General features: G+C 46.7%; 3 protein-coding genes across 5 annotated transcripts; 2 read left to right on the top strand and 1 right to left on the bottom strand.

Annotated features, from left to right (window-relative positions):
- Positions 1-51523: 51523 nt before the first annotated feature.
- Positions 51524-53779, top strand: LOC100283778 (uncharacterized). The gene is made up of 5 exons (NM_001156677.2): positions 51524-51682; positions 52519-52659; positions 52736-52804; positions 52934-53040; positions 53187-53779. The coding sequence occupies exons 2-5, from the start codon at positions 52533-52535 to the stop codon at positions 53352-53354; spliced, it is 471 nt and encodes a 156-aa protein (NP_001150149.1). The 5' UTR covers positions 51524-51682; positions 52519-52532; the 3' UTR covers positions 53355-53779.
- Positions 53780-61478: 7699 nt separating this feature from the next.
- Positions 61479-63452, top strand: LOC100278154 (uncharacterized). Of its 2 annotated transcripts, none has more exons than XM_008656529.4 (2): positions 61479-62835; positions 62947-63262. In XM_008656529.4, exons 1-2 carry the CDS (start codon positions 62406-62408, stop codon positions 62976-62978), a joined length of 462 nt encoding a protein of 153 aa, XP_008654751.1. In that variant the 5' UTR covers positions 61479-62405; the 3' UTR covers positions 62979-63262. The 2 variants fall into 2 exon arrangements, with proteins under 2 accessions (XP_008654751.1, NP_001277368.1); NM_001290439.2 differs by having other exon boundaries at positions 62398-62814; positions 62947-63452.
- Positions 63453-64776: 1324 nt separating this feature from the next.
- Positions 64777-69976, bottom strand: LOC100283646 (zinc finger CCCH type domain-containing protein ZFN-like 2). 2 transcript variants are annotated; one of them, XR_004851793.1, is made up of 8 exons: positions 69613-69976; positions 68950-69110; positions 68006-68068; positions 67453-67572; positions 67072-67368; positions 66443-66739; positions 65088-65618; positions 64777-64970 (listed from the first exon to the last, which is right to left on the bottom strand). XR_004851793.1 is itself a non-coding variant. In NM_001156547.2 (7 exons), the coding sequence occupies exons 1-7, from the start codon at positions 69749-69751 to the stop codon at positions 65412-65414; spliced, it is 1284 nt and encodes a 427-aa protein (NP_001150019.2). In that variant the 5' UTR covers positions 69752-69871; the 3' UTR covers positions 65291-65411. The 2 variants fall into 2 exon arrangements, 1 of the variants encoding a protein (NP_001150019.2); NM_001156547.2 differs by lacking the exon at positions 64777-64970 and having other exon boundaries at positions 65291-65618; positions 69613-69871.
- Positions 69977-70828: the final 852 nt, after the last annotated feature.

The following is a 70828-nucleotide window of genomic DNA, read 5'->3' as shown; positions in this document are numbered from 1 at the left end:
TCACCCCCCCTCTAGGCGACTTTCAATTGGTATCGGAGCCCGGTGCTTCATTAGAGCCTAACCGCTCGAAGTGATGTCGGGAGAACTCGCCAAGAAGGAGATGGAGACCGGCGACAAGCCCACTACAAGCCACGGGAAGGCTTCATCGGAAGAGTCCCGCAACAAGGAGAAGAGGAAGGAGAAGAAGAAGGAAAAGAAGACTTCTTCTCACAAGTCACATCGGAGTGGCGACAAAATAAAGAAGATGAGGAAGGTGGTCTACTACGAGACCGACACTTCATCACCTTCTACCTCCGGCTCCGATGCGCCCTCCATAACTTCTAAGCGCCATGAGCGCAAGAAGTTTAGTAATATCCCCTTACATTATCCTCGTACTTCTAGACATACTCCATTACTTTCCGTTCCATTAGGCAAACCGCCAACCTTTGACGGTGAAGATTATGCTAGGTGGAGTGATTTAATGAAATTTCATCTAACCTCACTCCACAAAAGTATATGGAATGTTGTTGAGTTTGGAGCACAGGTACCATCCGTAGGGGATGAGGATTATGATGAGGACGAGGTGGCCCAAATCGAGCACTTCAACTCCCAAGCCACAACAATACTCCTCGCCTCTCTAAGTAGGGAGGAGTACAACAAGGTGCAAGGACTAAAAAGCGCCAAGGAAGTTTTGGACGTGCTCAAGACGGCGCACGAGGGTGATGAACTCACCAAGATCACCAAACGGGAAACGATCGAGGGGGAGCTCGGTCGCTTCCATCTACGCCAAGGGGAGGAGCCACAAGACATGTACAACCGGCTCAAAACCTTGGTAAACCAAGTGCGCAACCTCGGGAGCAAGAAATGGGATGACCACGAGGTGGTTAAGGTTATTCTAAGATCCCTTATTTTCCTTAACCCTACTCAAGTACAATTAATTCGTGGCAACCCAAGATATACACTAATAACCCCCGAGGAAGTAATCGGGAATTTTGTGAGCTTTGAATTTATGATCAAGGGCTCACGGAAGATCAACGAGCTTGACGGCCCCTCCACGTCCGAAGCTCAACCGGTCGCATTCAAGGCGACGGAGGAGAAGAAGGAGTCTACACCAAGTAGACAACCAATCGACGCCTCCAAACTCGATAATGAGGAAATGGCGCTCGTCATCAAGAGCTTCCGCCAAATCCTCAAACAAAGGAGGGGAAGGACTACAAACCTCGCTCCAAGAAAGTGTGTTACAAATGTGGTAAGCCCGGTCATTTTATTGCAAAATGTCCTATATCTAGTGACAGTGACAGGGGCGACGACAAGAAGGGGACAAGAAAGGAGAAGAAGAGATACTACAAGAAGAAGGGCGACGATGCCCACATTTGTCGGGAATGGGACTCCGACGAAAGCTCTAGCGACTCCTCCTCCGACGAGGACGCCGCCAACATCGCCGTCACCAAGGGAGTAAGGGACTTCTCTTCCCCAACGTCGGCCACAAGTGCCTCATGGCAAAGGACGGCAAAAAGAAGAAGGTTAAATCTAAATCCTCCACTAGATATGAATCCTCTAGTGATGAAAATGCTAGTGATGAGGAAGATAACTTGCGCACTCTTTTTGCCAACTTAAACATGCAACAAAAAAGAGAAATTAAATGAATTGATTAGTGCCATCCATGAGAAGGATGATCTCTTGGACTCCCAAGAGGACTTCCCAATCAAGGAAAACAAAAAGCATGTTAAAATTAAAAATGCTTATGCTCTAGAAGTTGAGAAATGTGAAAAATTATCTAGTGAGCTAAGCACTTGCCATGAGACAATAGACAACCTTAGAAATGAAAATGCTAATTTGTCAGCTAAGGTTGATTCAAATACTTGTATTGTTTCAATTCCCAATCCTAGAAATGATAATGATGATTTGCTTGCTAGGATTGAAGAACGAAACATTTCTCTTGTTAGCCTTAGGAATGAAAATGAAAAATTAATTGCTAAGGCTAAAGATTTTGATGTTTGCAATGCTACTATTTCCGACCTTAGAACTAAGAATGATATATTGCATGCTAAGGTTGTAGAATTAAAATCTTGCAAACCCTCTACATCTACTATTGAGCACACTTCTATTTGTACTAGATGTAGAGATGTTGATGTTAATGCTATTCATGATCACATGGCGTTAATTAAACAACAAAATGATTATATAGCAAAATTAGATACTAAAATTGCCGAGCATAACTTAGAAAATGAAAAGTTTAAATTTGCTAGAAGTATGCTCTATAGTGGGAGACGCCCTGGCATTAAAGATGGCATTGGTGTCCAACAGGGAGGCAATGTCAAACTTAATGCCCCTCCTAAGAAATTGTCCAACTTTGTTAAGGGCAAGGCTCCCATGCCTCAGGATAACGAGGGTTACATTTTATACCCTGCCGGTTACCTCGAGGACAAAATTAGGAGAATTCATTCTAGGAAGTCTCACTCTGGCCCTAACCATGCTTTCATGTATAAGGGTGAGACATCTAGCTCTAGGCAACCAACCCGTGCTAAGTTGCCTAAGAAGAAAACTCCTAGTGCATCAAATGACCATGACATCTCATTTAAAACTTTTGATGCATCTTATGTTTTGACTAACAAATCTGGCAAGGTAGTTGCCAAATATGTTGGGGCAAGCACAAGGGGTCAAAGACTTGTGTTTGGGTACCCAAAGTTCTTGTATCTAATGCCAAAGGACCCAAAGCCATTTGGGTACCTAAAGTCAAGAACTAAATATGTTTTGTAGGTTTATGCATCCGGGGGCTCAAGCTGGGTAATCGACAGCGGGTGCACAAACCACATGACAGGGGAGAAGAAGATGTTCTCCTCCTACGAGAAAAACCAGGATCCCCAACGAGCTATCACATTCGGGGATGGAAATCAAGGTTTAGTCGAGGGTTTGGGTAAAATTGCTATATCTCCTGACCATTCTATTTCCAATGTTTTTCTTGTAGATTCATTAGATTACAATTTGCTTTCTGTATCTCAATTATGCAAAATGGGCTACAATTGTTTATTCACTGATGTAGGTGTCACTGTCTTTAGAAGAAGTGATGATTCAATAGCATTTAAGGGAGTGTTAGAGGGTCAGCTATACTTAGTGAATTTTGAAAGAGCTGAACTCGACACTTGCTTGATTGCTAAGACTAACATGGGCTGGCTCTGGCATCACCGACTAGCACATGTTGGGATGAAGAATCTTCATAAGCTTCTAAAGGGAGAACACATTTTAGGAATAACCAATGTTCATTTTGAGAAAGACAGGGTTTGTAGCGCATGCCAAGCAGGAAAGCAAGTTGGTGTCCACCATCCACACAAGAACATCATGACGACCGACAGGCCACTGGAGCTCCTACACATGGACCTATTCGACCCGATCGCTTACATAAGCATCAGCGGGAGTAAGTACTGTCTAGTAATTGTGGATGATTATTCTCGCTTCACTTGGGTGTTCTTTTTGCAGGAGAAATCTCACACCCAAGAGACCTTAAAGGGATTCTTGAGACGAGCTCAAAATGAGTTCGGCTTGAGGATCAAGAAAATTAGAAGCGACAATGGGACGAAGTTCAAGAACTCACAAATTGAAGGCTTCCTTGAGGAGGAGGGCATCAAGCATGAGTTCTCTTCTCCCTACACCCCACAACAAAATGGTGTAGTGGAGAGGAAGAATAGAACTCTATTGGACATGGCAAGAACCATGCTTGATGAGTACAAGACTTCGGATCGGTTTTGGGCCGATGCAGTCAACACCGCCTGCTACGCCATCAACCGGTTATATCTACACCGAATCCTCAAGAAGACATCTTATGAATTCCTAACCGGTAAAAAGCCCAATATTTCATATTTTAGAGTCTTTGGTAGCAAATGCTTTATTCTTGTTAAAAGAGGTAGAAAATCTAAATTTGCTCCTAAGACTTTAGAAGGCTTTTTACTAGGATATGATTTAAACACAAGGGCATATAGAGTCTTCAACAAGTCCTCTGGACAAGTTGAAGTTTCTTGTGACGTTGTGTTTGATGAGACTAATGGCTCTCAAGTAGAGCAAGTTGATCTTGATGAGATAGGTATTGAAGAGGCTCCATGCATCGCGCTAAGGAACATGTCCATTGGGGATGTGTGTCCTAAGGAATCCGAAGAGCCTCCAAATGCACAAGATCAACCATCCTCCTCCACGCAAGCATCTCCACCGACTCAAAATGAGGATGAAGCTCAAGTTGATGAAGTAGAAGATCAAGCAAATGAGCCACCTCAAGATGACGACAATGATCAAGGGGGAGATGCAAATGATCAAGACAAGGAGGATGAAGAACAAAGACGGCCACACCCAAGAGTCCACCAAGCAATCCAACGAGATCACCCCGTCGACACCATCCTCGGCGACATTCATAAGGGGGTAACCACTAGATCTCGTGTTGCACATTTTTGTGAGCATTACTCTTTTGTTTCCTCTATTGAGCCACACAGGGTAGAGGAAGCACTTCAAGATTCGGATTGGGTGGTGGCAATGCAAGAGGAGCTCAACAACTTCACTAGAAATGAGGTATGGCATTTAGTTCCACGTCCTAACCAAAATGTTGTAGGAACCAAGTGGGTTTTCCGCAACAAGCAAGATGAGCATGGTGTGGTGACAAGGAACAAAGCTCGACTTGTGGCCAAGGGATACTCCCAAGTCGAAGGTTTGGATTTCGGTGAAACCTATGCACCCGTAGCTAGGCTTGAGTCAATTTGTATATTATTGGCCTATGCTACTTGCCATGGCTTCAAGCTTTACCAAATGGACGTGAAGAGTGCCTTCCTCAATGGACCAATCAAGGAAGAGGTCTATGTTGAGCAACCTCCCGACTTTGAAGATAGTGAGTATCCTAACCATGTTTATAAACTCTCTAAGGCGCTTTGTGGGCTCAAGCAAGCCCCAAGAGCATGGTATGAATGCCTTAGAGATTTCCTTATCACTAATGGCTTCAAAGTTGGAAAGATCGATCCTACACTCTTTACCAAAACACTTGAGAATGACTTGTTCGTATGCCAAATTTATGTTGATGATATTATATTTGGGTCTACTAACGAGTCTACATGTGAAGAATTTAGTAGGATCATGACACAAAAATTCGAGATGTCTATGATGGGGGAGTTGAAGTATTTCTTAGGATTTCAAGTAAGGCAACTCCAAGAAGGCACCTTCCTAAGCCAAACAAAATATACTCAAGATATTCTAAGCAAGTTTGGAATGAAGGATGCCAAATCCATCAAGACACCTATGGGAACCAATGGGCATCTCGACCTCGACGAGGGAGGTAAATCCGACGATCAAAAGGTATACCGGTCGATGATAGGCTCTTTGCTATATTTATGTGCATCTCGACCGGATATTATGCTTTCCGTATGCATGTGTGCAGGATTCCAAGCCGACCCTAAGGAAGCTCACCTTACGGCCGTAAAACGAATCTTGAGATATTTGGTTTATACTCCTAAGTTTGGGCTTTGGTATCCTAGGGGATCCACTTTTGATTTAATTGGTTATTCGGATGCCGATTGGGCAGGGTGTAAAATCAATAGAAAGAGCACATCGGGGACTTGCCAGTTCTTGGGAAGATCCTTGGTGTCTTGGGCTTCAAAGAAGCAAAATTCCGTTGCTCTTTCTACCGCCGAAGCCGAGTACATTGCCGTAGGACATTGTTGCGCGCAACTACTTTGGATGAGGCAAACCCTTAGGGACTATGGTTACAAACTGACCAAAGTTCCTCTTCTATGTGATAATGAGAGTGCAATCCGCATGGCGGATAATCCCGTTGAGCATAGCCGCACTAAACACATAGCCATTCGGTATCACTTTTTAAGGGATCACCAACAAAAGGGAGATATCGAGATTTCTTACATTAATACTAAAGATCAATTAGCCAATATCTTTACCAAGCCTCTTGATGAACAAACTTTTAACAAACTTAGGCATGAGCTAAATATTCTTGATTCTAGGAACTTCTTTTGTTGATTTGCACACATAGCTCTACTATATACCTTTGATCATGTCTCTTTCATATGCTATGACTAATGTATTTTCAAGTCTATTTCAAACCAAGTCATAGGTGTATTGGAAGGGAATTGGAATCTTTGGCGAAGACAAAGGCTTCCACTCCGTAACTCACCCTTCGCCGTTGCTCCGCGCATCTCTCCATCTTTTGGGGGAGAGTTCAAAGCAAAAGGACTTCGTCTTTGGTACAATCCTCACTCATTTATTTATGACCAAAGGGGAAGAACGTAATTCAAGGGCTCTAATGATTCCGTTTTTGGCGATTCATGCCAAAGGGGAGAGAGTATGAGCCCAAAGCAAAAGGACCGCACCACCACCAATTTCTAAAATTTTAGTTTTTCAAAGAGTATTTTCAAATTGGTATCTTACTTGTGATATAATTTCAAATTGGTATAACCTCTTCAAAATTAATATCAAAACCCTCTTGAACACTAAGAGGAGGATTTCATTAAGGGGGAGTTTTGTTTAGTCAAAGGAAAAGCATTTGAATCAGGGGGAGAAAATTTCAAATCTTGAAGATGCTTTGCAAAATCTTATTCATTTACCTTTGACTATTTGCAAAAGAACTTTGAAAAGGATTTACAAAAGAATTTGCAAAAACAAAACATGTGGTGCAAACGTGGTCCAAAATGTTAAAAATGAAGAAACAATCCATGCATATCTTATAAGTATTAATATTGGCTCAAATCCAAGCAACCTTTGCACTTACATTATGCAAACTAGTTCAATTATGCACTTCTATATTTGCTTTGGTTTGTGTTGGCATCAATCACCAAAAAGGGGGAGATTGAAAGGGAATTAGGCTTACACCTATTTCCTAAATGATTTTGGTGGTTGAATTGCCCAACACAAATAATTGGACTAACTAGTTTGCTCTAGTGTATAAGTTATACAGGTGCCAAAGGTTCACACTTAGCCAATAAAAGACCAAGTATTGGGTTCAACAAAAGAGCAAAGGGACAACCGAAGCCACCTCTGGTCTGGCGCACCGGACTGTCCGGTGCACCATCGGACAGTGTCCGGTGCACCAGAGGACTCCAAGTCGAATTCGTCACCTTCGGGAAAATGCAGAGGCGCTCCGCTATAATTCACCGGACTGTCCGGTGTACACCGGACAGTGTTTGGTGCTCCAAGGAAGAGCGGCTCTAGAACTCGCCAGCTTCGGGAATCCGCAACGGTCAGTCCGCTATAATTCACCGGACATGTCCGTTTACACCGGACTGTCCGGTGTGACATCGAAGCAACGGATACTTCGGCGCCAACGGCTACCTGCAGCGCATTGAATGTGCGCCAGCGCGCGCAGAAGTCAGGCATGCCCATGCTGGCGCACCGGACACTCTACAATACATGTCCGGTGCGCCACCGGACATCCAGGCGGGCCCAGAAGACAGAACTCCAACGGTCAGAACCCAACGGCTTTGGTGACGTGGCTGGCGCACCGGACATGTCCGGTGTGCACCGGACTGTCCGGTGCACCATGCGACAGACAGCCCCACCAAACGGCTAGTTTGGTGGTTGGGGCTATAAATACCCCCAACCACCCCACATTCAAGACATCCAAGTTTTCACACTTCCAACCACTTACAAGAGCTAGGCATTCAATACAAGACACACCCAAGAGATCAAATCCTCTCCCACATCCACAAAAGCATTAGTGACTAGTGAGAGTGATTTGTCGTGTTCTTTTGAGCTCTTGCGCTTGGATCGCTTGCTTTCTTTCTTGATTCTTCATTGCGATCAAACTCACTTGTAATTGAGGCAAGAGACACCAATCTTGTGGTGGTCCTTGTAGGAACTTTGTGTTCCAAGGCAATTGAGAAGAGAAAGCTCACTCGGTCCGAGGGACCGTTTGAGAGAGGGAAAGGGTTGAAAGAGACCAGGTCTTTGTGACCACCTCAACGGGGAGTAGGTTTGCGAGAACCGAACCTCGGTAAAACAAATCCGCGTGTCACACTCTTTATTCGCTTGCGATTTGTTTTGCACCCTCTCTCGCGGACTCGATTATATTTCTAACGCTAACCCGACTTGTAGTTGTGATTATTTTTGAGAATTTCAGTTTCGCCCTATTCACCCCCCCTCTAGGCGACTTTCAGATACCATGGAGTCTGACTATCTCTTTAAGATATATCCGGGCAAGGGTGACTCCTCCAAAGGTGGTTTTCACTGGGATGAAGTGGGCTACCTTGGTAAGATGGTCTATTATTACCCAGATAGAGTCATTCCCTTTTTGCATCCGGGGTAGTCCGGTTACAAAATCCATGCCTATTTCCTCCCACTTCCATTCAGGCACTGGGAGGGGTTGCAGTAGGCCTGCAGGTTTCTGGTGCTCGGCTTTTGTTCGTTGGCAAGTGTCACACCGGGCCACATACTATGCTATCTCTTTCTTCATCCCTCTCCACCAGTATCTGGTTTTGAGATCTAGGTACATCTTGGTGGTTTCTGGGTGAATGGAGTAGGCTGAGTTGTGAACTTCATTGAGCAGGACTTCTCGTGTCTCTCCTTTTGGTACACACAGATGGTTCTTGAACCAAAGGACTCCTTGTTCATCTGTCCTGAGGTCCGGAAGTTGTTCTTTGCGAGCTTTTTCCATAAGTCTCGCTTTCTCCGTGTCCAGGCGTTGAGCTTTGCATATGAGGTCTTCTAGCATTGGCTTGACTTCTAGGCTGTCGTTGTCTCCCAGACATGCATTCAGCTGAGCTGATTCCTTCTTCCAATCTTCTAAAAAGTTGGTTCCCTTTATCCCGAAAGGTTTTCGGCTGAGGGTGTCTGCTACCACGTTGGCCTTTCCGGGGTGGTAATGGATCTTAAGGTCATAGTCTTTGATTAGTTCCAGCCATCTTCTCTGACGGAGGTTGAGATATGGCTGAGTGAAGATATACTTCAGACTCTTGTGATCAGTGAAGATGTGGCATTTGTTCCCAATTAGGTAGTGCCTCCATATTTTTAGGGCATGCACTATGGCTGCCAATTCCAAATCGTGGGTGGGATAATTCTGTTCATGCGGCTTGAGTAAGCGTGATGCATAAGCAATAACTTTCTCATTTTGCACCAGGACACACCCTAAGCCTTGCCTTGAAGCATCACAGAAGACGACGAAATCCTGGTGTATATCTGGTAGTGTAAAAATGGGCGCGGTTGTGAGCTTTTCCTTTATGATCTGGAAACTTTCCTCACACTTCGAGGTCCACACAAACTTATTGTATTTCTTGAGGAGTTCGGTCATATGTCTTGCTATGCTGGAGAATCCCTTGATAAAGCGGCGGTAATATCCTGCCATTCCCAGAAAGCTTCGAACTTCATTGACATTGGATGGTTGCTTCCATTTTGAAACTGCTTCTACCTTGAACGGGTCTACTTCTATTCCTTTTGCAGTCAAGATATGCCCAAGGAAGGCTATCTTTTCTAACCAGAATTCACATTTGCTGAGCTTATCATAGAGTTGATGTGCCCTGAGTCTTCCGAGGACGATTCGGAAGTGACACTCATGGTCTTTGCGATTCTTGGAGTAGATAAGGATGTCGTCAATGAAGACTACGACAAACTTATCCAGTTCTTCCATGAATACCTTATTCATGAGGTTCATGAAAAAGGCGGGTGCGTTCGTTGGTCCAAAAGGCATTACTGTGAACTCATATTGTCCGTACCGGGTGACAAATGCAGTCTTCTGAATAACTGCTTCCTTGATTCTTAGTTGGTGATATCCAGACCTTAGGTCTATCTTGGAGAAATATTTGGCTCCCTATAGCTGGTCGAAGAGATCGTCGATCCGAGGGAGTGGGTACTTGTTTTTTATTGTAACTTCATTCAAGGATCGGTAATCAATACACATCCTCATACTTCCATATTTTTTGGTGACGAAAAGGACGGGTGCTCCCCAAGGAGACGAGTTGGGACGGATGTACCCTTTTTGTTGTAGCTCCGCAATCTGGAGTTTTAATTCTGCTAACTATGTGGGAGCCATGCGGTATGGTCTCTTTGCGATGGGTGCAGTGCCAGGAATTAGATCTATGTAGAACTCCACTCCTCTTTCAGGCGACATTCCTGGCAACTCTTCTAGGAATACATCCATGGATTCTTCTATTACGGATATACCTTCTGCTGCTAGATTAAACACCATTGGATCATTGGCAGGTGGTTGAGCCTGACAAGAAACTGATTTTCCTTGGCGGTCAGTGAGAAGGACGGTCTTGCTTGCGCAACTTATGATGCCCTTGTGCTTAGTTAGCCAATCCATTCCTAGAATCACATCAATCCCTTGGGATGGCAAGACAGTTAAGTCTGCTAAGAACACTACCCCACTTAAAAGAATTCTGACTTGGGAGCATTTGAGCTGGCATAGAAGGTCTGACCCTAGGGTTCGGGTGACCAATGGTATTTCTAGGTGTGTAGAGGGGATGCCATGCTTTTCCACAAAACTAGTGGCTATAAATGAATGGGATGCTCCTGAATCAAAAAGTACAGTAGCGGGAGTAAATTCGACAAGGAACTCACTGAGCACTACTCCCGGAGCTTGCTGGGCCTCTTGAGCATCGACGTGGTTAACTCGTGCTCTGCCCTGATACTGGGTCTTGCTCTGCTGACTGTTGGAGGAGAGTGCCTTGGAGGCAGGTGCCGAGGTATTCTTGGGGCCATTCACCGAGTTGGAGTAGGTAGGTCCTGGTGCCTTCAACTCGGGGCAGTTATTCTTGAAGTGACTGGGGTCTCCGCAGTGCCAACAGGCATTTGCTGGTGGTTGGTTGCTTGCGACCGAGGGGGCCTGAAAGGAGTTCTGACTCTGCTGGCTGAAACGTGATGGAGTGGGTCCTGCTGGTCTATTGAAGCTTGGTCCTTTGGGTGGAAGCCCGAAGGATCGAGCTCTCTGGTGCCGGTCTTGCTGCTGAGCTCGGAGGACTTAGAATTTCCTCTTGAGGTGACCTTTTTCTTCTTCCTTTGCCCTTTCCACTTGTATGGCTTTGTTGGAGAGGTGCGAGAAGCTGAGGAAATCTTGGCTGGCAATGATGGTCTTGAGTTCTGGTCTTAGCCCTTTCAGAAAACGGGCCATCTTCTTGGTTTTTGTGCTGACATCGTCAGGCGCGTAATGAGCCAATTCTGTGAATTTGTCCACGTATTCACTGACAGATCTTCCTCCTTGAGTTAGTTCCCGGAATTCATCTTCGTTGAGCTGGACGATCCCCTGGGGTAAATGGTGCTCACGGAAAGCAGTTTCAAACTCTGTCCAGGTAGCATCTCTAACGGTAGTGCTGAAGGTATCCCACCATGCTAGGGCCATCCCGGAAAGTTGATGAGCAGCCAATTGAACACATTGATTTTCGGGGCATCCGATGGCTTCTGATTTCCTTTTTATCGTGTGCAGCCAGTCGTCGACATCAAGGGGATTGCTGGATCCAGCGAACGTGGGAGGCTTGAGCCTCAGAAAATTTCCCATCCTGTCATGTGGTCTTCCACCATTTGGACGTTGATTCTCCAGACTTCTAGTGAGGACTTCAATGAGTCGGGTTTGATTGGCTAGAACTTGGGCTAAATCTAATGGCAGCTCCGGAGGTGCGGGGAGGTGGGTCTCACTCCCTTCTCCGCCAGCTTCTCCTTCCGCTCCTAGGGGAAACCCTACTCCAATCCTGGAGGCGGTAGACGTGGTTTTATCCGAAGCCATCTGCCAGAGGAAAAGAGTTACTACCATGCACATGCCAAAAAAAATTCAACCAAGTTATTTTATTCATTACACAAGTTCATTACAGCATACAGCTACCACAAGTTCATTACACGTGAGTGCTATCTAAGGTACTCCCAAATTCCTTCTCTAAAGTGTCCCCAAATTCCTTGAGGAGGTCATCAAGGCTAGCTAGGGACATTTCCTCGGTGTCGGACGAGTTCTCTATCCTGGTAGGAGGTAGGGCTGGAGGGGCTTCCTCCTTCTGCTCAGTCTGGCATCCTTGGCTTCTGGTCTTCTTTCGGATTTTCTTCGCGGGGGCGAGCTTCTTTAGCTTATTGTCGTAATCCATCTTCAGGGTTCTGTAGGCTTCACGGGTGTTGGTTTCCTCGCCTTACGCTATCTCGAGACTCTCTTGGAGGGACGCCTTTTCCCTTGTAAGTTCCTTGACTTGTTGCTCCAGGCTTTCCACCGGGGAGTTTAGGTGAGTGCAGTGGGAGGCAAGGTCATCGTATTGGTCATCGAGAGTGTGGAGGTATCTAGCCATGTAGACGATGGTGGGGTCATCCTCGGTAGGATTTCTTCCTGACAGGGCCTGAAGTCTTTTCCTTCAGGCGAGGGTATTTTTGTTGCTGGGTGGAAAGTAGCGAAGGGGGGTTTCAAAGACCACTCTACTGTAGTTCTGGCATAGCTGTCGGAGGGCTTTCCGGGCAACATTTTGGTAAGTGTCTGGGAAGCGGTGTCCGGTGAAAATGACTTGGAAAGAAGGGTGGTTTGGGTATTTTCGGCTTTCTCCCAGGTAGACTGCCATAGAGCACTTCTCCATACCATTCTCGAGATATTCCTTCCAGACATATTCTGGCTTCTTACGGATCCCCATGCGAAGCGCACAACTTCGCAACAGATGTGGGAACCCCTCCACCTCTGAGCAGAAGGATGTCCTAATGACTAGAGAGTCTTCCATCTGGAATAGGAAAAGAAGGGTCTGTTAATATCGGGGGAAAGGAGAGAAGATTTTTCTTGGGGTAAGAGGTATTTTTAAGGCAAACTTTTAAGGTCAGGGCTGCAACCTATGGTCAATCATATGGCTCTGATACCACCTGAAGCGTCCCGATCCTTTGGAACTCAAATGTGATACAATTACTAGTCCCAGGAGGCTAGTAACCACATTCCTTACTTCAAATAGTACAGAGTTCGAATAAATGTTATTACAATACCGGGGTACAAGCTCGAGAGAGCCAGAATACAAAGCACAGTAGAAGATACACTAGCCCAATCCACAGACAGAACTGGGCGCAGACATAGCCCTCTCAATCAAGCATAGCAGACAAGAAGTCTTCGGCTGCTGAAAAACATAAATAAATCTAGGTGAATACACTAGGTATTCCGCAAGCCCATCCCGCTCCCGTAAAGAGAAAGGGACCTATATCATACATGCTTTATATGGTGGAGTTGAAGTCACTCTTCTTTTTATCAGAGAAGGGCAGTACTTTTAGGATTTTTCCAAGGGAATAGAAATAACACAATACTCAACCACCACTGAGCTTCCCGCTCCTGTGGCATCATTTTCTTTTCCAAGAACGTATTCACACACACACACATTTCCTTGTTCACGGAGGTTGTAAAACACTAATTTTCATACCACACCAGACTCGTCCATACCAGTGGACACAGACTATTCGAATAGGTTTTCAAACTTTGCGCAGAGGTGTACACTTTACCCACTAGTTCGGCTCTGTGATCCCATGTCCAATGAGATCCGAATCCGAATCTCTTTCCTTTCTCGCACGTCCTAACCTTAACAGTTATACCGGAAGGAGTCAGGCCACCGCCATGTCCAAACCGGACAAAACATTCCCCCTCCTTATCCTCCCGGTGCTCCCCAGCCTTCATAACCCTAGGGTTGGACCGTACGAGTTCAAATTGAGTGAATGCCCACACAGTCTCGAGAGGTTGTACTATTCAAGAGTATAGGTAGTGAAAGATGACAAACCGGTCCTTATATGAGGGGACAATCCTTCTGCTCACGTCTAAACCAGTTGAGCCATCACCTTAGGCCCTCCCCTAAACTAGGGAGTCCCTGATCATCCCACTCACAAGGTGATGAGGGTGAATACCCTTCATCGCACACTTTTTTTTGAAAACCTCGCTTAGAGAACCACACTGCCCTTTTTCCCATCCCATATTTTGTATTCAAAAGATGTATGTTAATGCAGGCTATCTCTCTACTCACAATGCAAATATTCCATCTCGTAATCCCGGCCTAGGTAGTGGTAGAAAGAATAGGTAAATTATGCATCAAGGGAAGGATGGACTTGCCTTCGTTGAAGCTTTCCTGGCACAAAAGATTTATCTCTGGGAGGTCGGGCTCCTGCCCTTCTTCCGGGGCTACGGGTTCCGGATCGACGGTCCTCGCTTCTTCTAGTAAAACAGGCAATAAACAATACATCAAACAGTGGTTTACTTAGTGGAGTGTGTCAAATTCCTAACATTATCATTTTATGTGATTTAGAAAGTGTTTGGATAATTTTTGGTACATAAAATATCAAGATATAAATAACTAAAGGGGAAAAAAGATGGAAAAGAAAAAGAAAAAGGATTTTCAGCTCTTGTGGGCCGGGAGGGCGAATTTCGGCCCAGCCGGGTGCAGGGGCACACGCGGGCGCGAGCGCGCCGGCCCAGCACGGCCCACGACGAGAAACGGCGCGGGTGCGCGAGGAAACGACGTCGTGGTCACGAGGCCCACGCGCCAGGGAGAGCGGGAGGGGAGACGGCATCAGCGGCTGACGGGGCAGGGGCGAACCGGCCGACCCGCGGGGAAAACCCGGCCGCCGGCGGGTTCAACGGCGATTCGCCGCCGGTGACCCGGTTCCTGGGCATCGGGCAGACGCCCTAGCATGAGGAGGGGCTGGCGAGCTTAAGGGTGGGTCCAATTTTGCTAGAGGAGGCTGAGAGGGAGCTGACCGCGGTGAGGTGGTGGAGCTCCGCGGCAGGAGTCGTCGCCGGTGAGGTCTGGGTGGTGATCGGGGGCAGGGGAGCGGTGTTCCGAGCCTGTGGTGGTGTGGCGAAGCTATTGAGCCTAGCAAATTGTTCGCCGAACAACCAGAGAGGGGGTGGAGGAGGAGCTTACCAGAGCGAAGGAAGTGCGGCGGAGCTGGCGCGATTGAGCTCGGGCGAGGGGGAGAAGAGTGGCCGAGGCCGGTGCGGGGAAAGGAGGAGATTGGGACGGCCCTTTTATAGGCGCCCGAGGGGACGGGAGCAGCGGTGCTAGGTGGACGCAGTGAGGTGCACAGCAACAGAGTTAATGGTGTACAACGGCGGCGACGAGACCGCTCGGTGGGGCGGTGCCGTGCAAGGACGCGACCACAACAACGATGACGAGGCGGTGCCGAACTTCCCTGTGCGGCGAGTGCAGGCGGGGAGGAGGAGAAGACAGTGGTTGGAGGTGACCACGGTGAAGCCGTACGCGGCGAGGGAGATAGAGTGGCTGACTGGCGGGGCCGACTTATCAGCGATGCGCGGGCGCGAGAGGGCGAGGGTGAGTGCGGCTGGCCGGTGGGGTCGGCTTGTCAGCGAGAGTGAGCATGCACGCGGAGCGGGCTTGCGCGCCCGAGGTAGCAGGCCGGAGTTGGGCCGAGAGGGGGGGGAGGTCGCGAGCGCGGGGAGAGAGAGGCCGTGGGTGTGGGCCGAGAATCGGCCCAGCCAGGGGGGAAGGTTTCTCTTTTTTTCTAATTTCTATTTTCTATTTCTATTTTTATCTCCTTTCCTTTTGAACAATTAATTAACTATATAATCTTAGGTGCTAAAAATATAATCTAAGTGAGGTGCTTCTAATCAAACAAAATGTATGCATATGATGAGAAGACCTATGGGGAGATTAGGGAGAGATAAATAGGGGGCATTAGATTAGGGTTCCAAACGTCGGGTTGAAATTCTGGGATGTTACAGGTCCACATGTCCGTCGGTGCCCATTGGTGTCTTCGCGGGCTTGGCGTCCTTCATCCCGAACCGCTTGAGCAAGTCTTGTGTGTACTTCATTTGGAGATGAAGGTGTCGTCCTTGAGATGCTTCACTTGGAACCCAAGGAAGTAGTTCAACTCGACCATCATCGACATCTCAAATTTCTGTGTCATCACCCTTCTGAACTCCTCACAAGACTTTTGGTTAGTAGAGCCAAATATTATGTCATCGACATAAATTTGGCACACGAATAGGTCACCATCACAAGTCTTAGTGAAAATAGTTGGATCGGCTTTCCCAACCTTGAAAGCATTAGCAATTAGGAAATCTCTAAGGCATTCATACCATGCTCTTGGGGCTTGCTTAAGTTCATAGAGCGCCTTAGAGATCTTACACACATGGTCGGGGTACCGTTCATCCTCAAAGCTAGGGGGTTGCTCCACGTACACCTCCTCCTTGATTGGCCCGTTGAGGAAGGCGCTCTTTACATCCATTTGGAACAACCTGAAAGAGTGGTGAGCGGCATAGGCTAATAGAATGCGAATAGACTCTAGCATAGCCACAGGAGCAAAAGTCTCCTCGAAATCCAAACATGCGACTTGGGCATAACCTTTTGCCACAAGTCGAGCCTTGTTCCTTGTCACCACTCCGTGCTCGTCTTGCTTGTTGCGGAACACCCACTTGGTTCCCACAACGTTTTGCTTGGGACGTGGCACTAGGCTCCAAACTTCATTCCTCTTGAAGTTGTTGAGCTCTTCCTGCATGGCCAATACCCAGTCCGGATCTTGCAAGGCCTCTTCTACCCTGAAAGGCTCAATAGAAGAGACAAACGAGTAATGCTCACAAAAGTTAGCTAGTCTTGAGCGAGTAGTTACTCCCTTGCTTATATCACCTAGAATCTGGTCGACGGGATGATTCCTTTGAATCGTCACTCGGATTTGAGTTGGAGGGGCCCGTGGTGCCTCTTCCTCCATAACTTGATCATCTTGTGCTCCCCCTTGTTCACACGCCTCTTCTTGATGAACCTATTCATCTTCTTGAGTTGGGGGGTGCACCATCGTTGAGGAAGAAGGTTGACCTCGCTCTTGTTGTTCCTGTGGTCGCACATCTCCAATCACCATGGTGCGAATTGCGTTCGTTGGAACATCATCTTCATCTACATCATCAAGATCAACTTGCTCTCATGGAGAGCCATTAGTTTCATCAAATACAACATCGCTAGAGACTTCAACCAAACCCGATGATTTGTTGAAGACTCTATACGCCTTTGTATTTGAGTCATAACCTAGCAAAAACCCTTCTACAGCTTTGGGAGCAAATTTAGAATTTCTACCTTTCTTTACTATAATATAACATATACTCCCAAATACACGAAAGTATGAAACGTTGGGTTTGTTACCGGTTAGAAGTTCATACGAGGTCTTCTTGAGGAGGCGATGAAGGTAGACCCGGTTTATGGCATGGCACGCTGTGTTCACAGCTTCCGACCAAAACCGCTCGGGCGTCTTGAATTCTCCAAGCATCGTCCTCGCCATGTCTATAAGCGTCCTGTTCTTCCTTTCTACCACACCGTTTTGCTGTGGTGTGTACGGAGCGAAGAACTCGTGCTTGATTCCTTCCTCCTCAAGGTACTCCTCGACTTGTAAGTTCTTGAACTCGGACCCGTTGTCGCTTCTTATCTTTTTCACCTTGAGCTCGAATTCATTTTGAGCACTCCTTAGAAAGCGCTTTAGGGTCCCTTGGGTTTCTGATTTATCCTGCAAAAAGAATACCCAAGTGAAGCGGGGAAAATCATCAACAATAACAAGACCATACTTACTTCCCCCGATGCTGAGATAGGCGACGAGTTCGAAGAGGTCCATATGAAGTAGCTCCAGAGGTCTTGATGTGGTCATCACATTCTTGCTGTGATGAGTACTTCCCACATGTTTACCTGCTTGACAAGCTGCACAAGGTCTATCTTTTTCGAAAGATATATTGGTTAGACCTAACACATGTTCTCCCTTTAGAAGTTTATGAAGGTTCTTCATCCCAACATGTGCTAGACGGCGATGCCACAGCCAGCCCATGCTAGTCTTAGCAATTAAGCATGCATCTAGATTGGCCTCCTCCTTCAAAAAATCAACTAAATAGAGTTTGACGTCTAGTACACCCTGTCGGTGTTTTGGGTCCGACCGCACACCCGGGGTTGCCCCTCAAGGTGTTTTCTAGGAGTAGGACGGTGTCGACGACTGTAGCAAAATGGTTCGTGCCGATCGCACGAGGGACAGTGGACAAGATTTACAGGTTCGGGCCGCTTAGAAACGCGTAACACCCTACGTCCTGGTGAGTATGAGTGCGTGGTTACAAGAGGGCTCTCTGGTTTGAAGACACAGAGAGTTTATGTGGGTGGCTAAGTAATGTAGGGTCGATCGTTCTGAAGGGGTGTCCCCTAGGCCTTATATACTCGACCGTGGGGCAGTACATGTGATATGATAACAACAAGTAGCTAAAAGATAGTGAACCTCTTGAGTTTATCCCTATGTAACCCTCGTCGACTTATCCTCGCATGGCTCCGTTGCATGGGGGCTTCAGCGCGGGAAAGTCGGGTCTCTGTTGCGATTCATTTGTTCGACGTTGTGGGCCGTCCGGGCTTGCACCAATCCAGTCTCACGTCTTCTCTTCTTTGTTGGTTGTCTTTCCCTAGGCCCACGAAAGAATGACCTTACGAATTATTGGGCCCTTGGGCCTTTCGTGAGGCCTTTTACTTCTTTAGTGGATCCAGGGGATATCTATCCCCCACAAGCCCCCGATCTTTGGGTTGATTTAGAGGTAATCAACTCAAAGATCCAAGGTCCAAAAAATGACTCCCTGTTGTCTTCTCTTGCTCTGATCACTCGTTCGACCAAAGTTTAGTTTTGTGCTTGTGCCTTAGAGGTCGGCATTTTGGATTGTAGGATTCTAGACTTCATTGGGTGCACCGGAGGTGCACCCAATGGGTGTAGCCCCCGACCTTTGAGTAGATTTTAGAAGATAATCTACTCGAAGGTCTTCTCCAAAGATTATCTCCATTCGTGCTCCTGCATCTCGGTTGAGGATTGGTCTTTTCAATCTTGTCCCACGCCTTAGAGGTCAGCGCTATATCGGTTTAGAATGATACTCCATGGGGTGCACCGGAGGTGCACCCAATGGGTGTAGCCCCCGACCTTCAAATGGATTTTTTAAGAATAATCCATTCGAAGGTCTTCCTTTTGAAAAAATTGGCATGAAGCTATTCGCATTATGCTTTGGAGGTCAGCATTATGTCATCAAAATTTTGCTGCAGAGGTCAGCATATATTTTGTCTTTAGCAGCCGAGTTTGCAATCCGTCCATATCTTGCTAGGTAATGCAATTTATTTGCTTCTGCAACTTGATTGGACGTTTGATGGACGTTCTCTGTCTAGTCCTCACATCGCTTCTGTCGGTCATATCTTGTACTTTGCTGGCTATATTTGGCTTTCCTCTGATCCTTACTGATATCTCATTTTTGTCTTGAGGTATTTACTGCGTGCCCTGCACGGATGTGACCGTTTTGAAAAATATACTGATAATTTCTGGGCGTCCCCCCCCCCCCAATGGGTGTGGGCAAGGGACGGCTTGGTACGCTGAGTGTTTTAGCCGGCTACTTCTGAGTAGTAATGTGATGGGACGGCTAGTGTAATCATATCCTTTGCGCTGTTGACTGGAGTCCCAATGGGTGTAGTGTTGCATGAAACGGCGTCCGCCGTCTGACGTGTCTTCAGATGGGTGGGAGTGCTTATTGAATGCTTTGCGACTGTTCAGTGACTGCGGTTGGAAGTGAGCGGTTGCCTTTCCTTTCTATAAATAACGCCTTTGCTCCTCTGGTTTTTTCACATCCTTTGCTGTTCTCTGTTTCTTCCCTTTCTTCTCTCCCAAAGCTTCCACCATGGGCAAGAACAACAAGCGCAAGCGTGAGCCGACTCCTCCATCGGAGGAGTTTGGTGACTCGGAATACTCAGAGGAGGAGTTCTCCTCTGAGTCCGAGGGGTCTCCGGCTCCCATCCCCCTGCGTGAGTCGTCTGATGACTCAGACGACTCCCAGGGGCTTGCGGCGGAGGTCTGGACGTACATCCGGGCCGTCGAGCGCTCCGGGCTCGAGGGCTCGGATGAGTCTGAGTTCTCCTCGGACGAGGAGGACTCGAACGGCGGCGAGGACGAAGATGACGACGACGACGGCGACGACGACGACGACGGTGGCGACGACGATGGTGACGGCAGCAACGGCGGCGGAGGCAGCGGCGACAAGGGCAGCACCAGAGGCGGCAGCAGCACGGGCAGCACCAAGGGCGGCGGCGGCAAGGCCAGTGGCTAAACGCCACTGGTCTTTAGATATTAGTATAGTGTAGTTAAAATAATGTAGTAGTAATGTAGAGTAGTTTAGTGTAGTTTAGTAGTAGTAGTAATGTAGAGTAGAAGTAGGGAAGCACCAACTCGCGAAGAGTTGGTTTGTAAACTTATTAACTTCCCTTTAATGAAGAATTGCCGTTGACCCCCTTTTCGATGACTCGCTTTCTCTGATTGTTGAACTGATTCTTTTGATATAGTAGATGAATAACTTGCGCATCACATTGACGCCTCCAGAAGTAGCTGCCGAGTAATATCTTAGTCGGTATCGGCGTTTTAGAAACAACGCCGAGCGATGTGAAGGTTGACATCAGCGTTTTAGAAGTAACACCGAGCGATTGAGCACGTGGTCGGCGTGTTAGAGGCCACGCCGAGTGATTGGAGGTCGGTGTCGGCATTTTAGAAGTAATGCCAAGCGATTTGAACATGAGGTCGGCGTTTTAGAAATAACGCCGAGTGATTGGAGGTCAGCGTCGGCATTTTAGAAGTAACGCCGAGCGATTGAACACGTGGTCGGCGTGTTAGAGGCCACGCCGAGTGATTGGAGGTCGGCGTCGGCATTTTAGAAGTAATGCCAAGCGATTTGAACACGAGGTCGGCGTTTTAGAGATAACGCCGAGTGATTGGAGGTCGGCGTCGGCATTTTGGAAGTAACGCCGAGCGATAGAATATGAGTTCGGCGTTTTGGAGGCAACGCCGAGTGATTTGAAGGTCGTCGTCGGCATTTTAGAAGTAACGCCGAGCGATTGAACACGAGGTCAGCGTTTTAGATACAACGCCGAGTGTTTAAAGGTCGATGTCGGCATTTTAGAAGTAATGCCGAGCGATTTGAACACGAGGTCGGCGTTTTAGAGGCAATGCCGAGTGTTTAAAGGTCGACGTCGGCACTTTAGAAGTAATGCCGAGCGATTTGAACACGAGGTCGGCGTTTTAGAGGCAACGCCGAGTGTTTAAAGGTTGACGCCGGCATTTTAGAAGTAATGCCGAGCGATTGAACACGAGGTCGGCGTTTTAGAGGCAACGCCGAGTGATAGCCAGCCGCACGAGTTATTTTGAGGATAATAACCGAGTGATGAAGTGGCACGTCGGCTTTTTTGGAAATAACTGTCGGATGTCCACGTGGCATGCTGGGATTTCGGAAATAACCGCTGGGTGATGACTGGGCACTTTTTTTGAAAGGGTATCTGGCTCAAGAATATCTCATAAGAGTTGCGCTTTTAGCCGCCTTTGCTTTCCGCGCCCTAGTTCTTGCATTCCCGCATCTGAATCTTCTCTGCCACTCGCCTCCTACTCTGTTCGTCAGTGAGAAGCAAGATGGCGCCCAAGAGGAAAACTGCGAACTCGTCTGCTGCAGTGATCCCCGCAATCGACCCCAACAGTCAGTTACCCTTCGCAGGTAACCACATGTCTGTTATTTCCGAAGCTGAGCTTCTCCGCCTTGTCTCCATCGGGATTCTTCCTCCGCTGGAACTCTGTTCTTGGCGGATCTGCCATGGGACTACTGTCCCAACCGAAGATACCCACGAGTCAGTAGTTTATGCTCCTTTTCTTCTTCGCGGCCTCGGCCTTCCAATCTCTCCTTTTTTCCGTGGCCTTCTTGACTTTTATCATATCAACTTGACCCATTTGAACCCTAATTCCATTCTCCAAATCTCCATCTTCGTTCACCTATGCGAAGCCTACCTCGGTGTGCTGCCGCATTTCGGTTTGTGGAAGTATCTGTATCATTGTCGCCCTGGGATGGCCGGGGGGCAACACCAGCTGGTCGGAGGTGCCAGTTTGGAGATGCGCCGTGGGCGGAAGACCGAGTATCTTGAGATTCCCCTCAAAGATAGCATTAAAGGGTGGCGTCTGGAGTGGTTTATAGTTGATAATTATGGAAATTCTCTCCCTTCCCGGTCAGGAAGACAGCCGGACGTTCGCACTCCGAGTTGGACTGAGTCTCCCACGGATCAGGAGGTGGCCGAGGCAGGCGTGCTGCTTACTGAAATCGGATTACTGAAAGAAAGAGGTCTGACTGCCGAAGCTGTGGTCACTGATTTTGTTTTCAAGAACATTCAGCCACTGAAAGACAGGGCTTATCCAGCATATCTGTATCGAGGGCTGGCCGACTCAACTCGGGTTACCAATAAGAGAATTCCTTCTGTTGACTTGGTAAGCCGACTTGAAATGATCCTCAGGGGTAAAGTTTCGAATGTTGGTGCTCCAGTGGCATACTCGGCTTGGAACCTACCTCCTCCCAAAGCTTTCACCCTTTTTGTGTCAAATCCGCCTGTGACTGACAGCAATTTGGGCCTTAGAGTGCGACCCTCTGCTGAGGAAGTCAGTACTTTGGTTGCTTCGCTCGGGGCGATTCCTGATGATGAACAGCAGGTTTATTTTGAAGTGCCTCTGAACCCCAGTGATGCTGACATAAATGACATGCTTGATCTATTAGCTGAGGATTCGTCCGATGCTGCTCCTGATGGTACCTTGGCAGTGGTGCCCCTTCCAGAGGTTGATACAACTTTGGATGTCCCGAAACCTATCAGCACTCGTCCGAGGCGCCCTAGCCGAACCAGTCAGCCCGAGCCTTCTGCTGATGAGCAAAAGAAAAAGAGAAGACGCCTCCGGCGAGTATCCAGTTTTGATGAGGACGCCGGCACTTTAGCTCCTGCTGCTGAAGAAGTGCCTGTAATCGGTCTTACTGACACTGATCCCAATGGGTGTGCCCAAACTGTTGCTGATCCCAATGGGTGTGCCCAAACTGTTGCTGATCCCAATGGGAGTGCTGCTTGTGTTGCCGCTGTGGAGGATGAAGAGGAAGAAGATGAAGCTCCTTTAACTCGGAAAAACAGTCGGCAGTTCATTGCCAGCGGTGGAAGTAGTGGAGTTCCTTCTCCTGCTTTGTCTGCCCTTATTGGTCTGCAAGAGCTGTCCATGGCCAACTTTGATCAAACTCTAGAGGATATGGTCCCAGAGGATTTGCTATCAGAGCCTGTGGATGTTGATGCAACAGAGACTTGTGCTGCCGTGCCCGATGCTGGGTTGAGGTCATCCCGTGCCTCGTCGACCTTAGAGCATGATCTCGAGGGTCGGGATGCTGATTTGGATTGTCCTGGTCCCATGGAAGTAGCTGAAGGCCCGTCAACCTTAGAGGTGGTTACGGCAGAGAGCTTGGACCCCTTAAATAGTGCTGACACGCGCCCAGCCCCCGAGGATGTCGTCGGGGAAGACTTAGCTCGGGTGAAGAGTGTAAGCCACTGCCCAACCCCCGAGGGTGTTGCCGGGGATGATCCGGCTCAAGTGGGCAGTGCCAACTTTGACCCAGCCCCCGAGGGTGTCCGAGCGAGGTCTCCTTCCTGCACTTCCATGGATGTTCATGCGGGTTCACCTCCACACTCTGGCGGTATGGTGGTGGCCCAAACTCTGGATCAGGGGGTCGCTTTAGAGGGCAGCATCCCCACTGGTCTGGCGTTAGGCTCTGTTGAATGTACTGAGCTCATTCCTGCTGGTCTGCTGCGAGCTGCTTCGGGTGGTGGTCTGGCACCTGGTTACCAGCTGATTTCTCCTGACTTGGGGATCCCTTCGCTCTTTTCCAACCTCCAGGTGCTGTGCTGTGCTTTAGTTTGATCTTTATGTTGCATGAATTGTTGTCATTATGTTCATCCGCTCTTCTTATCAGGCTTTGGTGGATGGAATGGCCAGCCAGCTGAAGTCGCAGGGTGCTTCCATCCCAGAAGTGGCTTCATCTCTTGAGCGTTGGAATCCGGTGTTGCTTCATCGTCGTGTATCCGAGTTGGAGGCAACTAATGCTGGTTAGTGCCCTTTCTTCTTCTTCCTTGCCTTTGTTCGTGGATTGTTTTACCTTCTGACTTCATTTCGTTTGATTACCTCTTGATAGGAATGACTCGGCAGATTGCAGTTCTTGAGGAAAAACATTCCCAAGATCAAGCTGAAATGGCTCGACGGTGCACTGACTTCGAGGAGAGGTATTCTCAGAGCCAGACTGAACTGAGTCAGGTCTCCGCGGCTTTGGATGACGCCAACGCTCTGAGTTCTTCTCTTCATGCTCAGCTTGACTCTGAAAAGGTAACTTACAAAACCGTGCTTCGCCTTATCATGCTCTTATTACTTGCTTGGATTCTGAAGGAGTTGATTCTTGTTTGCAGGAAGAAAAACGTATCCTCGCTGCTTCTCGCGACAATCTGGATAGATTGTATCGAGATTCTAGCAATTCGCTGACCATCTTGGAGAGGAGCCACCGTTTTACAATAGAGGAACTGGACAATCAGCATTGCAAGCTGCAAGAATCTTCGGACGAAGTGACCCGCCTTACGCAGTTGCTATCGGCAAAGGATGCCACCATCAAGGGACTCCGAGCTTCTAAGAAGTCCATTGCTCAGGAGTTAGAAGCTGCTCAGCTGGCTACTAGAGTTGCCGAAGAAACTGCTGTCACTTTCAAAGCTCAGCGTGATAAAGCCCTGGACAAGGCTATTCGGGCGGGACGAATCTTGATGAGAAGACCCGGCGTGGTTGTCCCTGAAGACATAAGAGCCGATGTGAATGCTGCCCCCGATTCTTCGAATCGCCCTTCTTCGTCAGTCGTTCCTGAGAAAGACATTGGAAAATAAAGAAACATTTCGCGTGCTATGAGCGCGCGGTTAGCATGATCAAGTACTCGTTAGGGGTTATCGGCTTATCATTCGAATGACATTATCACTCTCTTATTGTATTCGAATTTGTTAATTTGCAAATTTGTGGTAACGCTGCATGATGATTATGAAGTTTGTTTTTGGGATATGGAAGTCATCCCTTGAGTTGCGCAAGCGCGAGTAAGCTGCACCGGCTTGAGCCACCACTGACTTTAGCCGATAGCTCCGCTAGTAGGGTATAGTGGTCACCCTGGGTTAAGTAAGCGTGAGCATGTTGCACCGCCTTAAGTCGTTGACGACTTAAGTCGATTGCTCCGTTTGTAGGGCATAGTGGTCACCCCGAGTTAAGTAAGCGTGAGCATGTTGCACCGCTTTAAGTCGTTGCCGACTTAAGTCGATTGCTCCGTTTGTAGGGCATAGTGGTCACCCCGAGTTAAGTAAGCGTGAGCATGTTGCACCGCCTTAAGTCGTTGCCGACTTAGGTCGATTGCTCCGTTCGTAGGGCATAGTGGTCACCCCGAGTTAAGTAAGCGTGAGCATGTTGCACCGCCTTAAGTCGTTGCCGACTTAAGTCGATTGCTCCGTTTGTAGGGCATAGTGGTCACCCCGAGTTAAGTAAGCGTGAGCATGTTGCACCGCCTTAAGTCGTTGCCGACTTAAGTCGATTGCTCCGTTTGTAGGGCATAGTGGTCGCCTCGAGTTAAGTAAGAATGCAAGTCAATTGTAAACGAGCCGAGTACATTTGAAATCTCTCTTTATTGATGACATATTTCCACTTTTAAAGAATACATTGCCGCCCCAACTGTTTTGAAATACAGCTAGGGGTAAAACTTTCTGAGGTGCTCTATGTTCCAGGAATTCCCAACCTCTGTGCCATCCATTTGAGTGAGGCGATATGATCCGGGCCGAGTGACTTCTGCTACTATGAAAGGCCCTTCCCATAAGGGTGATAACTTGTGCCGTCTCTCCCCCGTTAGAATTCGGCGGAGGACGAGGTCTCCTATCGAAAAGAGACGTTGCCGCACAGCTTTGTCGTGATATCGCCTTAGAGTCTGCTGGTACCGTGCTGATTGGATTACTGCATTCAGTCGTTCTTCCTCAAGTACATCAATATCCTCCAGCCTGGTGGCCTCGGCTTCTGCTATGCTTTCGAAGATCAATATTGGCGCCCCAAATTTGAGATCAGCAGGTAGCACTGCCTCTGACCCATAGACCATGAAGAAAGGGGTGTTTCCATGCAGGGCTCGGCTAGGTTGGGTTCTCAGGCTCCAAACAACATAAGGCAGTTCTCTTATCCATTTTCCTGCGAATTTTTCATTCTTATCGAAGACCCTTTTCCTGAGTGCCTCCAATATCATTCCGTTGGCTCGCTCAACCTGCCCGTTGGCTCTTGGATGTGCTATGGATGCGTACTTGATCTGAATGCTATTTTGCTCGCAGAAGTCAAAGAATTCTGAGCTGGTGAAGTTGGATCCCAAGTCAGTAATGATACTGTTTGGTATCCCGAATCTAAATATTATGCTTTGTATGAATTCCACGGCTTTAGCAGAGGTTAAAGAAGCAATGGGCTGAAACTCTATCCATTTAGTGAATTTGTCAATTGCCACCAATACATGGGTATATCCTCCTTGAGCTTTCTTGAAAGGTCCAATCATATCCAGTCCCCAGCATGCGAAAGGCCAAGTTACTGGTATGGTCTGCAGCTGCTGCACTGGTATGTGCTGTTGCTTTGACAGGTATTGGCAAGCTTCGCATCTCTGAACTAACTCGGCTGCATCGTCCTTCGCCGTCGGCCAATAGAATCCTGACCTGAAAACCTTCCCGACTAGTGTTCTGGATGCAGCATGTACTCCACATTGCCCTGCATGGACTTCCTTCAGAAGTTGCTTCCCGGTGGACGGGAGAACGCACTTCATGAGGACGCCTGACGCGCCCCTCCTGTATAATACCTCCCCAATGAGTGTATAGTGAGCCGATTGTCTGGCAATACGCTCTGCCGAGTTCTTGTCATCTGGTTCTTCTTCATTCTTTATATATTTAATAATCTGCTGTCTCCAGTCATCAGAGTCTGACTCGGGTTGATCTATGATGTTGCATTCTTCTGTTTGATCCATTGAGATACTCGGCTGCAGGATTTTTTGTACGAAGACTCCGGGTGGGACCTGAGTTCGACCGGATCCGAGCTTGGACAGTGCATCGGCTGCCGTGTTCCGATCTCTTTCTACATGATGAAATTCCAGACCCTCGAATTTATCTTCCAGCTTCCGGACGGCAGCGCAGTATTTTCCCATTGAATCACTTGAACAATCCCATTCTTTGTTTATCTGGCTGATGACTACCAGAGAATCTCCATATACCATCAATCTTTTGACGCCCAGTGATATGGCGATGTTTAATCCGTGTATCAAGGCTTCATATTCGGCTGCATTGTTAGAGGCCGGGAATAGCAACTGGAGAGCATACTTGAGGTGTTCGCCTCTAGGTGCAGTGAAGAGAATCCCTGCTCCTGCTCCCTGCAGCTTCAGCGAGCCATCAAAATACATTCGCCATACTTCTGCTGTCTCTGGATTGTCTGGAACTTGCTGTTCTGTCCACTCTGATACGAAATCAACCAGTGCTTGAGTTTTGATGGCAGTGCGAGGTCGGAACTCGATATCGTGGGATCCCAACTCGCAAGCCCACTTGGCTATTCGGCCAATGGCTTCCTTGTTGTGAAGAATGTCCCCTATTGGAAAACCAGTGACTATTATGACTTTGTGGTCGTCGAAGTAGTGGCGCAGCTTGCGGGCAGTTAGAAGTACTGCATATAATAGCTTCTGAACCTGAGGATACTTTTTCTTCGAGGGACCTAGAACTTCACTGATGAAGTAAACAGGATGTTGTACCGGATAGGCATGCCCTTCTTCTACTCGCTCGACTACCAACGCGGTGCTTACCACGTGAGTCGTGCAAGAGATATACAACAACAAATCTTCAGCTGGTTGAGTCGGCGTAGCTCGCCGGGGTGGTTTCAATACTGGCGGTGTTGTCAAGAATTTTTTTAGTGCGTCTAGAGCTTCTTGTGCTTCTGAAGTCCATTGAAACTTGTCCACTTTCTTGAGTAGCTTGTAAAATGGCAAACCTTTCTCTCCCAGCCTGGATATAAATCTGCTCAGGGCTGCCATACATCCGGTGAGTCGCTGAACCTTCTTTTGTGACCGAGGAGCTTCCATCTTCATGATAGCTTCAATCTTATCTGGATTAGCCTCAATTCCGCGGTGGCTGATGATAAATCCGAGCAACTTTCCTGCTGGTACCCCGAAAACGCATTTTTCAGGATTGAGCTTCCATCTATATCTTCTCAGGCTGTTGAAAACCAGCTGTAAATCTTCGATGAAGTTTTCCGAATTCTCTGTTTTGATCACCACGTCATCTACGTAAGCCTCCACACGCTTGCCCCAGTGATCGGCTAGGCATGTTTGAATGGCTCTCTGATAAGTCGCTCCAACGTTTTTGAGGCCGAACGGCATGGAGGTATAACAGAAAGCACCAAACGGAGTGATGAACGTCGTTTTTTCCTCGTCTTCTTTTGCCAAACTAATCTGATGATACCCGGAATAGCAATCCAAGAAAGACAGCACAGAACATCCAGCGGTGGAATCCACCACCTGATCTATCCTCGGGAGCCCGAAGGGATCCTTCGGACAGTGTTTGTTGAGATCAGTATAGTCGACGCACATGCGCCAATCCACTTTATTCTTTTTGAGTACAAGAGCAGGGTTGGCCAACCATTCGGGGTGTAATACTTCTCTAATAAATCCAGCCGCGACCAAGCGAGCTAACTCGACACGAATGGCCTCTCTCTTGTCGGGCGTAAAACGACGTAGCTTTTGCCGGATCGGCCTCGCCTGGGGATAGACCTTCAATTTGTGCTCGGCCAGTTCTCTTGGGACTCCCGGCATATCCGCAGGTTGCCATGCGAATACGTCTCGGTTATCTTGCAAGAACTGGACGAGCGCGCTTTCCTATTTGTCACTTAAACTAGAGCTGATGATGGCCGTTTTGCGCTCATCAGCGAATCCTAGGTTGATTCGCTTGGTTTCTTCAGTCGGACGCATAGAGGTCACGGCCTGAGCTTCGTTTGCCGGTACGGCGAGATCTTCCTCAGGCTTAGAGTTCGCCGGCGTAGAAGGAACCGTTGACGGCTTGGTGGTGAGGGCTGCTTGGATGGCCACTCGGAAACATTCTGCGGCGCCTTGGAAGTCGGCACGCACAGTTATGATTCCCTGCGGTCCTGGCATCTTCAGTATCATGTATGTATAGTGCGGAATGGCCATGAATTTAGCCAGCCCCGGCCTCCCGATGATGGCGTTGTACCCGCAGTCGAAGTTCGCCACCTCGAACCTCAGGAACTCGGTTCTGTAGTTCTCCGGAGTTCCGAAGGTGACCGACATGTAGATGTGGCCCAGCGGGTATTCCCCTTCCGTCGGCACGATGCCGAAGAAAGGGGTGTCCGACTCGCGGAGCTCTTTGAGGTGAACTCCCAAGCCTTGGAGTGTCCGGGGGAAAGTGACGTTGATGCTGCTCCCCCCGTCCACTAGCACCTTCTTTACCCGGCTTTCTCGGATCACTGGATCGACGAGAAGCGGGTATTTGCCTGGATGGTCGAAGTTGAGCCACTGATCCTCCCGAGTGAAAGTGATCGGGTGCTCCGACCACCGGTATGGGGCGGGAGGACCGGTGGTCGCCACCAGTATCTGGCGGTCGTTGAGCTTTTGTTGTCTTTTGTTCTCCTGTGACCCATGTCCGCCGAAGATGACGTTGACCTCCCTGTCAACACGCGGGAAAGCTCCTCCTCCCCCCTCCTCCTGCTGATGGGACTGTCGTGGTTCATCTGGTCCTCCCCTCGGCGGAGGAGGCGGTAGAGGTTGGAAGGGTCGACCGTGCCCGACGGAGTGCTTGAAGTCCCGGCAGTTACGAAGAGTGTGGCGCATGTCCTTGTGGTACGGGCACTGGGCGTCGAGGATGTCGTCCAGCGTGCGCTCGCCTCCACGAGGTCCTCCTCGGGCGCGAGAGGCGGGTGGCCCGGCGGCGTGTACTTCTTCACGAGGCCTCTTCTCCCAGCGTTTGTCGGGTGGTTGGTTCGCGTCACGTCGCGGCGCTGCCGGTGCAGGTTTTGCTCCTCCAATGAGATCCTGGGCCCGCTCGTCGGTGGTGATGTAGAGGTCGGCCTCCCGGAACAGCTCCTCGGAGGTAGTCGGTGCCTTTTGTAGTATGGCTCGGACGAAAGCTGAGTCATTGGATCCTCTGTAGAAGTCCTCGATCACGGCCGCCTCCGTGACCTCGGGGATACGGTTTCTCATGGTCTGGAACCTTTTGAGGTACGACCGGAGAGTCTCGTCCCCCCGGCGCTTGATGGATTTGAGGTCCCATGGTTGCGCTGGTTTGTCGGAGAGGGACTGGAAGTTGGCGATGAAACGTCGACTGAAGTCTCCCCAGTTGTCGATGCAGTGTCGGGGTAGATGTCGCAGCCACTGCAGCGCGTCTTGCCCAAGGACGATGGGCAGATACGCGGTCATGACGTCTTCAGATGCCCTGGCAGCCCGAGCAGCGGTGGTGTAGACGGCTAGCCAACCCCCTGGATCCTGCTTAGGTTCATATTTGTCGACATTGGATATCTTGAAGTTGGGGGGCCATTGGATGGCCCTAAGGCGCGGAGTAAGAGCGGATACTCCGCACGTGTCTTCCTGTCGTCGGGGACGATGTCTGTCCCGGGGAGGGGAGTGGTGGTGGTGGTTCCTCGACCGTCCCCGGGTGGTACCGCCAGTCGAAGCTGTTGCCGACTCAGTCCTGGTGGCCTGGCTTTGAGTCGGGAAGCCGTGATCTCGGTCATACTCCTCCCGACGGCGAATTTCGTTTTCATGCCGCCGTTCGCGCGAAGCGTTGATAGAGCTTCACGCGTCTCGGCGACTGTTGATGGCGTGTCGCAAATCGTTCGGCGGGTGAGCGAGCGGTAGAAGATGGTTGGCCGCCTGAGTGAGCAGGCGTCGGTATCCCTCGGCGTCGGGAGTCCGAGGAAGTCCGTCAGCTATTCGAGCTAGAACGCCTCCGACTTCGCTCGGCGTGTTCATAGCTCGGGCGAAGTCGGGGTTCAGGTTGCGCCCGAAGAGCGGATTCTCCCGGTGTTGTCTTGCATCTTGCTCGGCTTGCTCTTGAGTCCGTCGGCGATCACGTCGTCGGGAGTTCCTTCGTTCCCTGAAGACGCATTCTTCCGGAGTTTCCCCTATCTCCGAGACCTCGTCTCGCGAGACAGGCTGCTCCGGATCCCGTTCTCCGGCCGCGTGATGTCGTCGAACGTTCCTGCGTCGGTTCCTTCGTCGGCGGGATTCTCGTTGAGGTGGTTCTTCTCCAGGCGCAGTCGGTTCGTCATCAGAGACGGCGGGTGACTCCACTCTCCCGATAAAGAGGACGTCGGGGTAGAATGGTGTTGCTGTCGTGGCGACTTTCTTTCTGTTCTCCTTTGAGGCCGGAGGAACGGAAAGAACGACTTGCCTTTCCCTGGTCTCCTTCTTCCTCGCGATCCGTGTCCATTCTTTCGTCGGGGAAATAGACAGCGGAGTCTTCCGGGTCGGCGAGCTTCCAGCTCCAGCCTTCCTGGAGATAATCTCTCTTCGAAGAACCGGAGGTAGCGTCTTTCCAGCATTTTCAGAGTTTGTTGGAGGAGACTTCTGTTCCGGCAGATCTGCGAGGCGGTGTAGAATTCCCTCTTCATCCGCTACAGATGAGATTGTCCCGAAGCAGAATACAGATCCGGGACGCACAGCGATCTTGCTGTGGAAGGTGACGGCCATTGAGCTAGCTTGGATCGTCGACACACCCCCTACCTGGCGCGCCAGCTGTCGGTGTTTTGGGTCCGACCGCACACCCGGGGTTGCCCCTCAAGGTGTTTTCTAGGAGTAGGACGGTGTCGACGACTGTAGCAAAATGGTTCGTGTCGATCGCACGAGGGACAGTGGACAAGATTTACAGGTTCGGGCCGCTTAGAAACGTGTAACACCCTACGTCCTGGTGAGTATGAGTGCGTGGTTACAAGAGGGCTCTCTGGTTTGAAGACACAGAGAGTTTATGTGGGTGGCTAAGTAATGTAGGGTCGATCGTTCTGAAGGGGTGTCCCCTAGGCCTTATATACTCGACCGTGGGGCAGTACATGTGATATGATAACAACAAGTAGCTAAAAGATAGTGAACCTCTTGAGTTTATCCCTATGTAACCCTCGCCGACTTATCCTCGCATGGCTCCGTTGCATGGGGGCTTCAGCGCGGGAAAGTCGGGTCTCTGTTGCGATTCATTTGTTCGACGTTGTGGGCCGTCCGGGCTTGCACCAATCCAGTCTCACGTCTTCTCTTCTTTGTTGGTTGTCTTTCCCTAGGCCCACGAAAGAATGACCTTACGAATTATTGGGCCCTTGGGCCTTTCGTGAGGCCTTTTACTTCTTTAGTGGACCCAGGGGATATCTATCCCCCACACACCCTTAAAAGCTAATGAACCATCACTCCTTCTAAAGACAGACACATCTATATTGGTAAACAGACAATTATAACCCATATTACATAGTTGACTAACAGACAATAAGTTGTATCTGAGCGATTCAACCAAGAACACATTAGATATGGAATGCTCGGATGAAATAGCTAGCTTTCCTAGTCCTTTAACCTTGCCTTGGTTCCCATCTCCAAAGATGATCGAATCTTGGGAATCTTTGTTCTTGATGTAGGAGGTGAACATCTTCTTCTCCCCCGTCATGTGGTTTGTGCATCCGCTATCGATAATCCAGCTTGAGCCCCCGAATGCATAAACCTGCAAGGCGAATTAGGCTTGGGTCTTAGGTACCCAACTCTTGTTGGGTCCTACAAGGTTAGTTACAACAGCCTTTGGGACCCAAATGCAAGCCTTGTCTCCCTTGCATTTTGACCCCAACTTTCTAGCAACCACTTTTTCATTTTTACATGAAAGTACATACTTAGTGTTGCAAGCATGAAAGACAGTGGTAGGTTTATTACACACTTTCCTAGGATCATGAGACATAAAATTTCTCCTAGGCCTACCATTAAAATTAGAACATGAAGCAATCATGTCATGTGAGTCAAAAGCATTATAACTCCTATCATAATGAGAATTTCTAGAAAATTTTCTACCATTGTACATGAAAGCATGATTCTTTTGACTACTACTAGCCATAGGGGCCTTCCCTTTCTCCTTGTTGGGAATGGGAGCCCTTTGACTTGTTAAGTTCTTGGCTTCCTTTCGAAAGCCAAGTCCTTCCTTAATTGAGGGATGTCTACCAATGGTGTAGGCATCCCTAGCAAATTTTAACTTATCAAAGTCATTTTGCAAGTCTTAAGTTGATCATTAAGACTTGCCACTTCACCATTTAATTTTGCAATAGAAGTAAGGTGTTCAACACATGCATCAACATCAAAATCTTTGCATCTATTACATATGACAACATGTTCCACACATGAACTAGATTTATTAGCTACTTCTAGCTTAGCATTTAAATCATCATTAATACTCTTTAAACTAGACACGGTCTCATGACAAGCAGATAATTCAGAAGATAGCATTTCATTTCTTTTAATCTCTAAAGCAAGAGAATTTTGCACACTAACAAACTTATCATGCTCTTCATACAGAATATCCTCTTGTTTTTCTAAAAGTCTATCCTTTCCATTTAAAGCATCTATTAGTTCATTAATCTTTTCTACTTTAGATCTATCTAAACCTTTAAATAAGCTTGTGTAATCTACTTCATCATCACTAGAGTCATCATCACTTGAAGTAGTATACTTAGGGGTATCTCGAGCGCTTACCTTTTTCTCCTTTGCCATGAGGCAAGTACGACGCTCGTTGGGGAAGAGTGTCGATTTGTTGAAGGCTGAGGCAGCAAGTCCTACGTCGTCGGAGTCGGAAGAAGAGCAGTTCGAATCCCATTCCTTGCCAAGGTGCGCCTCGCCCTTCGCCTTTTTGTAGGCCTTCTTCTTTTCCCTCTTCTCGCTCTTTTCTTGTCCCTGGTCACTATCATTATCGGGACAATTTGCAATAAAGTGACCAGTCTTACCGCACTTGAAACAGGAGCGCTTTCCCCTTGTTTTGTTCTTGTTGGGGTACTCCTTGCGTCCTTTGAGAGCGGTCTTGAAACACTTGATGATGAGGGCCATCTCATCTTCGTTTAGCCCGACAGCTTCAATTTGTGCTACCTTGCTAGGTAGCATCTCCCTGCTGCTGCTTGTTGCCTTGAGTGCAATAGTTTGAGACTCGTGGACGGGAAGTGGACCGTTTAGAGCGTCGTCCACATATCGGGCCTCCTTCACCATCATCCGTCCGCTCACAAACTTCCCAAGAATCTCCTCGGGAGTCATCTTTGTGTACCTGGGATTTTCACGGATGAGGTTCACAAGATGAGGGTCAATAACAGTGAAGGACCTGAGCATAAGTTGGACGACGTTGTGGTCCGTCCATCTCGTGCTTCCATAGCTCCTGATCTTGTTGACCAGGGTCTTGAGCCTGTTGTACGTTTGCGTTGGCTCCTCTCCCCTGATCATGGCAAACCTTCCTAGCTCGCCTTCCACCAACTCCATTTTGGTGATCATGGTGGCGTCGTTCCCCTCATGTGATATCTTGAGGGTGTCCCATATTTGCTTGGTGTTGTCCAAGCCGCTCACCTTGTTGTATTCATCCCTGCACAATGATGCTAACAAAACAGTGGTAGCTTGTGCATTCTTATGAATTTGTTCGTTAATGAATACATGGTTATCCGTACTATCAAATTGCATTCCATTCTCAACTACCTCCCAAATACTAGGATGGAGAGAGAAAAGGTGACTACGCATTTTGTGACTCCAAAAAGCGTAGTCCTCTCCATCAAAGTGTGGAGGTTTACCAAGAGGAATAGAAAGCAATGGGCATTGGAACTATACGAAATACGAGAATAATCAAATGAAAATTTTGAGATAACCAGTTTCTTTTTGTCGTCGTAGTCATCGTCTCTTGGGGAAGAAGAAGACTCGTCGCTGTCGTAGTAGACGATCTTCTTTGACGCGCCTCTTCTTCTTCCCGTCCTTCTTCTCGAGCCAGAGTCAGTGGGCTTGTTGTCCCTTGGCTCGTTGAAGATGGACTCCTTCTCCTTATCATTGACCACCATCCCCTTTTCTTAGGATCCATCTCTTCAGGCGATTAGTCCCTTTCGTGAAGAGAACGACTCTGATAACAATTGAGAGCACCTAGAGGGGGGTGAATAGGTGATCCTATAAAATTCAACAACTAATAGCCAATAAAACTTGGTTAAGTGTTAGTATGGCTAAGTAGCGAGCTCTTGCGAACACACAAGTAATCACAGAAAAGCAATCACAAGAGACACGCGAGTTATCCCGCGGTTCGGCCAAGTAATACTTGCCTACTTCCACGTTGTGGTGTCCCAATGGACGAGGGTTGCACTCAACCCCTTTCAAGTGATCCAATGATCAACTTGAATACCACGGTGTTCTTCTTTCTTATACTTTCTCCCGTTTGCGAGGAATCTCCACAACTTGGAGCCTCTCGCCCTTACAATTGATGATCACAAAGAAGCATGGAAGTAAGGGAGGGGAGAGCAACGCACACAAGACTCAAATCCACAACGCAATCGCACACACAAGTCACAACTTGAGCTCTAAGTTCAACACATGGAGTTCTCAACTCAAGAGGAGCTCAAATTGCTAGCACAAAGAATTAAATGCGTGGGAGTGAAGTCTGGATGCTTAGGAATGATCAAAGAATGCTTGGATGACTCCTCCATGCGCCTAGGGGTCCCTTTTATAGCCCCAAGGCAGCTAGGAGCCATTGGAGGCATTCTTGGAAGGCAAATCTTGCCTTCTGTCGGGTGGTGCACCGGACAGTCCGGTGCACCACGGACAGCCACTGTTCATGTCCGGTGCGCGATTCCCTTCCATTCCTGGCGCAGCCGACCGTTGCAACTTTGGGCTGGTTGGCGCACCGGACAGTCCGGTGCCCTCTGCCGACCGTTGGAGCGGGCCACGCGTCGCCCGCGGATTTGGCGGTCGACCGTTGCGCTGGCGGCCGTTGGCTCACCGGACAGTCTGGTGCACCACCGGATAGTCCAGTGAATTATAGTCGTGCACCGCCGAAGTTTTCCCGAGAGTGGCCAGTTCCCCGGAGACCAGCCTGGCGCACCGGACACTGTTCGGTGCACCACCGGATAGTCCGGTGTGCCAGACTGTGCTGCGTCTTGGCTGCACACAGGCACTCTCTTCCAATCTTTTTCTTTTCCTGTTTCTAGCACTTAGGTAACTTCATTAGTACCCAAAACAAATGTACTAAGTCTAGAAACATACCTTCTTGTTGATTTGCACTTCATTCATCATTTGGCATATAATAACCCACTTAATATGTGTTGGACACTTAATCACCAAAATATACTAGAAATGGCCCAAGGGCACATTTCCCTTTCAGGGACTTTTTTGTAAAAAGATGACGCAGGACGACCGTTGAAACTGGTGCTTTAAGTATAGTAGAGAAGTAGAGATTAGTAGGCGAACGAGGCCAACTCCGTCACCTAGTGTGACACAAGCCCATAAGCTCACCTATACAACTATACTAGTCCGTTACCCGTGCGTTGCGACGTCTCACAACAATACCGACACAAATTATCCACCAAAAAGATCTCAATATTTTTTATTGGTTGTCTCCACTCTTCACATAATATTTTTTTTTATAAACACACGGGGTACCATAGGCAGCAAATCAGAGACCCTCATCCCTCTCCTCCCCACTTCCAAGGTTTCATAGAGCATGAGGGGAAGGGAAGAGGCAGACATACATGTTCGTTGCCGGAGAAGGACACGACGAAGACCTAGGCATCTGGAGCCGACATAGGTAGTATACCGCTAGATATATAGGGAGAGAGCACACAAGTGGAGATAGAAACCCAGTAAGAGCAGCTCCAAACCAAGAGGCACTTGCACCATGCGCCAGTCCGAGAAGGGGGCAGCAGGTTGGGGAGGAAGAACCGGTCAAAGCGACACACCACCACCACCAACTCCGTAGCATATGTCGACTGCTGCCACGCTACGAGCTTTAGTTGTCCAATATCTCAGACATGTATTCCTCATCGCTAAGATAACCTAAGTGTGACAGGCGCCACCATGTCCTCCTCGACGGCACGCATGGAGAAAGGCCAGATGCATGACCGACTCGCCCCGTACCCACGTCGACCAGCGTCGGTCGGCTCGCGGCTGCGACTGTGTGCGGGGGCAGCAGGTTGGGGAGGAAGAACAGGGCGAAGGCTAAGAAGACGAACGGGACGTCCGACGATGGCGAAAACGATGGTGCGCACATGATGTGAAACATCCTCGTGGACGTGCAATAGCCACAACGCGAGTTGGTGTTGGGTCTAGTGTCTGACGAATACGGGGGAGGAGGCACCTACTCCTACGCCATGTGTCGAGAATGGGGTGGCGCAGAGGTGGAGGCGTGAGGGGAGAGAGAAAAGAAGTAGAATGACGAACGAGGTGGCGACAACTAAAATGAGGACCATCATTATCGTGTGGAGGTATAGATAACCAAATGGGTTGTGTCTAGCGAGCCGGCCCGAGGCATGACCCATTTAATAGTGTCTGGGCCAACTCGGCACGAGCACCGTGCGGTGCTTGGGCCGTAGCCTCGGCCCGTAGTGCTGGCCCGGCTCAGCACGATATTTTTTTTATTTTTCAAAAAACATATATACAGATGTACAATTTATATTCAATATTGTAAACATTTGAGTATGACATCCTACTGGTTAGATAGCTTCACTTAATGTCTTCCACCCACCATTCTTCCATCTGGGTGTGGGTTCAAACCCCACCTGCTGCTTTTTAATATTTTACGCTGAGTTGATTTTGAAGAAATGTAAGGACTTTTTTGTACAAAGATGACGCATGACTACTGTTGAAACTTGTGCTTTAATTATAGTAGAGACATGCACTTCATTGACTTATTATAGCAAGGTTGGCTTAATGCCCCATATCGAAGGCCTTACGCTGAGTTGATTTTGAAAAAAATGTAGGGACTTTTTTTGTAAAAATATGACATAGGACGACCGTTGAAACTGGTGCTTTAAGTATAGTAGAGATAGAGAAGAGAAGTAGAGACTTGGCGATTTGCTGGCACTGCTCTAACTCTGCGTGAAATGTCCGCACATTGTAGCGCTTTTGCAGGTGTCCGTTGGAGTCAACCGTTGCGCTGGAGCCGTTGCTCCGCTGGAACACCGGACAGTCCGGTGGTACACCAGACAGTCCGGTGAATTATAGCGGAGCGGCTCTCTATAAACACGAAGGTGAAGAGTTCAGCTTGTACGGTCCCTGGGGCACCGGACAGTCCGGTGCGCCAGACCAAGGTTCTCTTCGGTTTCTTTTGCTCCTTTCTTTTGAACTCTAACTTAGATCTTTTTATTGGTTTGTGTTGAATCTTTGGCACCTGTAGAATATATAATCTAGAGCAAACTAGTTAGTCCAATTGTTTGTGTTGGGCATTTCAACCACCAAAATCATTTAGGAAAATGTTTGACCCTATTTCCCTTTCAGTCACCATGTCCTCCTAAACGGCACGCATGGAGAAAGGCCAGGTGCATGACCGACTCGCCCCGTACCCGCGTCGACCAGCGTCGGTCGGCTCGCGGCTGCGATCGTGTGCGGGGGCAGCAGGTAGGGGGGGAAGAACAGGGCAAAGGCCGAGAAGACAAACGAGACGTTCGACGATGGCGAAAACGATGGTGCACGCATGATGTGAAACATCCTCGTGGACGTGCAATAGCCACTGCGCGAGTCGGTGTCGGGGCTAGTGTCGGACGAATACGGGGGAGGAGGTACCTGCTCCTACGCCCTGTGTCGAGAATGGGATGGCGCAGAGGTGGATGCATGAGAGGAGAGAGAAAAGAAGTAGAACGTTGAATGAGGTGGTGGACACTGAAGCGAGCACCATCATTATCGTGTGGAGGTATAGATGGCCAAATGAGTTGTGTCTAGCGAGCCGGCCCGAGGCATGACCCATTTAATAGTGCCTGGGCCAACACGGCACGAGCGTCGTGCGATGCTTGGGCCGTAGCCTCGACTCGTAGTGCTGGCCCGGCCCGGCACGATTTTTTTTATTTTTTAAAAAATATATATATATATGTACAATTTATATTCAATATTGTAAACATTTGAGCATGATGTTCTACTGGTTAGATAGCTTCCCCCAATGTCTTCCAGCCCACCCTTCTTCTATCAGGGTGTGGGTTCAAACCCCACCTACTGTTTTTTAATATTTTACGCTGAGTTGATTTTGAACAAATCTAGGGACTTTTTTTTAAAAAAAATGACGCATGACTACCGTTGAAACTGGTGCTTTAAGTATAGTAGAGACATGCACTTCATTAACTTATTATAGCAAGGTTGGCTTGATGGCCCATATAGAAAGCCTTACGCTAAGTTGATTTTGAAGAAATCTAGGGACTTTTTTGTAAAAAGATGACGCAGGACGACCGTTGAAACTGGTGCTTTAAGTATAGTAGAGAAGTAGAGATTAGTAGGCGAACGAATCCAGCTCCGTCACCTAGTGTGACACAAGCCCATAAGATCACTGAAAGGGAAATAGGGTCAAACCTTTTCCTATATCATTTTGGTGGTTGAATTACCCAACACAAATAATTGGACTAACTAGGTTGCTCTAGATTATAAGTTCTACATGTGCCAAAGGTTCAACACAAACTAATAAAAAGGTCAAAGTTATGGTTCAAAAAGAAAAGAGCAAAAGAAACCGAAGGCTGCCCTGGTCTGGCGCACCGGACTGTCCGGAGTGCCACCGGACAATGTTCGGTGCACCAGGGTGGATCAACTCGAACTCGCCACCTTTGGGTTTCTGGAAAAGCCACTCCACTATAATTCAACGGATTGTCCGGTGTGCCACCGGACTGTCCGGTGTGTCATCGGAGCAACTACTACAGCGCAACGGTCGACTCCAACGGAAACCTGAAAAGCGCTACAGTGAGCGGATAGTTCGCGCAGAGTCAGAGCAGGTGCCAGAAGGCGCACCGGGCAATGAACAGTACCTGTCCGGTGCGGCACCGGACTGTCCGATGGGCCAGGCTGTCAGAGCTCCAACGTTCGAATCCTAGCGGTTGGGTGATGTGGCTGGCGCACCGGACTGTCCGGTGCGCCCATCGACAGCCGCCCAACCCCAACGGTTGGTTTGGTGGTTGGGGCTATAAATACCCCCAACCACCACCACTTCAAGGCATCCAAGTTTTCAGCCATTGCATTCAATATGAAAGTCGCCTAGAGGGGGGGGGGTGAATAGGGCGAAACTGAAATTCTCAAAAATGATCACAACTTCAAGCCGGGTTAGCGTTAGAAATATAATTGAGTCCGAGAGAGAGGGTGCAAAACAAATCGCAAGCAAATAAGAGGTGTGACACGCGGATTTGTTTTACCGAGGTTCGGTTCTCGCAAACCTACTCCCCGTTGAGGTGGTCACAAAGACCGGGTCTCTTTCAACCCTTTCCCTCTCTCAAACGGTCCCTCGGACCGAGTGAGCTTTCTCTTCTCAATCACTTGGAACACAAAGTTCCTACAAGGACCACCACAAGATTGGTGTCTCTTGCCTCTATTACAAGTGAGTATGATCGCAATAAAGAATCAAGAAAAAATAAAGCAATTCAAGCGCAAGAGCTCGAAAGAACACAAGCAAATCTCTCTCACTAGTCACTAAAGCTTTGTGTGGAATTTGGGAGAGGATTTGATCTCTTGAGTGTGTCTAGAATTGAATGTCTAGCTCTTGTAAGTGGTTGGAAGTCTGAAAACTTGGATGCCATGAATGGTGGGTGGTTGGGGGTATTTATAGCCCCAACCACCAAACTAGCCGTTTGGTGGGGCTAACTGTCGTATGGTGCACCGGACAGTCAGGTGCACACCGGACATGTCCGGTGCGCCAGCCACGTCACCAAAGCCGTTGGGATTCGACCGTTGGAGCACTGTCTTCTGGGCCCGCCTGGATGTCCGGTGGCGCACCGGACATGTACTGTAGAGTGTCCGGTGCGCCACTACGCGCGTGCCTGACTTCTGCGCGCTCTGGCGCACATTAATTGCTGTTGCAGGTGACCGTTGCCGCGAAGTAGCCGTTGCCCCGCAGTTACACCGGACAGTCCGGTGAACACCGGACATGTCCGGTGAATTATAGCGGAGCAGCCGCTGCGGTTTCCCGAAGCTGGCGAGTTCCTGAGGCCGCTCTTCCTTGGAGCACCGGACACTGTCCGGTGTACACCGGACAGTCCGGTGAATTATAGCGGAGCGCCTCTGGAAATTCCCGAAGGTGGCGAGTTTGAGTTGGAGTCCTCTGGTGCACCGGACACTGTCCGGTGGCACACCGGACAGTTCGGTGCGCCAGACCAGAGGTGCCTTCGGTTGTCCCTTTGCTCTTTTGTTGAACCCAATACTTGGTCTTTTTATTGGCTAAGTGTGAACCTTTGACACCTGTATAACTTATACACTAGAGCAAACTAGTTAGTCCAATTATTTGTGTTGGGCAATTCAACCACCAAAATCATTTAGGAAATAGGTGTAAGCCTAATTCCCTTTCAATCTCCCCCTTTTTGGTGATTGATGCCAACACAAACCAAAGCAAATATAGAAGTGCATAATTAAACTAGTTTGCATAATGTAAGTGCAAAGGTTGCTTGGAATTGAGCCAATATAAATACTTATAAGATATGCATGGATTGTTTCTTCATTTTAATCATTTTGGACCACGCTTGCACCACAAGTTTTGTTTTTGCAAATTCTTTTGTGAATCCTTTTCAAAGTTCTTTTGCAAATAGTCAAGGTAAATGAATATTATTTTGCAAAGCAACTTCAAGAATTGAAATTTTCTCCCCCTGTTTCAAATGCTTTTCCTTTGACTAAACAAAACTCCCCCTTAATAAAATCCTCCTCTTAGTGTTCAAGAGGGTTTTGATATTAATTTTGAAGAGGTTATACCAATTTGAATTTATATCACAAGTAAGATACCAATTTGAAAATACTCTTTGAAAAAAAAACTAAAATCTTAGAAATTGGTGGTGGTGCAGTCCTTTTGCTTTGGGCTCATACTCTCTCCCCCTTTGACATGAATCGCCAAAAACGGAATCATTAGAGCCCTTGAGTTACTTTCTTCCCCTTTGGTCATAGATACATGAGTGAAGATTATACCAAAGACAAAGTCCTTTTGCTTGGTGCTCATGCTCTCTCCCCCAAAAATGGAGAGATGCGCGGAGCGACGACGAAGGATGAGTTACGGAGTGGAAGCCTTTGTCTTCGCCAAAGATTCCAATTCTCTTTCAATACACCTATGACTTGGTTTGAAATAGACTTGAAAACACATGAGTCATAGCATAAGAAAGAGACATGATCAAAAGTGTATAAAGGAGCCATGTGTGCAAGTCAACAAAAGAAGTTCCTAGAATCAAGAATATTTAGCTCATGCCTAAGTTTGTTAAAGGTTTGTTCATCAAGTGGCTTGGTAAAGATATCGGCTAATTGATCTTTAGTATTAATGTAAGAAATCTCGATATCTCCCTTTTGTTGGTGATCCCTTAAAAAGTGATACCGAATGGCTATGTGTTTAGTGCGGCTATGTTCAACAGGATTATCCGCCATGTGGATTGCACTCTCATTATCACATAGAAGAGGAACTTTGGTTAATTTGTAACCATAGTCCCGAAGGGTTTGACTCATCCAAAGTAGTTGCGCGCAACAATAACCTGCGGCAATATACTCGGCTTCGACGGTAGAAAGAGCTACGAAATTTTGCTTCTTTGAAGCCCAAGACACCAAGGATCTTCCCAAGAACTGGCAAGTCCCTGATGTGCTCTTTCTATTAATTTTACACCCTGCCCAATCGGCATCCGAATAACCAATCAAATCAAAAGTGGATCCCCTAGGATACCAAAGCCCAAACTTAGGAGTATAAACTAAATATCTCAAGATTCGTTTTACGGCCGTAAGGTGAGCTTCCTTAGGGTCGGCTTGGAATCTTGCACACATACATACGGAAAGCATAATATCCGGTCGAGATGCACATAAATATAGCAAAGAGCCTATCATCGACCGGTATACCTTTTGATCGACGGATTTACCTCCTTCGTCGAGGTCGAGATGCCCATTGGTTCCCATGGGTGTCTTGATGGGTTTGGCATCCTTCATTCCAAACTTGTTTAGAATATCTTGAGTGTACTTCGTTTGGCTTAGGAAGGTGCCTTCTTGGAGTTGCTTCACTTGAAATCCTAAGAAATACTTCAACTCCCCCATCATAGACATCTCGAATTTTTGTGTCATGATCCTACTAAATTCTTCACATGTAGACTCGTTAGTAGACCCAAATATAATATCATCAACATAAATTTGGCATACGAACAAGTCATTCTCAAGTGTTTTGGTAAAGAGAGTAGGATCGGCCTTTCCAACTTTGAAGCCATTAGTGATAAGAAAATCTCTAAGGCATTCATACCATGCTCTTGGGGCTTGCTTGAGCCCATAAAGCGCCTTAGAGAGTTTATAAACATGGTTAGGGTACTCACTATCTTCAAAGCCGGGAGGTTGCTCAACATAGACCTCTTCCTTGATTGGTCCATTGAGGAAGGCACTTTTCACGTCCATTTGATAAAGCTTAAAGCCATGGTAAGTAGCATAGGCCAATAATATGCGAATTGACTCAAGCCTAGCTACGGGTGCATAGGTTTCACCGAAATCCAAACCTTCGACTTGGGAGTATCCTTTGGCCACAAGCCGAGCTTTGTTCCTTGTCACCACACCATGCTCATCTTGCTTGTTGCGGAAAACCCATTTGGTTCCTACAACATTTTGATTAGGACGTGGAACTAAATGCCATACCTCATTCCTAGTGAAGTTGTTGAGCTCTTCTTGCATTGCCACCACCCAATCCGAATCTTAAAGTGCTTCCTCTACCCTGTGTGGCTCAATAGAGGAAACAAAAGAGTAATGCTCACAAAAATGTGCAACACGAGATCTAGTGGTTACCCCCTTATGAATGTCGCCGAGGATGGTGTCGACGGGGTGATCTCGTTGGATTGCTTGGTGGACTCTTGGGTGTGGCGGCCTTTGTTCTTCATCCTCCTTGTCTTGATCATTTGCATCTCCCCCTTGATCATTGTCGTCATCTTGAGGTGGCTCATTTGCTTGATCTTCTACTTCATCAATTTGAGCTTCATCCTCATTTTGAGTCGGTGGAGATGCTTGCGTGGAGGAGGATGGTTGATCTTGTGCATTTGGAGGCTCTTCGGATTCCTTAGGACACACATCCCCAATGGACATGTTCCTTAGCGCGATGCACGGAGCCTCTTCAATACCTATCTCATCAAGATCAACTTGCTCTACTTGAGAGCCGTTAGTCTCATCAAACACAACGACACAAGAAACTTCAACTTGTCCAGAGGACTTGTTAAAGACTCTATATGCCCTTGTGTTTGAATCATATCCTAGTAAAAAGCCTTCTACAGTCTTAGGAGCAAATTTAGATTTTCTATCTCTTTTAACAAGAATAAAGCATTTGCTACCAAAGACTCTAAAATATGAAATGTTGGCCTTTTTACCGGTTAGGAGTTCATAGGATGTCTTCTTGAGGATTCGGTGTAGATATAACCGATTGATGGCGTAGCAGGCGGTGTTGACCGCCTCGGCCCAAAACCGATCCGAAGTATTGTACTCGTCAAACATGGTTCTTGCCATGTCCAATAGAGTTCTATTCTTACTCTCCACTACACCATTTTGTTGCGGGGTGTAGGGAGAAGAGAACTCATGCTTGATGCCTTCCTCCTCAAGGAAGCCTTCAATTTGTGAGTTCTTGAACTCCGTCCCGTTGTCGCTTCTAATTTTCTTAATCCTTAAGCCGAACTCGTTTTGAGCTCGTCTCAAGAATCCCTTTAAGGTCTCTTGGGTATGAGATTTTTCCTGCAAAAAGAACACCCAAGTGAAGCGAGAATAATCATCCACAATAACAAGACAATACTTACTCCCGCCGATGCTTATGTAAGCAATCGGGCCAAATAGATCCATGTGGAGTAGCTCAAGCGGCCTGTCGGTCGTCATGATGTTCTTGTGTGGATGATGGGCACCAACTTGCTTTCCTGCTTGGCATGCGCTACAAACCCTGTCTTTCTCAAAATGAACATTGGTTAGTCCTAAAATGTGCTCTCCCTTTAGAAGCTTATGAAGATTCTTCATCCCAACATGGGCTAGTCGGCGGTGCCAGAGCCAACCCATGTTAGTCTTAGCAATTAAGCAAGTGTCGAGTTCAGCTCTATCAAAATCTACCAAGTATAGCTGACCCTCCAACACTCCCTTAAATGCTATTGAATCATCACTTCTTCTAAAGACAGTGACACCTACATCAGTAAAGAGACAGTTGTAGCCCATTTTGCATAATTGAGATACAGAAAGCAAATTGTAATCTAGTGAATCTACAAGAAAAACATTGGAAATAGAATGGTCAGGAGATATAGCAATTTTACCCAATCCTTTGACCAAACCTTGGTTTCCATCCCCGAATGTGATAGCTCGTTGGGGATCTTGGTTTTTCTCGTAGGAGGAGAACATCTTTTTCTCCCTTGTCATGTGGTTTGTGCACCCGCTGTCGATAATCCAACTTGAGCCCCCGGATGCATAAACCTACAAAACAAGTTTAGTTCTTGACTTTAGGTACCCAAACGGTTTTGGGTCCTTTGGCATTAGAAATAAGAACTTTGAGTACCCAAACACAAGTCTTGGAGCCCTTGTGTTTGCTCCCAACAAACTTGGCAACTACCTTGCCGGATTTGTTAGTTAAAACATATGATGCATCAAAAGTTTTGAATGAAATGTTATGATCATTTGATGCATTAGGAGTTCTCTTCTTAGGCAACTTAGCACGGGTTGGTTGTCTAGAACTAGATGTCTCACCCTTATACATAAAAGCATGATTTGGGCCAGAGTGAGACTTCCTAGAATGAATTCTCCTAATTTTGTCCTCGGGATAACCGGCAGGGTATAAAATGTAACCCTCGTTATCCTGAGGCATGGGAGCCTTGCCCTTAACAAAGTTGGATAATTTCTTAGGAGGGGCATTAAGTTTGACATTGCCTCCCTGTTGGAAACCAATGCCATCCTTAATGCCAGGGCGTCTCCCATTATAAAGCATACTACGAGCAAATTTAAATTTTTCATTCTCTAAGTTATGCTCGGCAATTTTAGCATCTAATTTTGCTATATGATCATTTTGTTGTTTAATTAAAGACATGTGATCATAAATAGCATTGATATCAACATCTCTACATCTAGTACAAATAGATACATGCTCAACGATAGATGTAGAGGGTTTGCAAGATTTTAATTCTACAACCTTAGCATGTAATATATCGTTTTCACTTCTAAGGTTAGAAATAGTAACATTGCAAACATCAAAATCTTTAGCCTTAGCAAGCAATTTTTCATTTTCAATTTTAAGGCTAGCAAGGGAAATGTTCAATTTTTCATTTTTAGCAAGCAAATCATCATTGTCATTTCTATGATTGGGAATTGAAACATCACAAGCATTTGAATCAACCTTAGCAATTAATTTAGCATTTTCATTTTTAAGGTTGTTAATAGTTTCATGGCAAGTGCTTAGCTCACTAGATAGTTTTTCACATTTTTCTACTTCAAGAGCATAAGCACTTTTAATCTTAACATGCTTCTTATTTTCTTTAATTAGGAAGTCCTCTTGGGAATCTAAAAGGTCATCCTTCTCATGAATGGCACTAACTAATTCATTTAACTTTTCCTTTTGTTCCATGTTAAGATTGGCAAAAAGGGTACGCAAATTATCTTCCTCATCACTAGCATTATCATCACTAGAAGATTCATATTTAGTGGAGGGTTTTGATTTAACCTTCTTCCTTTTGCCGTCCTTTGCCATGAGGCACTTGTGGCCGACGTTGGGGAAGAGAAGGCCTTTGGTGACAGCGATGTTGGCGGCGTCCTCATCGGAGGAGTCGGTGGAGCTCTCGTCGGAGTCCCACTCCCGGCAAACATGGGCATCACCGCCCTTCTTCTTGTAGTACCTTTTCTTTTCTCTCCTCTTGCCCTTCTTGTCGTCGCCCCTGTCACTGTCACTAGATATTGGACATTTTGCAATAAAATGACCGGGCTTACCACATTTGTAGCACACTTTCTTGGAGCAGGGCTTGTAATCTTTCCCCTTCCTTTGCTTGAGGATTTGACGGAAGCTCTTGATGATGAGCGCCATCTCCTCGTTGTCGAGCTTGGAGGCGTCGATGGGTTGTCTACTTGATGTAGACTCTTCCCTCTTCTCCTCCGTCGCCTTGAACGCGACCGGTTGTGCTTCGGGTGTGGAGGAGGTACCTTGCTCGATGATTTTCTTTGAGCCTTTAATCATTAGCTCAAAGCTCACAAATTTTCCTATAACTTCCTCGGGAGACATTAGCTTATATCTAGGATCACCTCAAATTAATTGAACTTGTGTAGGGTTAAGAAATACGAGGGATCTAAGAATAACCTTGACCATCTCATGGTCATCCTATTTTTCGCTCCCGAGGTTGCGCACTTGATTCACCAAGGTCTTCAAGCGGTTGTACATGGCTTGTAAATCCTCCCCTTGGTGAAGCATGAAGTGACCGAGCTCCCCCTCGATCGTTTCCCGCTTGGTGATCTTTGTCACCTCGTCTCCCTCGTGCGCGGTTTTGAGTACGTCCCAAATTTCCTTCGCACTTTTTAACCCTTGCACCTTATTATACTCCTCTCGACTTAGAGAGGCGAGGAGTATAGTAGTGGCTTGGGAGTTAAAGTGGTGAATTTGGGTCGCCTCGTCCGAGTCGTAGTCTTCATCCCCTACGGATGGTACCTGTACACCAAACTCAACAACATTCCATATGCTTGTGTGGAGTGAGGTTAGATGATGCCTCATTTTGTCACTCCACATATTATAATCTTCACCATCAAAAACCAGTGGTTTGCCTAATGGAACGGAGAGCAAGGGAGTACGTTTTGAAACATGGGGATAGCGTAGAGGAATCTTACTATACTTCTTGCGCTCTTGGCGCTTAGAAGTAACGGACGGAGCATCGGAGTCGGAGGTCGATGGTGATGAAGAGTCAGTCTCGTAGTAGACCACTTTCCTCATCCTCTTGTGTTTGTCGCCTCTCCGATCCGACTTGTGGGAAGAGGATTTCTTCTCCTTCCCCTTCCCTTTGTTGGAGGAGTTTTTCTTCTCCTTCCTCTTGTTGCGGGACTCTTCCGATGAAGTCGACCCGTGGCTTGTAGCGGGCTTGTCGCCGGTCTCCATCTCCCTCTTGGCGAGTTCTCCCGACATCACTTCGAGCGGTTAGGCTCTAATGAAGCACCGGCTCTGATACCAATTGAAAGTCGCCTAGAGGGGGGTGAATAGGGCGAAAATGAAATTCTCAAAAATGATCACAACTTCAAGCCGGGTTAGCGTTAGAAATATAATTGAGTCCGAGAGAGAGGGTGCAAAACAAATCGCAAGCAAATAAGAGGTGTGACACGCGGATTTGTTTTACCGAGGTTCGGTTCTCGCAAACCTACTCCCCGTTGAGGTGGTCACAAAGACCGAGTCTCTTTCAACCCTTTCCCTCTCTCAAACGGTCCCTCGGACCGAGTGAGCTTTCTCTTCTCAATCACTTGGAACACAAAGTTCCTACAAGGACCACCACAAGATTGGTGTCTCTTGCCTCTATTACAAGTGAGTATGATCGCAATAAAGAATCAAGAAAGAAGAAAGCAATTCAAGCGCAAGAGCTCGAAAGAACACAAGCAAATCTCTCTCACTAGTCACTAAAGCTTTGTGTGGAATTTGGGAGAGGATTTGATCTCTTGAGTGTGTCTAGAATTGAATGCCTAACTCTTGTAAGTGGTTGGAAGTCTGAAAACTTGGATGCCATGAATGGTGGGTGGTTGGGGGTATTTATAGCCCCAACCACCAAACTAGCCGTTTGGTGGGGCTGACTGTCGTATGGTGCACCGGACAGTCCGGTGCACACCGGACAGTCCGGTGCACACCGGACATGTCCGGTGCGCCAGCCACGTCACCAAAGCCGTTGGGATTCGACCGTTGGAGCACTGTCTTCTAGGCCCGCCTGGATGTCCGGTGGCGCACCGGACATGTACTGTAGAGTGTCCGGTGCGCCACTACGCGCGTGCCTGACTTCTGCGCGCTCTGGCGCACATTAATTGCTGTTGCAGGTGACCGTTGCCGCGAAGTAGCCGTTGCCCCGCAGTTACACCGGACAGTTCGGTGAACACCGGACATGTCCGGTGAATTATAGCGGAGTAGCCGCTGCGGTTTCCCGAAGCTGGCGAGTTCCTGAGGCCGCTCTTCCTTGGAGCACCAGACACTGTCCGGTGTACATCGGACAGTCCGGTGAATTATAGCGGAGCGCCTCTGGAAATTCCCGAAGGTGGCGAGTTTGAGTTGGAGTCCTCTGGTGCACCAGACACTGTCCGGTGGCACACCAGACAGTCCGGTGCGCCAGACCAGAGGTGCCTTCGGTTGTCCCTTTGCTCTTTTGTTGAACCCAATACTTGGTCTTTTTATTGGCTAAGTGTGAACCTTTGACACCTGTATAACTTATACACTAGAGCAAACTAGTTAGTCCAATTATTTGTGTTGGGCAATTCAACCACCAAAATCATTTAGGAAATAGGTGTAAGCCTAATTCCCTTTCACAATACAAGAGCTCTAGACTTAACTTCAAGACACAAACAAGAGATCAAATCCTCTCCCAAGTCCAGAATCACTCCAAACAATTAGTGACTAGTGAGAGAGAGATATTTGTGTTCATTTGAGTTCTTGTCGCTTGGATCGCTTTTCTTCTTCCCCATTCTTGTTCTCAAGACACTTGTAATCAAAGCAAGAGACACCAATTGTGTGGTGGTCCTTGTAGGGTCTAAGTGACCCATTTGATTGAGGAGAAAAGCTCACTCGGTCTAGGTGACCGTTTGAGAGAGGGAAAGGGTTGAAAGAGACCCGATCTTTGTGACCACCTCAACGGGGAGTAGGTTTACAAGAACCGAACCTCGGTAAAACAAATCGACGTGTCATCCGCTTTCATTTACTTGTGATTTGTTTGCACCCTCTCTTTCGGACTCGATTTTATTTCTAACGCTAACCCGACTTGTAGTTGTGCTTAAAGTTTATAAATTTCAGATTTGCCTATTCACCCCCCTCTAAGCGACTTTCACTCACCTATACAACTATACTAGTCGGTTACCCGTGCGTTGCGACGGCTCACAACAATACCCACATAAATTATCCACCAAAAAGATCTCAATATTTTTTATTGGTTGTTTCCACTCTTCACACAATATTTTTTTATAAACGCACGTTGTACCATAGGCAGCAAATCAGAGACCCCCATCCCTCGCCTCCCCACTTCCAAGGTTTCGTAGAGCATGAGGGGAAGGGAAGAGGCAGACATACCTGTTCGTTGCCGGAGAAGGACACGACGAAGACCTGGGCATCTGGAGGCGACATAGGTAGTATACCGCTAGATATATAGGGAGAGAACACGCAAGTGGAGAAAGAAGCCCAACCAGAGCAGCTCTAAACCAAGAGGCACTCGCACCATGCGCCAGTCCGAGAAGGGGGCAGCAGGTTGGGGAGGAAGAACCGGTCGAAGCGACACAACACCACCACCAACTCCGTAGCATATGTCGACTGCTGCCATGCTACGAGCCTTAGTTGTCCAATATCTCAGACATGTATTCCTCATCGCTAAGGTAACCTAAGTGTGACATGCGCCACCATGTCCTCCTCGACGCCACGCATGGAGAAAGGCCAGGTGCATGACCGACTCGCCCCGTACCCACGTCGACCAGCGTCGGTCGGCTCGCGGCTGCGACCATGTGCGGGGGCAGCAGGTTGGGGATGAAGAACAGGACGAAGGACGAGAAGACGAACGGGACATCCGACGATGGCGAAAACGATGGTGCGAGCATGATGTGAAACATCCTCGTGGACGTGCAATAGCCATTGCGCGAGTCGGTGTCGGGGCTAGTGTCGGACGAATACGGGGGAGGAGGCACCTATTCCTACGCCCTGTGTTGAGAATGGGGTGGCGCGGAGGTGGAGGCGTGAGGCGAGAGGGAAAAGAAGTAGAATGACGGACGAGGTGGTGGCAACTGAAGTGAGAACCATCATTATCGTGTGGAGGTATAGATAACTAAATGTGTTGTGTCTAGCGAGCCGGCCCGAGGCATGGCCTATTTAATAGTGCCTGGGCCAACCCGGCACGAGCGTCGTGCGAGTGCTGGCCCGGCCCGACACGATTTTTTTATTTTTTCAAAAAACATATATACAGATGTACAATTTATATTCAATATTGTAAACATTTGAGCATGATGTTCTAGTGGTTAGATAGCTTCGTCCAATGTCTTCAACCACCATTCTTCCATCAGGGTGTGGGTTCAAACCCCACCTGCTGTTTTTTAATACTTTACGCTGAGTTGATTTTGAAGAAATGTAATTACTTTTTTGTAAAAAAATGACGTATGACTATCGTTGAAACTTGTGCTTTAAGTATAGTAGAGACATGCACTTCATTGACTTATTATAGCAATGTTGGCTTAATGGCCAATATTGAAGGCCTTATGCTGAGTTGATTTTGAAAAAATGTAGCGACTTTTTTTTGTAAGAAGATGACGTAGGACAATCGTTGAAACTGGTGCTTTAATAAGTACAGTAGAGATAGAGAAGAGAAGCTTGGCAACTTGGCGATTTGCGATTTTTTTCCTGTGGTGCGTCGGGCGAGATATTTTTTGCCAAGCTGGCAGGCACATGACACATCGCCCCAGCCCCAAGTCCAAAGCCGCGAGAGGCAGGGGCGCAGCAAAACCCTAGCCGCCTTCCCGTCCTTTTCCTTTCATAAACCCCAAGCCGCGCCGCAATAGCTCGCCCCCTCGTTCGCCGCCTCTCCTGCTCCTACCGCAGCTCTCCCTCAGGTATGGCTTCATTACGCCGCCTTTGATCCTCTCGTTCCGATCTATAGTATCAAGTAGTCAATTGTCGCGGTGGATCTCGTGTTGCGCTTCGTTTCCTTTGGGGGTTGATTCTTACTTAGATGGGGCATGTTGCGCTTCGGTTCCTTGGGTTGATTCTTAGTGTTGTTCTTCGGGTACTACGGGGAAGATTTTTATATAGGCCATAGGCCAGTGGGGTAAAATTGAATCATTGATTCGAGGAAAGCTGGATCGGAGACGCTGTGGTGAGAAGGGTCGTGGTTCGCGCCGCCGTGAGGACGGCGATTACCGCGTATAGTAGCGCTCCCGCTCGGGATTGGACCGTGACTCGGACCCGTGAGACGACAGCGGCGCCACCGTGTTAGGCGAGCAGGGTTCAGCCTCCCCCCCCCGGTCCTATGCTAGTGGCGGCTCCGGAACCCAGTCTTGGTGTGCTGCGCGAAGGCAGCAGCGGATCGTGAATTCGTGATGTTTTAGCATATATAACAATTTATCCTTGTTGAGGAATTGTTTTCTGCTGTGAATTTTAATGTTCCAACTACAACATCGTAATTTCCCATGTATTTCTGGGGTCCTCCCCCGAAATAAACAAATCACAGATTCCCATCCCCTGATGTCAGGAGGTCTGATTGTCTCATTCATTGCCATTGACACATGTTAAGGTAGTTGTAGGTGTATTAGATACGACCCTTGCCACGTTTATGAATTAGAAACATTTTTGCAAAACACTTTGTTACAGTGCCTTGTGCAAAGTTCTAATTGCTGTTAAGAGTTCGTGTATGCTCCACTGATTTTTTGTCATCTTCCTGTACATGCAGGTTTAGTGTTCGCAATGGCGGCCTTCAACAAGCTTGGTGGCCTTCTAAGGCACAGTGCTCTGGTGAGCGGTATCACTGGTGGCTCTTCTCCTGCAGTGTTCAATGCTGCACGGCTCATGTCTACCAAGCTATTTATTGGTGGTGAGTTTTTGTTGTCTTGTTTCCTTCAATATACCAGCAACCTTTCGTTTTATGCTTATTAGTGTTCTTTGGTTAGGTCTTGACTGGGGTGTTGATGACGTGAAACTAAGAGAAGCATTTAGCAGCTTTGGAGAGGTTACTGAAGGTTTGTATACACATTTGAATGCTACTATGTTGTGTGTTAATGGCTCACTGAATCATATTAATCCATTTTCCTCTGCTGTTGTCTTGTGGTTCACGTTCCGTTTTAAAATGGCAAATATTCATGTTGCAGCGAGGGTGATCACAGACAGGGAGACTGGGAGGTCAAGAGGCTTTGGCTTTGTGAACTACTCCGACAGTGATGCTGCCAAGGAAGCTATTTCTGCAATGGATGGCAAGGTGGGTAGAACATTTCCCTTATATGTTTCAAGCAGTACCATGTGAAAGAGTTCGTTTTGATTTGTGCTAGTTTTTCATAAAGTTTTATTTGACAAATCCTGTACTCTTTGGTGATGTCAGTGTATTCACATTCATGTTACTTGCAGGAAATTGATGGGCGGCAGGTACGTGTCAACATGGCTAATGAGAGACCTGCTGGGAACCGTGGTGGTGGCGGCTATGGTGGCGGCGGCTATGGAGGTGGTGGCTACGGAGGTGGTGGCGGCTACGGAGGTGGTGGCTATGGTGGTGGCAGCCAAAGCTATGATGCTTGAGGGGGGCAGGATCCTATTAAGTGCATTATCAACCAAGATATTTGAAATAATGAACTTTAGGACTTGGTATGACGTTTTATGTTAAGCATTGTCAGGTTTTGCTATTCGTGTTATGCTGAATTGTTGGAACTCCTAGATGCAGAATATTACGTATTGGTTTTGGTTCCTTCGAGAAGTGCAAATGCAAGACGCATCTATTCCCATTGAGTGAATACAGGACTACCACATGAAGTATTTGCTTGAAAATTTGCTTAGCTACCCTGTTTATTGGTGGGTTTTGTGTTTTTAGTGTAGCTACTTTAATTGGAGGTCTACATTCATCTTGTCTGTTCTCATCAATTGAATTTTTTTCGAATGAGAGCGGTTGTGCTGGCTACAATAACCTTATCATTCATATAGAGGACTTAAAGCCAATTTAACATAAACCAAACCATTGTCAGGTTTAAGCCAGGTCAAAGGATTTGGCGTCTGAACATGACGGAATTTTCCTTGTGCCACTCATATTGATTACTGTGCTCGTTTTTTCCTCCTAGACTTTTCCTACCTGGAAAATTAATATACAGTTAAGTTTTTGTACAATCAAACTATCAAAAAAAATCATATTTGTTTTAAAAAAGCATAAGCTTTAGGAGCCATATAAATTAAACGGACTCGCAGATACGTGAGATAGGAACCCTATTAGTTCATAATTAGCCAGTTGTCTGTGTTTTATTACGGTTTTTATATATCATATAAATAATTATTAAGACATGTACTCAAATATAATTTTTATTTATTTCTCAACACTAAGACAAGTGTGGTCTGTTGGTTAGCCCTAAATTTCCGAAGCTGCGCGGTGTAGTACCTGTGTGGATGGGGTTGGGTGCTGAGCCGACGCAATAGCTGGTTGTGTGGCCACTGGGATCCACAGGGCAGTAGAGGGGCGGGAGAACCAGTCAGATAGCGTGGGGTGTGTCTAGAGTGTGAGCGTGTCCTAGTGCATGGGCTGGAGAACCAGTCAGATTGCGTCGGGCGGGCCTAGAGTGTGAGCGTGTCTAGGACAGTAGCTGAGAGAGGGACAAGAGAACCAGTCGAGACGTGTGGGGCGGGCCTAGAGTGTGAGCGTGCCCATATTAAGGTAGTGTTTGGTTGAAGAGCCAAGTAGAATGGAACCGTTCTGTCCCAGTTTTGTTGTTGTTTGGTTACAAAGTAACTAGAACGAAATGACTCCAATTAGGGAATATTCTCCTCAGATCCGGAACCATTCCGCTCCAAAAAATCAATGGGACGGAGCCGCTCCGTTCCAATCCCGCTCTCACAGTCACGCTCCGTTCCGTTCACTCTGCAACCAAACAAAAAACAGAACCGCTCCGTTCCAGATTACCAAACACAGAACAGAGCGGCTCTGTTCCTAGAATCAGGGATGGAACGGCTCCGTTCTACTTGGCTCCTCAACCAAACACTACCTAAGTATGTGTGGTCTGGTTGTTACCCTCAAATGTTTGGAGCAAAAGGGTGTGGGTTCAAGTGCTCACTTTGCATCATGTTTTTGCACACCTTAGATTCTTAATAGATAATATAGATAGATGGATAGATAGATTATATATAGATATAGAAGTATAGATAGATAGTGTACAAAGTTTTAAACTAAGATTGTTCAATTTAATTTAATTTTTTTTAAATAAAGTCTTTTTACTCTTTCTTATAGTACATGAAATAGCTATAGACGTAAAACAATAAAATAAGAGAGTTGTCAAACCATATATCTAAACTTTGTTTTATTTTTAGACGACAAACGTCCATCCATTATAAATTTAAGTTCAAAGCTTATCCTCAATCTACTAAACATCTTCTCTCTTGCTGCTACTTTATCTTTATTTTCAGACGCCTATAGGATAGGAAATGCAAAATAATAGCTTAGATCTTAATTCAGTTTAAGAGAACTAAACGGTAGAAGAAACTGGAGCCGAAGTTGATTGGATTCGAAGCTCCGCCAAACAGGATTTAAATAAAAATGTAGCATGCCAATATACAAATATACGATTTATAGAATCACTAGGTTCTTGCCCATGCGTTGCCACGGAAGTAAAAAATTAGTACGAAACATATATACAAAATAACAAACATCACTTGGGTGGTAAGGTGGAACCTCGGCGTTAACCTCATCTAGACATCACGGGGAGACTCGCCGCCGGTCGACGACGCCATCGCTAGTTAGGGCTGGTCATTCGGTCTATTAGGATAATTCGGTTCGGTCTATTCGGTTTTTTGAAATTTCGGGTTATGAAAAATGAGAACCGAAATTTCTAAAATAATTTTAGGAACCGAACCCGAATAGACCCACAATTTCGGTTCGGTCTATTTGGTCCACCGAATAGACTCGAATAGTAGAGAGACTATTATCTTTTGTTAAAATATATACAATTTATAATTAATTGGAAGTACTATTATTAAAATAAGTGACTATAAAAAATAGCATACTGAGATATATATACTATCGTTAAGATGATATCATAATTTTTAGCTAATAAACTCATAAATCATATAATAATATCATCATATATTAAGAGGTTTTTTATATTTCGGGTTATTCGGTCTATTCGGGTTTTAAAGCTTAGGAACCGAACCCGAACTCATAACCCGAAATATAGCACATATAGGAACCGAACCCGAACCCGAAACCCCGAATAGACCTATAATTCGGTCTATTTGGGTTCGGGTTCGGGTTTCGGTTTTAAAATGCCCACCCCTATCGCTAGTGATGGTGCCTTGTGGTCGGGAACGACGGTGGCTGCTCCTACTATTGCGGGTCCAAATTTGGACCTGAGGCCGATGCCGGCGTTGCGGGGTGGCGGCGAGGCGGAACCGGCCTCAGCGTCAGCTTCATCTAGGCGTCATCGAGCTTGTGGATGACTGTCTGGCGGGATGACACTCGAATACTCGATCGTGAGTTGTTGGTTGGTTAGGTTAGTGAGGAAAGCTCCCACCAATTATTGGAACCAATCGCCATTCGGAAATGGCAGCTACAGGAGAAGCCGATGCAACCTTATCTAGGCGAGCGCCCTCCTTCTTGCGGGTGGAGAAGCGGGCGGGAGTTGTTGTGGAGTGGGCGAGTGGGACGCGACGACTGACATGGCATGAAGGTTGCAGATGGCGTGAAGACTGGCGACTGGCGTGGAGGTCATGGTTTGCTGGCGGAGGAAGTTCGTTGTGAGAGCCAATCGGTACGAACGCGAGAAGCGGGAGGCTGGCTGGGGCGTGTCGTGCGGAGGGTGCGGGAGGCGACACATGTGTTGGCGAGCGTGCACGAGCCTGTGGTGTGGAGTCATGGTCTACTTGTGTACGATAGAGGTGAGTTGGTGTGTGTTTTGGTGCGGGTGGAGAAGCGGGCTGGAGTATGTTGTGGAGTGGGCGGGTGGAACGTGACAACTGACATGGCATGGAGGTTGCAGATGGCGTGAAGACTTGCGACTGGCGTGAAGACTTGTGACTGGCGTGGAGGTCATGGTTTGCGGGCGGAGGTAGTTCGTTGCGAGAGCCAATCAGAGTAAACGCGAGAAGCGAGAGGCTGGCTGGGGCGTGTCGTGCGGAGGGTGCGGGAGGCGACACGAGTGTTGGCGAGCGTGCGCGGGCCTGGGGGAGAGTGGAGTCATGGTCTGCTTGTGTACGATAGGGGAGAGTTGGTGTGCGTTTTGGTGTGAGTGATGAACAGATACTACAACTGTACTTGTAAGTGAGAGGCAATAAAAAAAATCCATTGCACTGCTCGGGAGACTTGCTGCTGGGGCTGGGTTGTTTCTGCACTTAAACTCAACTGTCGCTTCTACGTTTATGTCGTTGTTGCTAATGGTTGCCGTGCTGTCGAGCTACCAAGTGTACCAAACTGAAGCTAGTTGTGTTGGGCTAGGGCCTCCGATGAATGGCCAATAGAGGCCGCGACGGGCCGCATATCTGCTGGTGGGGTCTGGGAGGGTGAAGTCATGGTAGTGCCGTGATCTACACTTTTGACTTAATAGATAGTAGAGATAAGGTAGATACATTTGTGAAGTTTTAAAAATATTTTAAAATAACTAATAAACTCTAAAATATAATCTCTCTGTTTACAAATATTTGATGTTTGACTTTTTTTAGTCTCCACTTTGATCGCTTACTTGTTCAAATTTTTTATAGAAATTTTACTAATTTTCACTGTTATTTGGTTTAGTATATAATAAACTTTAAGTGTAGGTATAAATCATCTGGAATTTTAATTTTTTTAATAAGATAAGTGGTGAAAGTTGAGACTTATTATATATTTGTAAACGGAGTTAGTAGTTTATTATCTAAATACCTGCAATACTTTGCGCAAAGTTCTAGGATGGTCTATGGCCCACGCGAACCACCATCTAGTTACATAGTGCTTGGTTTAAAAAATAAGTCAATTTATTGTCTTCTTACTAGTCATTTTTGTTTTATTTATAGAATGTACCATGTTGATTCATCGTCATCTTTTTTTACCACCATAATATTTTGAGGGACAACCATGTTACCAAATTTGAGAGTAAAATATACTCCCTCCGTTGCCCCATGTGATGTCGTTTAATATATAATATACTTAAAATATGATTTTAATTTTTTCATTTAAAAGAATATGAATAAGACGACCCAGTTAATTTTGATGTAAAAAAGTCAAACAAATTATAAATTGGGATCCAAGTAGTATACTCAAACCTAACTTAAGACCTATTTTGTTGGAGTAGTTTTTTTACGTAGAAATCGTTGAAGTAGTTTTTTCCTACATACAACTTTATATCTTAATTTGAGACACTAGTTTAAGGTACAGGAGAAGGTTAGGGAGTATTTAGTTTGAGGAATCTCTCCATCTAAAATATGGTGATGTATCATGAGTCCATTCCTTAAATTTAGTAAGATGATCCTATTACTTATCTCTACTAACTATTAAGGGGGCAGTGTAGACTGCCCCCGCTCCTACCCGCACGCGCACGCCCCGCACGCAACGGCCCCACGCCCCGCACGGCCCCACGTTCGCCGCGCGCTCCCAAACGCCGTCGCGAAACCGCCGCACGACCGCGCCGGCGAATCCCGCAACGGCCGCCGCGAAACCTCCGCCGCGCAACACCCGCCGCCCAAACGCGGCGGCGGCAAGTACCTTCACTTGGAGTGGGCGGCAAGCGCTTTGGTTCTAGGGGCAGCAACAGCGGCACGGGTGAACGCCGACGCGCAGAGGCAGAGCGCACCGCCATTATTCGTCGCCGGTAATTTTGCCTGGCGACGGATCTCGATTCCCGCAGCCAAAACCTTGGTGGAGAAAATGACTGAGCTGGTCCGTGCTGGTTCAGGTGGCAGCCGGTTCATCGGGGCGCCGAGCTTGAGCGACACCAGCATAGACTGGGCTGGCGGCGGCGGCGGCACCGACAGCGCAAGTGAAGCGCCAGCGATGGGCGCCGTGCAGGACCAACAACAGATCGAGCTCCCGTTGTCACCCGGTACGTACACAAACACCTTCCGACCACCAAAACCTTCCTCCGCGAACCCAACGCGACCGGTGAAAGTGGAACAGCACGCCCGCTTCAGAAAATAAACCGTGAGCTGGTGCCCCCTCCTTCGGCAGAGGACGTGCCGTTTGCGCAGGTGTACAGGTTCGTCGGCGACATGTTCGACGCGGACGTGCCGGTCCCGGTGGAAGCCCACCTACAGAAGCTGAAGGAGATGGACGACATCACAGCCAAGACAGTGAGTAGCAGTAGCTCAGCGCTGTTGAGCCTCTGACCCCTCCTTCCTCGTGTCTGTCTCGTGTTTCACGAGCCTTCCTCAGTTCCTCTCCTATCGTTGAGCTGGACCGAAACCGTCTCCTGACTCCTGCAGGTCTTGCTGGTGCTGCGGAACCTCGAGAACAACCTGTCGGTGCCCCAGTTCGAGCGTGTGGTAAGACACGGAGCGCTCTTCTGATGGCTCTCCGTTCTCTGGCTGAACCTGATGCTTCATTTTCGTTCACTCTGCTCTGCTCTGCTCTTCTCTGGACAGACAAGGCTGTTGTCGACGTATGATCCGACAAGAGCCCTGTCTGGCCAGTTGTAGAGTGCAAACACCTTGAGACAAGCTGGCAAGTGGGAGCTGCAGACTGCAGCTAACACGCACGGATGGACGGAGGTTTTTTTTCTCCAGTTGTTTGTTCGACGAACGAGGCAAGGAGGAGGCTGAAACGCAGCAAAATAGATGGGTTACACAGACACCCGATGTGCCTGGTTTTTCTGGATGACAGACTATATATAGCAGAGCAGGCCTTAACACATTCTTTTGCCGTATCTAGATAAAAGCCTAATCCATAAAGAATAATTACATTTACCAATTACTCCCATGTACCGATTGTTAAGGAGTGGAGTAGTACACGTCCTTCTAGCGTCTTTTCTTTATTTTTCTTTTTTGGGGTAAAATTCGCGTTGTCTATTCAGATGGAACTTACAAGATTGTCCGATACAAGCAAGGTGTGTGTCTAGCCATCTGAATATGTTTTGGCAACAAGGATCCACGTCTGAACTGGACAGACGTGTGCCAGAACAACAATGAATCAATTTGCGCACATTTTTCACACCAAACTTGTTCGACGAGCTTGATCGACTCTCCACTCCAGACGCATTCAACATGTGTCGTATTGCTCGACCAGAACCAGGATGTCTGATGCTAGGGCGGACTGTATCAAAGCGTTGTTCAGGTCCTGGTCGGGAAGGCAATTAAGCTGAACGAAGAGAAAACAGAGGCCCTACAGCTGGAAAAGGCATGTGTTGTCGCTTCCCTGATTCAGGTCATCAGCACACAAAAAGCGTGGGGCGTTCGACGAAGATTGTATTATGGGCCCGTTCCTATCATGGGCCGAACTAATCTAGATGCTGGGACCGATTTGGTTGCCAAAACCCAAAAGTACCCACTTAGCAATTTCAAGGTGTTTTCTCTGAGGTAGAGAGAGAAGCAATTTCAAAGCATGAGATTTAATAATACACATATTACTGTATTATTTCAATGATACATATAATTGCTAAATAAATTGTTTCTTATTTGCAGGATGACATGTTACACTTTAGGAAAAAATTGGCTGCTACATTACTATTTTCAGATATAAACAAGAGAAAGGGGTGTCCATTATACAAGTATGACAAAGAAGTCGATGCTGGAAGCTCCTCTGATGTTCAGATATTAGATAGTCCCACAAATCCTAAGAAGAGGAAACCACTTTGTGTATCTTAAGACAACGAAGTATTGATGGAAGATGGTGATGGCCCCATCACTCAAGCAGACTTAGAAAGGTGGTTTGTTCATGATTGGGATAAAAGAACTCCTATAAAAATATCGATCGATGAGTGCACTAATGAATTTTTACTGAGTGACCTTTCCACAAAGGAAATGCCAGTGACCAAAGCCGATTTAATAGATGTTCTATATGATTACATCATGACAATTCAAGATGATACGACATTAGAGTAAGTGCTTATTATTTTATCTATTTTATAGGTACCAACTACGTAGAGTTTTGATATAGACTTTTGTCATGCTGCATTATAGGATGACATGGGTGCGAAGTTTCAACCCTTTTAAGATAGAAATATCTGTCAAAAACCTGCAAAACGTATTAAGGGTAAATCTAGATATGACTCTAAAATGTTTTGACATGGCTGTTCGATTGTTGGCCATTAAAAAGGATTAGATTAATGTACGGTTGTCGACATATTTGCCTATTATTAAAAATTCTATATTGACTCTTTAAAATAGGTTGTGTGATATTAATAATGTTTGTCACGCAGATTCTGTATATTATAGAGACTATGCACGAGATATGTAAATTAGCAAGACTCATACAAGCGCGGAACATTGTGCTGATGGGGCACAAGGGTAACTCATGCTCAGATCTTAACATGTTTGGCTTCCGAGCAAACTTTCTCCAGACCTCCAAGAAAATATAAAATCCGATCAGATATGTATCGATGATCATCCTAGCGTACTCCCGTTGCAACGCACAGGCACACACCTAGTATTAGTATTAACTAACTAACTGTGAAGAATAAGGTGGTGACGCATCAGCTCATTTCATTCCACAAAACAAAGAAAGAAAGTTAGAAGTGAGAAGACGATAGTCCTATCTTATTAATCAAATCAAACACTTTATTAATAGAGTTGAGAGTATCTCCTTCTCCACTAGCAAAAATATTCCTTCCCAAACCCGGTTGTACCTGTACGGCTGTACCACTACCAGTAGCACCAGAGCCATCGACCCAACCGCCTTTTTTGTAATTTGGACCTTTTCAGCTTTTATTTTCACAAATATGTCTTTTACGGTTTCAATTTAGAAAATGGACCCTTAGGTCGACACGGTCACTATTGGCACCGACCCAACACGTGTCGTCGCCAAAGAAATTGGCGAGGCGTTGATCTGACGTGGCGTGGCCTTAGGTCGACGCCATGGATCTTGGTGCCAACCTAGACGCCATTGATCTTGGTGCCTACATAAGGGCCCATGTTGACGTGGTCGTGGGGTCGACGCCATAGATCTTGGCGCCGACCCCTATATACTAGTTACCCCGTCGTCTTCTCAGTCTCTACCCCTATTAACCAGACATAACAAAAGAGGAAAAAATAGGAGGAAAATTACCTTGTCATAGAGGAACAATGGTTCCAAGTTGTTGATTTAGGTTGATGTTTATCGTTTGGAAAAAGAGAAATGAGTAGAAAGAACTGACGATTGAAGTGGGGTATTTATAGCCCCGTAGGTCGACGCTAAGATCCATGACGACTACCTCGACGTCAAGAGTGATGGCGCCTACTTGCTGCCACATCAGCTCCATGTTAGCCTCAATGATTACATCTAGTTGCCAAAATAATTGGCGACGACACGTAGCTTGACGTCAATAATGATGGTGCCAACCTAAGAGCATTTCCTGAATTGAAACTGAAAAATATGTATTTGTGAAAATAAAACTCTAAAATGACTAAATTGAAAGAAAAAAAAAAGGCCGACTCGGCGACTACCCCTACGCTGCTACGCCCCTACCTCTTCGGCTCTTCGCCAAGGGTTGAAGCAACATGAATCCGCCGCACCCAGAGCCGGGCCTTCCCCGCCGCCACCACCACATGGTCCACCTCCACCTCGACCCGCGCCACCACCACCACGTCCACATCCACCTCCGCTGCTGCCATCATCACCACCACGGCACCCACCTGCTCGCTCCTGCGCCGCCGGCCCGCCTCAACGACAACCAGCAGCGGCACCCGGCTCCCGTACTCTTCCCCAACACCTACCCGAACCCAAGCGCGGCGCCTGGGCAGCCAGAGCCGCCCCGCGCCGCCGTAAGGGAGGACGTGGAGGATTTGGATCCCGAGCCGGGGCTGCTGCACGCGGAGGAGGAGGAGGAGGAAGACGAGGAGCCGGTGTTCGTACTTACGGACGAGTGGGCGGAGTTCTTCGCCAAATCCGAGGCCAAGAGAAGACTGGGTAATCGATCACCACTTGCTGGTCATGCGTCTCTCTGTGGTGCGATGCTTTTGTTCTTTCTGTCTCTTTCGCACTTACTAACTCAAACGGGTTGATTTCTTGGTGTCGCCATGGAACCGTGTCGATCGACAGCTAAACAGCAGAAGAAGAAGAGCCGGAAGTGATCTGATGTGTCTGGGCCATCATCAGACAGTCTGGCCAGAGTCTGGAGCTCGGGAAGAGAACGGACGAATAGCTTGTCAACATATACGCATCGCTTTGCCAGGAGTTCATTATGTTTTTTTTTTACTTTATACAGAGAGTTACGAGTTCACATGATCTAAACACTGTAACCTTTTGAGTTCACATCATCTGAAATCTGTGCTGTATCTATTCGGACTTGGAGAAGGAAAACGAAAACAGTACTATGACAGTCGACAAGGTTATAAAGTTATGATCTTCTCACTCACCGTACAAGACGCAACATCAAGTTTTTGTAACCTGGCTCTGCTACTACAAATTTCGGTCTCTTAAAGCTTGCCTGAAAATCTGTACCATCAGCAAATAGGTCACTGTGCACCGGTAATGGTGACATAAGCTGTCTCCACATCAATTTAACCACCTCATCTCCTACTTCAAACTTTATAAACAATGTAAAGAGGTATTTTGCATAACCATACACACGATCTGCTGGAATAACCATCTCAGGGCTTGTTCGGTTAGCTCTCAATCCATGTGGATTGAGTGGGATTGGATGAGTTTAAATCCCAACTAAGTCAAACTTCTTATTAAAATTTCCCAATCCCATCCAATCCATGGATAACGGGATTAACCGAACAAGCCCTCACTCGGAACAGGAATATCCCTCCAATTCCTACATAAATCCAACAGGGTCTATGAAAATCGTTTTTATCTCTAGAAAAACCCAACATTGACAGGTTCTGCCTGTGGGAAACAATTACATGTGGCCGTGCCGCAAACAGCTGAGGTGCAGCACCATTGGGATCAAGGACGCTGGTATCACCTAATGCTTGCCGAAACAAATACTTCTCTTTCGCTTGGTCCCTGAATCAGAATCAGAGCCTGTTCAAAACCTCCCATCAGGCCATCGCCAGGTTAGGCCTTCGCCTTTGTTGCCTGCCAGGTAAGGTTGCTGGTGTCATCTCTGCTACCACCCACCTTGATTCTGATTCAGAGTAGGGGCGACTTGAGCCACGGAACCGGAAGCATCAGGTGATCGTCTGATATACATGCGTCCTCAATCAGAAATGTTGACCGTTTGATATACACGTGTCCTCAATTATAGAGATGTGCCACAACTCGGCTGTTTGCGGCACGGCCACATGTACTTTTTCCCTGCGTGTTTGGGCAGGGCTGAGGTGTCCACATAGCCATGGTGGTGGGTGGGCGAGCGAGAACGGTGGTGTGAGGTAAGCGCACATGAGTGTGTTGTGATTTGTGAAGCCTAGGCTATTGTCACCCCGCACAAAATGGAACAGGAAGGACGAAATCCTTTAAAATGTGCTATAAAGAACAAGGAAATATTTCTTTAGGACAACTAAGTCCAAGAGACTAGACAAATTGTTTTGTAAAGATAAATTTGTCTATTATTAAAAGAAAACTGTCTCCAAAAGGCTATAAATAACTCTTTAAATTTAGTAGCTCTCAATCTCTACACCTTCGCTCTCTATTTCTCAATAGCCAAATTTTCAGAAAAGTTCATCAGAAAAATGCTGAAACAAACAAACCACATTGAAAGCTGTGCTTTTTTTCTTCTTCTGAAAAATTAGTTCTACGCCGATTTCTATACATCACATTAATAGACTTTATTTTAATAAAACACAAAATATATATTTTATTGGTTAGATGAGTATAAATATAAAAGCCCACTTGTGTATAATTTTAATTCATTTTTATATAAAGCGGAACGGTGACGGATGCTTTATATAATAGATAAAAGAATACACACTGACAAATGAGGTCTATCATAAAAATAAATTAGTCTATTTCAGACAGAATATCCTTACGTGAATAAGCTGCTATCTAAAAAGGATCTCAGATTCGTCGGCGAAACTTTAATAATGAATCCCAGATTCAAATTCATTTTTTGAATAGTGGAACAGTCCCAAACAGGTCCTGAGTTTACTGTCTTGGCAGAAGCCGTAGGCTGGGATACACTGTTCAAATCAGAAAACCAGCATTCACAGATAAGAGGAATGCCAATATCTGCCCCAACACCAGCTGAATACAGGTTCCAAATAAATTGACGCAATAATATAATTTCGACTGCACACCTGCAGCTACAGGTTTCAGCTCCTTCAGAAGAATTCCTACCTCAACTGTTAGGGACCATAGGTGCAGCAGTGTCAAAATAGTGCAAACACCTGAAAACCAGCGTTTCTGTATCTGAAGTTTATTAGGTTCCAACAGTTATTCCCAAAGTTCTGGATTAATTGGGGAGGGGGGGGGGGGGGGGGGGGGGGGGGGCTGTACATCTCCAGCAGCAACTCAATTTACAGAACTTCATCCCGGCGGGAAGTTAGGAGAAACATTCACAGCGCCTGAGGCGATGCCGTGGATTTTATACATCAAAGTAGGTCAACTGAAAAAAAAGACACCTAAGACATATATCCAGAACCTGATGGAGATCCAAGAAGATGTCGCGTCATAGGTGCATTAGTTGAAGCGGGTGCGACAGAAGCAGACCCAGAGAAACCATATGCATAAACTCCCATTGGAGCAGCCATTGTAGGATGATCAAATTTACAGTTGGCGCCGAACTTGCAGATGCCATAACGAGAATAGAATTTGCAAAGTTCTTCACCCTAAAAACCATTGGACAGGATAATCAAGATGGCAGACCATTCAATGAGGTGTACCAGAAGGACTAGCTAGTGCCTATTCGTGAGACAGGCTTTATTTGTAAGCTGATATCAGTCTATACACTCGTCCCTTCAACAACTTGTATGCTAAAGTAAAAAACTAATACATGTCCTAGCAAATTTGTAACTTTTAACATTGCTCTAATCTGTGTCCAGGCATCAACAATGACGCTTGTAAGTCGTGTGAGATTTGCGGCTCAGCCGTCAAAAGTTTTTAATGATAGATCAGAGCTCAACCAACACATGTAAAGAATGCTCCAATAGTGGTACCTTAGATATGCATCTTAATATCTTTGGTGTGGTGTGCATTTATTGCTAGGTGAATAAATCAGTTATCGTTAGCAGAAATCATGCCACTGAAATCAATCATCTAGCTGAGAAACAACATGTATGGAACATCCTTCATTTTCTGTACCTTTTTATAAACAACATATGCATAGCACATACTTGTGAAAGGGCTTCTAGTTAGGTGGCTTTAGTAGCTCCTCGTGGAAGCAAATTTCAGGCCGAGGTTTAAAAAATCCCCTCATGTGTCCCACCCCAAAGAACTGGGGAGCGAATTTCAGGCTAGGGTTAAAAAAATCACCTCATTTGTCCCACGCCAAAGGCCAAGTCAAATTTCTTTTAGACAAGAACAACCAAGTAGTACAACAATTGACATATTCATATATAATGGATAAAATGTCTAAACAAAGGATCAATACAACAGAAACAGTGTAATTCTAAAACAAAATGAAACAGAAAGAGTGAAGGGTTTAACAACTTACTGGACGTATTGGAAGACCCATTGGACTTAAGACACAATCCGGAGGGGGCTGTGATCTCACACGGGGATGATGGAACTTGCACACTGCACCAAATTTACAATCTCCTGTCTTCATGTAATATTGGCATTCTGGTTCATCGGGTCTCTCAGGAAATACATTATCTCTCTGCAACGCATATTGAGGCACAGGAAATGAACTGGATCTATAGGGTGATAGCATTCCCTGATTTCCTGCACTAGCTTCGCCTTGTTGTGAACTTCCATAAGTTTGTTGAGCCCCAGGTGACTGCAGCTGACCCTGAGAAGATGAAACAGATAGCATTGGGCTCGACAAGTAAAATTAGCAACTATCAACCCTAAATACTAACTCCAATAATTGATGTACGAAGAGGTTTCAGTGTCACAAATTATGAAATACATTAGAGAAAATACATTGCCTGATATACAATTTGCAGAAAATCAAATAAGCATGAAAAAAGTTCATCAGTACAGACATGTGCTCACTGTTCCTCTAAGGTATCTCAAGAGTCTAGAGACTCATCGTTTAATAAACTTTTGAAGGAAAATGATAAATGTGATTGCTTTGTAATTGTAAAATTTACATTGCATTACTATACCAAATGAACTTACAGGATATGAATTCCAGCTCGGCACTTGGACAAGGCCATGAGGTACAACCATTGGTGCATAATTTGAAGGACTTTGCCACCTAGGGCTTGGTATAAAAGAAGCTCGTGGAAAAGTCCAGCTTGACATAGTTCCAGTATATGACTGTGGACCAGCGCTTGCAGAGGAATGTACAGAAGTATAAATAGGTGAACCACGTGACGAAGGCACCACATTGAAAAGTTCTGGGTGGTGGAATTTACAAGTATTTGCATATTTACATTGTCCTGTTTTTAAATAATACGCACACTCCTTTTCATTCTACAAAAGTAAAGTAGACTCCTTTTCAGCAAAACAAACAGACATATGTAGAAGAGGACATGTAACTGGCAAGAAAAAACAAACCGGGAGAAGTGGATATCCTAATGTGTTTAGCTGCACCCTCCCTGCAATTCCGGCCTTTTCCCTGGGATGGTGAAATTTGCATGTAGGACCAAACTTGCATGTTCCGGTCTTCAGATAATACTATAGGAAAAAAATCAGTAATTTTCAGCTTCAGTATTTTACAGCATGACATATATAGCTCAAGCACTCAATAGATTATGTGATCAAAGATGTAGATCTGATGAAACGTCAAGACTAACATAAATAGCAAGATATATAACATAAGAGTACAATAACAAACAAGATTATTCTTCAGAAATCTGAAGATAATAGGTCAACCTTGCACAAACTACAAGAATCTGTTAACTGCATTGGCATTCTTGTCTCTGCTTTTTATTATTCAAATTATAATTGAAAGTGCATGGTCAGATAAGCAATTTCTTAAAATCATCCTACAAGAAACAAAACTCAATCAGTCAGTGACCATATAGCACCGACCAAAAAAACATTTCCACAAATAAAACTTCGATTGCTCATGTTTCTAAAGGACAGAAGCGTCAGTTATTATAGTTACCTGACACTCTGGCTGTCCCACTCTCTCAGGATATTCTCCCTTCATTCTGGCAGAGGCAATAGCCTAAAATTAAACAGATTCAACCTAACTTGAGAACAAAAAATGGTATATGAAGTAAAAAACAATGATTAGTTAAATAAAGACGTAAATTTGCAAGGAAGCACCAACCAATGTAAAGCATCACTAAACAACACAAATATCACAGCTCACAGGAGTAACAAAAAAGCAAACTATGAGACAAACAGCTGCCCCTGTTCTATTAACTTTTGCTAATGTGCAATTGGGCTATTCTGGCAGGCCAGACAATAAGCCATTGCCACAAACAGTAGTTCATAATCTATGTTTCAAAGGTCATATGAACATTTAAAATTAAAAGATTAAACAAACCGACAGCACCAGGTCACATGGGACAAATCACAAATAGTTTACCAATAATAGAACAGATATGAGGATGGGCCCAAGGGGAAATAATCATATCGACACACTGCAGGATTAGAAACAAATTTTTTTCTGGATTATTTTTACAAATTGTGTTATCTGCAACAGACCACATACTAGCAGGTTAACAGAAACTTCAAACCACACATAAGACTGATAGCCTTAGACAAAACCTTGTCATCAGCTTACTGGAACCGGTATCTTTTGCATGTTTTCCCATGAGAAAAGGATTAAATACCAAGAATGATTACATAGACACATCACCACAGCTTTGCTTTTCAGACATTGCTTCTTGGAGTGCATTTTGTTCCGTGATGCAACTGAAACACAACAGAAAGGGAAAAACTCCAAGGGTCTTTGGTTCAAAGATAAAATTCCTTCCAACCACACATGGTCCATAACAATGCTGCTAATGTACATAACAACAAGAATGTCGGATAATGGCAAAACATCTGGTGGTTCAAAGCAATGACACATAATCAGAGTAAGGAAATGCGGATATTCACCAGATTCCTATCCGGAGGATGATTGAACCTGCAGCTCATGCCAAATCGACACAATCCAGTCCTGAGGTAGTAAGTGCAGTCCGGTTCACCTGGTCGCTCAGGATATGACCCAGGTTGCATTGTGGCACCGCTGTTCATGGCCATCTGTTGCCACATCCCCTCTGCTTGATTATAAAGTTATAACAATCAACATGTGCAGTGCGAAATTTTCCCTTTAGGTCTCTCCTCTTTGAGAGATGAAACTATCCACATTTTACACCAAGGGTATTCGTGCAACAAATAACAAAATCATCAACACTTGGCAGTGGTTTTAACAAAATCCTAACGAAGCATCCGTTGAATCTAGATGGTAGAAAGGTGTAAACCTTCTAAACTAATAAGCGTCTCACGATGTAACCCAATCCAGTGGCACATAAAAAAAAACGCCCAATTTCACGCCGACGCGAAGATCAGCACACCATGATACGGATTAGCAGCCCATGGTTCATATTCATAAACAGAGTACTCCAGGCGCAGCCAGTGATTCCACGAAAGAAAAAAAAAACACGTAAAAACAGAGCACCTGGGCTTTAACCTACACGGGGAATTGAGCACCGAAACCCCAATTCCCCCAACCGCGACACGCGCCGGAGCGCGAACGGAGAGAGCAGCGGAAGCTCCAACCTTCATAAAGCGCGTCGGGGTCGAGGGAGGACTTGTCGGCGGCGGCCGTGGCGGAGGGCGGGGTAGGCGCGGGTGCGGCGGTGGCGGAGACGGTCACCGCCGCTGGCGCGGGTGGTGGTGCCCTTCCGGCGTCGTCCATCGGCGGATCGCGGCGGCGTCGGCGTCGGCGTCCATCACGCGATCGCGGAGGCGGGAGGAGCTGCTGCTGCCGCCGCCATCCGGCCCGGGGCTCGCTCCGGCGAGAGAGGGGAGCAGCGAGTGATCGGAATGGACGAAGGGAGAGGAGGGGGGGCCCTGCCCCTCGTATATACTTGTTTCTCTCTCCTCCTTTCGACGAGGCGGTTTGCTACGTGCACTCACTCGCGCGTTGCGTTGCGATGCGCCTGCTCTTCTAGAGCTCTCTGTACGGACAATCGCTGAAGTCGTCGGGTCGATTTTAAAAATCTCGAGCACGGTTAGAGATGTTGGTGAGGTGTACATAGTACACAACGAATGAACGAAGGCAACATATCATAGCTAGGAGACACCAAGACTAGACAAGACAAAGTAAAGTGTGGCTATTAACAAGGTGTTCGCTTAGTGAGATAGAAAAAAAAATACTCTTGATATAAAACAAATCATTTTTCTAGAATTGGTACTTATTCTGTCACACCGAATATATAAATATGCATTTTACGTATATTTAGTTATACTGATTGAATGATAAATGTTGATACTTCTTTGTATAAATTCCAATAGATTTCAAGTAGTTTGACTTAACACGCTTTTGGAAAGCTGGTTTGATAATTTAAAACAGATGTAGTGCAACACATAGGTCAGATAAAAGAAATGCAACTATCGCCATTAAGATGGATTCAGTTGTGCTTTCATACACATATACAATGAAAAAAAATGGTGTAGCATTATCGGTTTATCAATAACTATATGTATTAATTAATTTTGTTGAGAGCATGTTGCTCTATTTTAGGTTAAAGTGGCAGGTGCGCATAACAATTCCACGCCACGCTTTTTGTACGCGTCCCGCGGTGCGGGTCTGCTCGCTTCCGTCTTTCCCCCCCTTTTTTCCACTCCCTCCTCCTGATGCGCTCGTTCGTCTTTGTATGTAACTATGTATATTTTTTTTCGGGTGTGAATTGTGAGGAGAGGAGCGGAGAGCATGAGATGCGATGCGATGCGATGCGATGCGTGCGACCGGAGTGACCTCAGCCAGTCGTTC

This window comes from Zea mays, chromosome 8 (genome assembly GCF_902167145.1).
Source record: "Zea mays cultivar B73 chromosome 8, Zm-B73-REFERENCE-NAM-5.0, whole genome shotgun sequence".
Classification (NCBI taxonomy): Eukaryota; Viridiplantae; Streptophyta; class Magnoliopsida; order Poales; family Poaceae; genus Zea; species Zea mays.
Note: the sequence above shows the minus strand (reverse complement) of the source record. Positions and strands in the feature narration are given on the sequence as shown.

What these genes read in the sequence shown, in the direction of transcription:
- LOC100283778 (NM_001156677.2), top strand. Translation starts at nt 52,533, where the DNA reads ATGGCGGCCTTCAACAAGCTTGGTGGCCTTCTAAGGCACAGTGCTCTG. An exon ending in TACCAAGCTATTTATTGGTG is followed by an intron (nt 52,660 to 52,735) that starts GTGAGTTTTTGT and finishes TTCTTTGGTTAG; the next exon opens with GTCTTGACTGGGGTGTTGAT. An exon ending in TTTCTGCAATGGATGGCAAG is followed by an intron (nt 53,041 to 53,186) that starts GTGGGTAGAACA and finishes TGTTACTTGCAG; the next exon opens with GAAATTGATGGGCGGCAGGT.
- LOC100278154 (XM_008656529.4), top strand. Translation starts at nt 62,406, where the DNA reads ATGAATCCGCCGCACCCAGAGCCGGGCCTTCCCCGCCGCCACCACCAC. An exon ending in TAATCGATCACCACTTGCTG is followed by an intron (nt 62,836 to 62,946) that starts GTCATGCGTCTC and finishes GTCGATCGACAG; the next exon opens with CTAAACAGCAGAAGAAGAAG.
- LOC100283646 (NM_001156547.2), bottom strand. Translation starts at nt 69,751, where the DNA reads ATGGACGACGCCGGAAGGGCACCACCACCCGCGCCAGCGGCGGTGACC. An exon ending in CCCCGACGCGCTTTATGAAG is followed by an intron (nt 69,111 to 69,612) that starts GTTGGAGCTTCC and finishes ATAATCAAGCAG; the next exon opens with AGGGGATGTGGCAACAGATG. An exon ending in CGAGCTGGAATTCATATCCT is followed by an intron (nt 66,740 to 67,071) that starts GTAAGTTCATTT and finishes TCATCTTCTCAG; the next exon opens with GGTCAGCTGCAGTCACCTGG.